Here is a 72,089-nt window from a genome sequence, read left to right on the forward strand (position 1 = left end):
TGCCTGCTCCTTAATTGCTTCAATTTCTTGCAGTTTAGCTTCAGTGCTAGCATTTACAGTGATCCTCAGCACATGCTGTAACATTTAGTTTGCTTTCTCTGTAGTAGACTGCTCAAGCGCTTCGAGACAAACCTGCTCAAATTTGTGCATAATTGCAGCGTAAATGCAATGCCACAGAGTCGGGGTGCAGGATCGGTGGCATGAGCAGTAGACGGAGGCTTTTAAATAAATTGGTTTTGAGAAAATGAAAGGCAGTGTAACTATCTCACTTCTCGGCGGGTAACTCAAGCACGCGGTGAAGGAAAGGAAGTAGAGAGTAAATGATAGTTTGGTCTATGGGGTTTAACGTTCCAAAGTCTGTGACGAACGCCACATCATGTCATAATGGATGGACCACTGATCCTCAGCCACGAGGCCCATGGCAAGTAGGTCCTGTTGATGCTTCTGTACTTAGTGTGCACATCACTCTGCTTCACATAATATGCAAACGCCAGATGCACAAGCAATGCGACACGCTCGAGATAAAAAAATGCCTATAGCACACGAGATCAGCTTGGTGGGTAGCTGAACTGGAAAGGGAGCGTGCTGCATGGATACCCAGTGAGGTGAAGATCTAGCTGTACAAGTACCCGAAGCTGAAGAGAAATGGCAGTAATAGAAATCCGGGATGAAATCGGTAACCAAAACACTCAACAACCTATCCAAAACATCGGCTCCACCTCAAATAGACAGTGGTTTTAAAATTGTCACAACCAACCCTTACCTACCAAGTCGCTCTATCCAGTTGCGGACCTGAAAAAATTTCTATCTCCTCTGCCTGAAATAAGTTCGCAAGAATCAGATTCCAAAGCAACTTATTACAAATCACCGTGCATTTGCCACTAATAATGACAATTATAGGTTTACCTTAATTTTGAGCTAATGGAGTAATTAGCATAGTGAATGTTTACCCTCATCCCACTACCCTACCAACTTCAAGAATTCACTCCTTCACAAATCAGCTGAAGTGTTGCCTCAAAGCGAGATGCTTTTTCTGGATTCACAATCTTCTCTTCCCTTGCGATTATATTTGGGCTGAAACTGTCATGTGATCAGAAAATTTCATTCAAAGTAGTAGAGGGGTGCATGAGAAACCCATGATCCAAGGTTTTTACGGAGTAGCTTTCATTCTTGGAGCAACCATAACGACCCAAAATATGCTAATTCTACCATAGCCATAATGTGGGCATCGGTTTTCCTGACACTGTTGGGCACAAAGTATGGAAGTACTGATTCAGCTTCTTTCACAGTACCATGCTATGAAACCACAAACAAAACATTGTTTTCAGCAGCAGAATAGCAACGCTGAAAATGTAGTGGGTTCTATTGCACCGCTCGCATCTTTTAATGCAAATTTTACTACATATATATGAGGCTCATAACAGAACACTGTTGATAATTTCTTGAATTAACAGCACCTTTTCTCCTCAATAATTTTGACCATATTTGAAATTAAAGCAGCTGTTTCACAAAGTCCATTGCCTGTAGCTACAATCATACATTTAGCACTTTGGTAAGTGACATATCATGCGCAGAGGTTGATAGGCTAACAGATATTAGGTGTCTGTTGTATCTAGCTATACATAACTGTTAATGAGTTGTATGCACTACATCACTGGCATGAGGTTACATACTTATAGATTGTTTCAAGGACAAAGGTGAATAGTAATACTAAAATTATACAAACACAAACCCATAGCAGCAATGCCAATCACAAAATGAGCTAACATCTCTTTGTTAAGCACTCAACTTTTACTCTTCCCTAACCAGATTGGATTAAATTAAATATGAGCATGCCTACATAACTGTGTTCTTACATGAAGCCTCTCAAGGCAAGACAAACCAAAGAAACCATTCCATATTTCCAGTAATTTTGCTTTGCACAAGTCTGCAGTATTGAGATTGTTTTATTTTTGTCGAAGGTACAACCTAACGACATCTGCTCTTTATTATGTCCACTGAACACAAGGCTCCTTGCCAAAAGTAGAAATTTTGATCACAGGTGTTGCCCCTGTATCTTAAATGCTGCAGATCAGTGAACAAATGGATGTTCAGCTTTATGCCCAGAATGAATCGCTTCACTTCAGTTGATCTCGAGATAAAGTTTGGGCTGCGTCCAGCAAGCCCTACAATGTGACAGATTGCACGCATCCGAGCGGCTCTTGTTGACATTTCTTCTTCCATCCTAGTGGTGGTCGAGTAGCTGTCGCCCGTATGCAGTAGAGAAAAGACTCAACCAACACAAGCGATCAGTGCAGTCAGATGGCAACGCTATGATCAGGAAGTCAATGCATCTTATTTCACACTTTGCCAAGGCACTGGTAATTCCAGCTAGGAGGTCAGGCCATGCAGAGAAAGGCCAATCAAAAAACGAGCTTCTTTATGACACCTGGATCGTCGCCGCCTTTGTGGGCACGCTTCAGACCATGGTTGTTGCCGCTGCTACTGCTGCTACCGCTACTGACTGCACCGCCATTCCTCTTTTGCACCACAGCAGCTGGCAATGGCAGGTTAGGCCCTTCGGTAGGTGGCGGCCGGTTCGAAAAGTATGGCATCTGCAGGGCTTCTGAACAGGTGCAGCGAGACAGTGGGTTGATTGCCAGCATCCGGCCAATGACATCCAGGAGGTCGTCTCCAGCTGCGGTGAAGATGTGGCGAAAGGGTGTGCCAGGGAAGCTACGGAACTGCACGTAGTCAGGAAGTGCGGGCATGCCAGGCCAGTCCTTTTCCGTGGGTGTTCCGAGAGTCTGGAAGATGCGACTCAGCTGGTCCAGGTCAGAGTCTCCGGGCAAGAAGGGCACGCGCAGGAGCAGCTCGGCGAGAATGCATCCCACTGCCCACATGTCGATGCCGGTGCCATAGATGCGTGCACCAAAGAGCAGCTCTGGTGCGCGGTACCATCTAGTCACCACCTGGGGATGAGATAATGTATTCTTGTGTCATGCGATTATATCACGAATGTTCTAAACCTGTCTTAGAGCTGGTTTAGAAGCAACAACTAATCTAAAACTTCTTATATAAAATTGTGCAAGTGTTGGCATCAGGCATGCATTGAAAAGAGTGCCCAATTAAGCCCCCCCCCCTCCATCCTCATCTTACAATCTTCTGAGATTGCCCCTGTATGGATTGTACCTTCAGTGCCACCCTACAGTACAGGAAAGAAAATCACCATGGGCCCCTCCCGAAATAAATTCCTGGCTGCACGCCTGGCTGGCAGATCAGTCTAACGAAGCTCCATGCCAGAATAAGGTGGTAAAATGGGCCCGCATGCAACCATGAAAACAATGCAGCCATCGTGAGTTTTGCTCACCAGATTTCCTTCCGCTTCAAGCGCTTCTGCTTCTCACATCAAGTGCAGATTTGGAACGGCTCCACTATTCCTTTATTGTTCCCAGTTAGCATAAAATCTGTCGCAACTATGAAATGTTTGCACTTTTCTTTCTTTTTTCTGTTTAGCATAAAGAAGGAAGGCAATGGCTTTAAATCTAAGTCTACATTTGGTGCTTCTTCAAACGCAGCACCCCACAGCATACAGAAGCACACACAATAGAGCAGGAATCAGCGGTGTTTCAAATTGGTTTACAGGAAAAAACAAGGCGCAGTATCTGTCACACTTCTCTGTGGACACCTGAACCGCGCTGTAAGGAAAGACATTTTAAAGACACAACCATCGACGTTTGCCTCATCGCATTTTAGTGGTCCAATGTGCCCCCTAGAATTTTTTCAAGTGTACTTGTGCTGCATGTAGCCCGCCCTTCAGAGCACCGAGAAGCACTGCACACAACCATAGCAGCAGACATGAAACACTCTGTTGCACTACATATGAAATCAAGACTGCTCGAACCTAGGCCATGTTAAGCTATTGTCTGTATCAGTTATGGCAGATGTTGCACATGGCACCATGAAAATGCTGGATAGCAACAGTGCCAAAAGAGAAAAATTACATGCCATAGGGTTTTGCAGACAGCTGAAAGAAAAACAGCAAATTAAGTTAAAGTCGTGCTAATGTGTGTGAGCTTTGTACTAATCAGATCCACGTGCTCTGTTGCTGAGCAACAATATACAAAGCTTAACAAGAGTCTTGTTGATGTTCAAATGGCATTATTAAAAATTGAAAGGTCATTTCATTTCTAGCTTAAGCTGACTCAGCATGTTCATTTGGAAATTGAACATGCTGAGTCAGCTTAAGCTAGAACCCCTTAAAGTACGCCGTCAGGTCTCTAGGCTGAAATTCTTTCACATGCTGAATAACAAGAAGTCTGGTTTGTCACGTGATACCAATATTTTTGCTGCACCCCAGAGATCTAGTAGACTGAACCACTCCAAAGTAGTAAGCCCATATTTCGCCAGGACCAAACTTTACCAGAATTCATACTTTCCCCTCACAACACATCAGTGGAACCGCTTGCCTCAATTTATTGTTGAATGCACCAATGAAAATATGTTTGCTGAATTGTTATTGCAGAACATGTAACCCCTCTCCTGCTTGGGCAGCGCTGCTGCCTGCAGTATTTGGAAATAAATAAATAAATAAATAAATAAATTTAGCCCAACTTTGAATATGATACGAAATATCTGACAGCACTGCCCTTTTTCACTGCCTTTCTCTGTTGCTGACTAGCACTGTAGCAGCAATGTATCATTTGGCAAAAAGATGCTGATAGCTAAGTGTTTTTACCTCCTAGTAGTAATTCATGCAGTACTTTTACAAAGCCTAACCAAACAAAAGATGCCATGCACACAGATGATAAATTTTTACTGACTATTATATAGCATCATCTTACATATAAGGTTATATTAATACTTTGTGGAAAAGCAAAGGAACAAAAATAGTTATGGAGGGCACTTATTAGGACAGGTTACATACTGTGAATATGATGGATTAAGTGGAGTAGCAAGCATGAGATGGGTTCAGAAGAGGATAAAGGTGCATTAATAGTATAAGTCACATATACCAATCACATTGAAAGGCGATCTAGTGGATGACTGTCCTGATGATGTAACGTCGATTTTTCGGGACTTTTTCTGAGCATTGCCGGGTCCGTTGCTAATATTACTCTCGCATTAAAATGCAGCAATATGACGGGTGAAAACTTTTCGGCAGCTGCGCTTTCTTTCGGTAGCTGAGCTTAATTTTTGATCAAAATGTAAAAAAAAAAAAAAAAAAAAAAAAAAGAAAAAGAAAAAAAAAAAACTTGACTAGTCTTGTTTTTCTATAAGCTGCAGTGTGCTTCAGGGCTAAGTGCACGGAAAACTTTTACTGTGCGAGGTCTTGGGCATACTATATTTAAACTGCCAGCGCGATTCATACAAACGCCAATTCTGACAGGGGAGATTCATCACACACTGTGTTCCTCCTTTTACCGACCACACTGACCTTTGATAAAGTAGGGCCGAGAATACGAACAATGCAGAATTAACAGAATTAACGTGGCTGCTAGCGTCTAGAGCAACACAAATTCTCAGCGCCAGTTCACCGCGGCTCTTGGACACATTTCGCTACACAGAACCGAGATTGATCAAGTTCGAACAGTGACATATTCCGCCAGTTCTCAACAGTGGTTAGCTCAATCCGTACCTGGTGGGTGTATATGCGCGTAGGTGAGCCAAAGAACTTGGCGAGACCAAAATCGGCAATTTTAAGTATCCCCCGGTCGTCCAGCAGCAGGTTGTTGGGTTTGAGATCGCGGTGTAAGATCCAGTTCATGTGCAGGTATTCAAGTCCCTGGAGCGTCTGCAACACGTAAGACTTGATATGCCCAGCAGTCAGTACAATTGTAGTGTCCTTGATAATAGCTTCCAGATCAGTTACCATAAAGTCGAAAACGAGCGACACGTTGGACCGATGCCCGAACACATCGTAAAGTCCAATTATGTTCGGGTGCGACAGTTCCTGCAGCAGCTTGATCTCGCGCAACGCCGTACGATTGATGCCGTCCTTGGCTTCTGCTCGCGTTCCCAGCTTGATCTTTTTCACGGCGACTATTTCATCCTTTACAATGTCCCGGGCCTTGTAGACCGTGGCGAACTGTCCTTCTCCGAGGAACTCTATCTTCTCGTACCGCTTTGTCCTGTCGTCGGTCATGGCTAAAGGCGTCAGGACGCAGGATAAACTGCCCGCACAAAATAAAGGAAGAACTGAAAGGTCTCACTCTCACTCTTATAACATGGCCAGGCTGGCAATCAACAGCGGCGTGCAGCAGCTATGAGCCGGCAAACGCACTACCGGCTAACACCACGCTTGTCTCAAACCGTCAAAACACACATGATCCTAATTTGGCTTTGAGATTCTCTTGCGCCGGCTACTATCGTCTTTGCACAAACGTTGCGACTCTTTTTTTTTTTTTTGACTACCGCGTTCATAACAAATTAGTCATAATAATTAAATAACTGTTGTAATAGCGCTAACCAGAAGAGTACGTTATACATATATAGCACTTACACGCACACGTATCAAATTAACCCACCGTGTATCTATCACCTGTCAACGCTGGAAACGAAAGTAAAGCCAGGAGGTAGAGAAGGTCAGCGGTGCACGAAGCTGATGCGCAGTGATGTTTGTTTGTGATCACGTTTCAGTACTTCTCCTGTGACCTAGCCACCGCCTTTCTTTCTTCTCTCCGTCAAAACATCATTTATTTTCGTGCAATACTCTGCTGTCACACCTCCAATGGATTTGGTCGAAGAAGTTGCCTTTGACGGGCCGGTTTGGATTCCACCGGAGCTGTTAGAAAGCGCCGCTCCTTTCGATCTGTACACCGCGGCAAACTTCGGCTGCGTAGCACTTGTGCGAGAGCTCTTGAGAGTGGGGCGAGTATTTATTCTATTTCCATTGCGCCATAACTTTTTGTCGTCGGCGCATTAGGTAGCATGGCGCGAAAGTACGTGACCACGCCTCCGACCTGCCAGATCTCGCTTGTTGACGTTGCTGTTTAGTCCTCAAGGACAAAATTGTTTGGTTGAAAATCAAAGTGCGTTTGTCAATGTGTTATTGCTGTTGGAACTAGCTTTTAGTTTACCAACAGGTCATTTTATGCGTGCATGCACTGCTTGCGAACGTTAAGCCGCTGTTAGCCACTTGTGACGGTCGCGCATGGGCTGCGACTCAGCTGTGAGAGAGGTACAGGGCTGCCGAGGTGCAGTTAGCGGTTTAAATAAGGAGTGTAAAAACATACGTTTAGTAGCTGCTATAGTGCGGTTTTTATTGCGGCAAATGACTGCCGTTGGCGGATTTTGTCGTAATACCCACCTTGTTTTTCGTATGTTATAATATCCGGAGTCCTCCACTACGGCGTCTCTCATAGCCTGAGTTGCTTTGGGACGTTAAACCCCACAAACCAACCAACCAACCAACCTCTTTGTTTTATACTTTAGATGCGAGAAGATTGAAGTTGATGGAAGCGGCTGAACAGCTCTAAGCGACGGTACTGAAGAGCAGAGCACATACACGTGGGCGCACTAGCAGCCAAATAGTTTATTGCAAAAGGGAGGGCAGCAGCTTTAATGGAACACAGTGAGCAGATACAGAGATAAAACATCACAATCAGGCAGCATAAAATGGTTCACTGACTCAGAAAGCGAGCTTTAGAGGGATCAGAGCCTCTGATATCGCTGCTTAAGTTACTGTGTCACTGACTGTGTGAACAAGTATGTGAAAGAGAAAACCACTCAGGCAAAAGTAATGTAATGCATTGTGTGGACTGCAAAGACAGGAATTTCTCATGGCTGACTTGTAAGGCATTTTACGTATGCAGCTATGGTGACATGTGTTAGCCAGCTGTCAGTGGCTCTGATTCCATAATGGTTTGCGTTTCTTAATCGGTTCTTGACCATTTGATGCTGCCCAAATGTTGACAATCCCTGGTTGATGTTCGATCTTTGCATCGCCCACCACATTCTCTTTATATTGCTGTCCTCTGTGCTGCTATAAACCGTTAGGTTAGCCAGCACATTCTTTACATCTTGTTTGTAGTCACTATTCACTCATATCTGTCAACATGCACTAATCAGTCCTACTTAACCCTTTCTTCAAGATTGAAGTATTGGACATGAGATGGTGTTTGACAACTGTTGCATCGTGTGGCCCTCAAAACTACCGATATTGAATGCAATTCACTTTGCCCAATTAATTGCCTGTGTAATGATTAAAAAGAAGGCAATCTCATGGTGTTTTTACACAATAGCATATCGTCTTGTTTCTAATTGTGATTATTTGATGCACAAAATATGTGCGGTGGTAGGTAGATAACCTAGAAGGTTTCTAACATAGCTGAAACTTACCAGCAACACCAAATATTCTGACTGGTGCTCATTGTACTGACATTTATGAGGCTTAGCACCACACCACATTTTTGCAAACTATGATTGTATAATTTTATCATGACGAGGTAAGTGTTCAATATCAACAGTAGCTGCAGCAGTATGAGTTGACGGTATGATACTGGGGTTAATGAAATGCAGTTGCAGCATACATTTTCCATCATATGCCCTGTTTAGTGTTACTAATGGAAAAGTTCCTTTCTGCAGCGGTCTTTTCTAATGTAACTGTGTTAGTACATAGTAGCTGCAATTGCCGTAAACCAAACTTGGCTCTTAGCATCTGGAACTGCATGGCTGTTCGTAACGCAGCTTTTCTGACGTGGATTCTGATCCAGCAGGGTAGTTTTATCTTGATACAGTAATGCAAAGGCAATTGAGGAGTATGTAAACGAATTTTAGGACTAAAGCAAGAAAACGGCTCGAAATACAGACAGGACAGAAAGGCAAGAAATGACACTCAGCACCGAGTCTAAATAGTATATTTCATGCAGTATCTCATTAAGTACAGAGGCATACGGCCCTCCTGTCCCATCTTTCGTGTTATTTCATTGATTTAGTCAACCAATAGTCCTAACAAGCACCACTTTTGTTATTTTAAGAATATGACTAGGGCCATGTTTGAGAAGCTCATGCTTGTTAAATAGCTGTATCATAGTTACTAACATAAAAATATGAAGAACGAAAAAATGGGTACTCGTAGAACAGTTGTAGACATCATCTGAAGTTTACTGGATGCAAAAAAGTGGTAACCGTCATGCGTCAGAGTTTCGTGACTGCTTGCTGTACTTAGTAAGGAAAGAAGCAGCGAAGATTGCTTTTATTAGATCTGCTTCTTTTTTTTTTTTTTTTGTGGTTATTTTATTGTTAATAAAGAAAGGGAGTGAAAAGATGTTTTCCAGCCCTGGTGCTATCTAATGATCTGAACTGGCACGGCTGAAAGAAAAGGATAGTGAGAGAAAGATGAAATCAAGGAGGTGAGCAACAGGAGGAAAGGACAGGATAGGTTAAAATAAAATCAAGTTATATGCACTGCAATACAAGTGACTCACTAGGTTGTTTGAGGCCTGCGTGCAATTGTCTGTTTATTGAAGCACTCGGCATAGCGGCGGGACTCCACACTTGTTGTTGCACCTACGTACGCTTGCCGTCGCTACTGTAAGTTGGTTAGCTCCCCCTTCCTTGGTATTCCAGCCCGAGTCCAGGGGAGAGGGAATTGACCAAATCACAGCAGTGATGACGTATTGCTTTTCTGTGGCTAGTTAGCTTCAGCTGATGTCTAACGTGTTCTGTAAGAACCTATTCCTTGTCCTTTGCTTTTTTATGCTGGCAACCATGTAGAAGGCAAGTGTCATGTAGTAGACTGTCGAAAGTCATCTGAGATTTCCCGAACAAGGACATATAGCGGCCCGCCGACGCTATAAAGCGGAGGCGCTGAGATCGGCGCTACCAGCCCGTGTGAGAGGAAAATAAAGATGTACACCGCGTGCTCGGAGCTCAAGCACAGCACGAGCTATTCAGAATGAGAAGCCCGCCACTTTGGTCATCTTGCTCTGGTGCTCCGCTGCGACCCTGCAAGTTCGCAACAGACATATTTCTTGTGAATAATAGGTGTCCAGAAATTTGGTGCGGGAGTTGCTGGTGGATAATTTAAACCTTTCCCGGGTTAGTCATGATTGCACTTTGAATACGGCAAGCTTTCAATGCCTGTTCTCTTTAGCCACTCTGTAATAAACCTGTTCCTTGTGTTCAGTGTAATTCCAAACTTGACTGCACCTTGACGCTTTGCTGAAATTTATGGGATACTGAAATAGGTACATTGTTTAGAAGTTTCATTTTCTTGCTGCAGAAAAAAGTCTACTAATGGGCAGGTTATAGCAAAGAGCTGTTGTTATGTCAAGCACAATATATGATCACTTGTTTACATTACCGTAATGTTTAGTCCGGTTTGATGGGACTCTGTACTGTTAAACAATGGTGTTCATTCTTTAGTCAAGAAATTGATTTGAAAAAGCAGAGATTTGGAGACGTATTACGAGTTTGCGTCATTATTGAAAGTGTCGCTATTTCCCTGACCTCGAGTCACCTGATTGGTGCGAACGCTGGGAACAGAAGTGGTAGGCACTTCCGGATTATGGACAGTTTTTCTAGGGACCAATGTTTTCAAGTGGATTTACGCCTCATTATTATGAAAATTTTCTGCCCGGACAGTGGACGAGAACAGAATGCACAAAGCCCATTCTAAGAGCCCATGTATTTTTGTTACATTAATATGGGCAGCGATGAGCACAAAATTTCTGCTCTCCAAACTAGATGCTTCATATTCTGCATTAGGGGGCAGGACATCAGAAAAATGCAGTGAAAAATTGCAAATGACTGAGTGATGGCCTTTTTCCTTACTGGTCTCATGCTTTATAGTGCAAACTTGCCCAGTCGATGCACCTTACAATGTTACTGATGGTGAAGAGAACTCTCTCTGCAGACTGTGCCACGTAGAAAGCCGCAATAAGAAGCTGTTGGCTGACTTCATGCTGATATATATAATGGTTTGCGGATTGTGAGCTGTCATATTACTAGCTAGGCTTTTAGCCATGAAATGCCAAAGCCTGCATTAGAAATCTTGGAGAGTTTCCTACCAGTCTCTTGCACTAAACATCATGGAGCTACTTACATCTGCCCACACCCAAGGCCAAAGTATAATATTTTAGTAGATTCCTGCACACTGTGGGCTTGATATAAAGGATCAGGCTGATGCTGAAGAGAAGCACACCCTCTGCAGTGGCCTCCTAACAGTTCTGCCTTTTTCAAGAGCGGATGCCATAAGGCATGAGGAGTAAGAAGGCGGCTTACTGGATCCAGTCAGGTGCACGAAACATCCATCTCAGTAGACTGAACCGGACACTGTCATTTTCTGTTCTGTGTGGAATTCTACTACATCGTGCATGCCTTATCCGTAGACTGTGTTTAAATATGGGTTGTGCCCACAAATACTTGCATTTAATTGGACAGCCAGACTCCCTGAAATCTTACAGTTGTGGCGTTACGGAGACCATGGAGCATATATTAGTGGTGCAACCAGTGTATGCACGCGAAAGGGCAATGCTAGCCACACTTCCATGAAGCATTTAGACAGCAGGCCTCTCTCGGAGGATTTAGTTACTAGGCGCTTGGTCTGACAAATGGAAAGCTGTGCAAGCAATATGGGCTCTTTACCGCTTTTTGAGCAAAGTGGGACTGGACTCGCGTTTGTGAGTCAAGTTGCTGTGCCTCCATATTTATGACGTACCTCCTCTTATCAAATCATCGTCCATCATGATCCTCTTACTCTTCCTTTTCCCCTTTCCTGGTGCAAAGTAGCAGGCCAGATGCTCAACTTTCCAGCCGACCTCTCTGCCTTTCCATTCATTAAATACTATCTGTCTATCAAGCCACGGCAAATCTGTATAGATGCATCAAGTGGCACCACACTATTTCGAGCATATTGACAATCAGAATAACTTGCTTGTAACTTCCAGGATTACTGTTTATTTTGATTTCACTGGTCACTACAATAAATAGAAGCAGACATTGATCATAGCGCATTTTTTCTCAATATTGCTCTTTCTGATTAATTATTATGCCATGGACAGTTTTGCTCGGGAACCAAAATGTCCGTATAATTTAGGCATGATTGTGTACTGCTGTGTTCAGTATTACTTGCAGCATCTAAGGTTGGAGCGGAATCCTTTTAAAAAGCACTGGGAGGCAAGAACTGGTAAGGAGTATGCATCCAGCTACCACCTAAAGCAGTAGCGAACTCTGCTAATTGCATCTCTGCTAATTCCAAGCTCCGCTAGAGCTGCTGCCAGTGTGTTACAGGTAGTACTTTGCACGACTGTAGTTTTTTCATGTTTCACATGTATGCCAGGCATGTGGAAGGTAAAATAATGTTTAAACAAGTTCAGCTTGGTTTCCATTTTAACAAACCTCAGCTGTGTACTGTTGTAAATCGTAACAGTTTGCACCAATTGCCCGTAAGCATAGTTTGCTTCAGTCCAACAAAAAGGGTTGGTCGGGCTCAGTCTGAATCAATGTCTGGGCATCCTACCATTCCATTTTGTTAAAATGGACTCGGCAGCTGTTTTATTATAAAACAAAAATATGGCCTTAGACGTCTGTAAGTAATTGCCCCAAAATATTTTGGCTCGTAAAAAATGTGTATGCTTTTGTCATTGCTGTGCAACACGAGATCACTGTATATGTCTCAGGCTGGAAAGGCTTTTCACATTGGCAAGCAAGAGCATGCGAGCACTAAAGAGATTTTATGCTCCACACATGGCATTCACAACTTATGTGGTTACAGTCACCCATTTTCGTCTAGTCTTGCCCCATGCCCTATTATCGCTACACTACGAATGCCCACTCGCTCGGTGTTTAGCGATGTCACTTTTATGTGGAGAACGTTTGCAAAAATGAAATTTTATGTATTTGTTATTGTAGCACAAAAAATGAAATCTATACTGTCTACTATGGATATTTTTCTTATTTTGCAGGAATAATTGTAGACATTTTGGGAGTAAACTGGGTCACTGTTAGCATAGCATCTCCGAAATGGCAGCTTCTGCATTTTCTTAGTAATGCTTTAGTTTGTGCTAGTTAATAATTGTAGGGATGGTGGTGCAAAAGAGAATCCAGGGATAAGGAAGGGGCATGGATCGATGGTTGTCAGTGCGCAAAGAACCACAGTTGGTCGAAGTTTCCTGACCCCTCCATTACAGCGTCTCTCATAGCCTTGTCTCTTTGTGATGTTAATCCCTTAAACCAAACCAAAAGATGTACAAGTCTTGGGGGACACTTATGCTTATCTTTAGGGTCCGACAGGCAGTTTCCCATGCCGATCCTCATTCTTGTACATGCACTTTGATACTCATTTAATCACTGATCCTTAATTTGTTCCTCTATTATCTCACATGTTAGCATAGTAATGAGTTACCTTGTCATGTGGAAGACCACGTGACATAGATATAAAACCTTGCTTTAACCCAACAATATAAACATACCCGTATGGGCTACTGGTATCATTTCTGACTTGAGATCCAGAGATCTGGGAGGTTTTGATTCCCATTTCACCCTTGTGCTCTGTTCTAAAGGAGTTTCTGTCAGTTTGTCCATGTCATGTGGTCGCTTGGTGTCACACAGCCCATTCACCACATAATTTTTTGCTAACAGCATTAGCGCCGAATTTCCTGGAGGACAGGCTTCGAGAGCCATCACAATAAAGAATGAGATGCAGCAATGAACTGTTACCACAACTACTTTAGTGAAAAACTGGATGAAAAGTTAACGCACTTTTATTACAACTGCTACTTTTGGTTGTTGAGTTAAATAAGTAATGAATGCAGACTTCTAGCATCGCTTGTTAGATAAGCTAACCCACTTCTAAAGTTTTGGCGCTGCTCCCCGCATGACGTTTTGCCACCACAGTTTTACAAACGCTCGCTGCACTCATTCAATGGTGTAAAAAGGGATAAATTGAGCCACTTTACGCTTTGCAAATCCGTGGTGTAATTAATACGTTTATCTCCATTTGAGCAAGCAAGAAAGAGAAAAGCTGCAAATTTTGAGAATCCCGCAATCATCAAAAAAATTTGTGTTCTTTGTCTTGTGTGCTGCTCATATTGATTTTGTCTGACAGATGTGGCTTGTGACTCTCGTGCAGGGGCGATGGTGTTACTCAGCCGGCAGACGTGAATGCACAGAATCGTGGTGGCTGGACACCTCTCATGTATGCTGCAAGCTCGGGGAGGCGGGAGACGGTGCAACTGTTGCTTGAACATGGGGCCGACGTGAACCAGAGCAACAGTCGAGGGCGGACGGCTGCCATCCTTGCTGCCATGTATGGCCACCACGAATGCATTGCCTTGCTTTACCAGGTAGGTCAACTTGAGCTACAAAGGTTTTAATTTTATTTATTTATTTATTTCCGCAATACTAGAGACCCTCATTTGAGTCCAGTCAAGGAGGGCAGCAAATTACATTCACTCAATACGAGAGTAGCTGCATCATAAAACAAAGAGAATAATATTGTCTATTTTTGTACATATATAATCTAAAATAGTTCACAACGTGCTTTGTCAAAATCAACAGCCGATATCACTATTAGAGGCAGGGTATTCCTTTCGTCAATCAGTCGCGAAAAAAAAAAAAAAAAAATCAAAAGCGTTAGTATCGGTGCTGAAGTGTGATTATGATGACGACGAGTTCTACGCGTTTCTGAAAACTGCACATAAGGGGCTTGACAGATGCCTAGTTTTCCATGAATTAGTTAAAGAAGGAAGGATAGGCGGGCTACCTTACGTCTGTTGTGGAGAGGTTTAATATCATTAGTTGCCATTCGATGTTTTTGTTCAGTGTCTCCCATTGTGAGTCAGCAGAAAGCATGGATGGAAGTGGCAACCTTAAGAGAGGGACAAATGCTTTAAGTAAGGCCGAACTCGGATTTATAGGGGACTTTGATTCTTTTAGAGGCTCTTTATTATTTTGACCAAGAGAAAACTTTTGTTTGCCTGAACAGTGCACCCAGGTCTCCAAGAAAAGTCTGTTAGTTCTGCTCTGCAAAACATTAATGGGAGCTTTTGCAATTGGACCCGACTCAAACTGGGGAAATATCAAGTACTGAACACCAACGTGTACTGCATGTATGCTTCTTTTGTTTTTCCCCTCCATGTTCTCTTCCTAGTGAGCGCTATCTAACCCACCTTATTACAATCTGTCTATGTGAAAATAACTGAAGGTGTGCCAAATCTGACTGTTTTGTGCAGTATTGTTTACAGTATTTGCTGATTGGTGTGAAAAACTGACCTATTTGCAATGTGAAGGATAGGGAATTTGCCTGAAATAGAGGAAATCGCTACTGTATGTAGCGCACTCGCAGAAAAAGGATTGAGTTACTACATAGCGCTTCAAGGGTATAAACCAGGCCAGATGCCAGAATTTTAATTGAATTTGAATCCTAAATTTGTGACCTTAGTTGATACCTCTTGCTTTGGCTGCCGTAGTACAGAATGCATGCATCTCGTGAATGTTTCTTTAAAAACTAAGAAATGCTCACTTACACAGTATGTCACTTAGGGTTCGGTTGTAGAGGAAGAAGATATAGAGTAGAAGAAGTCCCGGGATAATTCCCAAACAATGTTGTTAGTGAAGTTTGATGTGGCTCATGAGCACTCTGTCTCAGTGCCTTGCTTGTGGCACTTGTTAAATGAATTGATCTTAAAAAACCTTTTGGGTTTCTCTCAAACGTCCAAATGACCAAATAGTATGCTGCTCTGTAATGAATTCCCTGTTGGACAATCATAATTTGTCAGTCTTAGTTATCACAGTGAAAAACCTTTTTGTCTAGATTGCTTGAACGTTGTCATGTGCATATATACGAAATTTGGTTCCTTATGTGCTCATCCATAGAAAATCGCAGATAATTTTTGTGTATTGTGTGTCTAATACAGTCGAACCCGGATATATAGAGGTCAAGGGGATTGCGAAATAGTTCGATATATCGATAATTCAATATACAGAAATTCGCTTGAGACGGCACTTGCAATCGTGAAAAATGATACTGTATCTGTCACGTAATCAACCCACATGCATAATGAACCCAACGGCCACTTTTGCCCCTGGGAATTTGAAAAAAAAAAAAAAAGAAGCGTTCGGTGACGAGTCTTTTTATTGCTTATTTATTGGCAGCACGCCAAGATACTGCACAGTGATAACATCACGGCGTGTTTATTTTTTTTTACTATACTTTTGATAGATCCTGCAGTGGCAGGGAGCGAACTTGACAGAGTGCCTGTGATGGCTTGATTGCACAAGCCTGGCTCGATTTATCACGCTGCACTTGGGCGGGCGTAGTCCACTGCCACAAAATCATTGGAAGACGTGATAGCTGCAAATGTCATTTGAAGCGCACAATGCTCAAAGGCGGTGTCATGATCGCAGCTGACCGCGTGCTTTCGTTAATTCATAGATGCAAGAATGGACGACTCTCTCTCAAAAACATCTGCTGCGTTTTAATGTCCGCAGCCACCATAGCTTACACTGTGCTGCACGTTCGGCACGATGGCAAGGATGAACGACTGACAAAAAAAAAATATGTCAGCCGCTGTGCGCAGGGCGTTCACAACACACTGGAGAAAGTGTCAGCCATGGGTTGAGCTAGCTTGTCCACGCATGCGTAGCGCGTGCTGCTGCAAACCAAGACCGGGAAAGAGAAAGGAACGGGAGAGATAAAGCTCGGCAGAGGAGTGGGCACACCCTTGCGCTTCGCTTTATTGCGTTTTTCCCCTCTCCCAAACACCGCGGCTGCATTGGTTTCTTCTTATTCCTTCACGCACATGGCTTGCAAACGTCAAGTGCTAGTGCATGGCAAACGATCACCGCAAATGCGCGCGCCTTGAGGAAAAGGCGCGGCACTGCCCTAGACCAGCCATCGCCGAACTACGTGGCAAACGGCCCGAGGTGATGCGATCGTCTTTGGGGAAAATGCACCGTCCAATGCGTGGTGCGGAGTCCGATATATCGAACGACCGGTGAAATTGAATTCGATATACGACGCAGCTTTCCTATACTTTTACATGGGATCTTCAAGGGGATATTCTGTGAGTTTGATATCAAAATTCGAATTATCCGGGTTCGATATATCCTGGTTCGACTGTAGCTTTCCATTATTCTCCAGAGCTCTACGTATTGTGGTATCAGCGCGCACTCCTTGAGACTGGCTGGCTGCGTGCTCCTTAGCGTCATACTCATACAAATAATATCTGCTTTAGCCAGTAGCTGATTTTTGGACGCAGTGCTGGGTGGCCAAAATACTATAGGATATTATATAGAATATTATGCCTTGGCTTCATTATTTATTATCACTGACAGACCAAGGTGTTTTCTAATGGACATACAGTAGACTCGCGATAATTATAATTCGTACTTTCGGTTAATTCAAACAAAAATCAAATTTTTGGTTGGTTCGTCATGTTTTCAATGTATTTCAACGCCGCTTAATTCAAACACCGCAATTCGGTTAATTCATACTTTTTGCTTGTCCATACCGGAAAATTATCAGCTATCGTTTCCGCCACTGGCGAAATATCTGAGTTCTTATAACACTACAACAGTGGAAAATGTGAAAATAAGCGCACTATGACTTAAAAAAGAAAAGAAAGCGCGGAAGAGCCTAATAAACAAACGTTCGAAATGAAACAAAAGCCTCCTGAAGGGTGCTGCTCAACTTTTTGTGGCTTGCTAGCCAGTTCAATGGAGAAAATTTGAAGTTAACCCTCAAAACTTGTGGAAAAGACGACTCTCCGCCTGCGCTTGTCAAAATTCTCAAAACTGCAGGAGAAAAAAAAAGAAAACAAAACAAAAAAAAAAAGATGCGAAAGTGACGTGAGTAGCATCGGCCGACTGCGAATCATGTGACCGCTCATGCTTTTCTTTCCCTGGTCAGTTGCTCGCGTTGGTAGCACCATGTCTCTGCGAGGGAAGTATCGGACGCTCTCTGTGAAAGAAAAATTGGCAGCCATAGAAGAAGTTGAGGCTGGAACGAAGAACATTGCTGTGACATTGATGTATGGGATAACGAAAAGTACGCTGACAACGACTGTGAAAGCAAAAAACAAGATGCGAAACAACGTGAGTCGTTTCGCTCCTGACAGAAAAAGGCTTAGGGAGGCGGCGCATCCAGAGCTTGAGAAGGTGGTTCTCCTTTGGCTTAAGCGCTTTGAGCTCCAATCTACCAGCAAGTGGATCGATATTGCGAGAGAAGCCCGAAGAACTGTCCGTGCACTTTGGAATTGACGATTTCAAGTGTAGTGGTGGATGGGTGTCGCGATTCAAGGAGCGACATGGCCTCGCTTTCAAAAGTGTGTACAGCGTAACATTGCTGTCGTTTGTAGGAATGCTAGCTGACACATGGAGTGCAGTAACGCCAGCAACGATATGGAACTGCTCCCAGCATGCCTTCCGCATACCAGGCCACAGCAGTGATACTTTGCCTGACTGCGCTCAAAATGAAAATGAAGACTGCCTCCAAATGGAGAGCGATGATGCAGGGCCAGTGCTTTCTGCCTTCCAAGGACACAACATAGCTCCTGACCTCAGCGAATTTGCAGCTGCTGATGATAACCTCTGTGTGTGCAGGGAAGACACTGGACGAATTGGTAGCTGAGGTGCTGCCAGCACAGTACAGCAGCGAAAATGAGAGGAGGAATCAGAAGAGCAATCCTCTGTGAAAGCAGCACAAGCCTTCAACTACCTTGCCAGGGTCCGGAAATTTCTGACTGCAGCAGAAAATTCTGAAAAAGAACTGGCCGCTCTTACTGGAATAGAGAACTTTGTTCTGAATGCACATGTAAAAAAGGAGCAATCAACAATTCATGATTTCTTCAAACGATCTAGTCAGCCATAGATTTCCAGTAAACTTGTTCTGGATCCTTCACCTCTGCTGTTTTTATTGTGTAATAAAAGAGTAGAAGTGCTTAAAATATGATTTAAGTGGATATTTAATTATAATGTGCACTGTAATCTTGCTCAGAGTCATATATGCGAGGACTTTCGATAATTCAAATTTTTGATAATTCAAACGAAATCCTGGGGTGCCTTCGAGTTTGAATTAATGAAAGTCTACTGTATTAGTTCATGCTGTAACAAATGTTTATTTTGAGCCACCAAACCAATTCTTAACCTTTATATATATTGTTACGGCAATTACGCTGCGCCGCGCGGTGTGGCGCATGTAAAAGAGGTGGACGAAGTGGAAGTGGTTGCGCGTAGACTCGTTCGGGGACAAGCTTTACTGAGATTGTGCTTTAGACTTACTGTGCGTAGCTTTGATGCTTTTCCCATATATTTTGTAAGTATTAAACCCATTTTCCCGTAACAGCTTGGCGGAGTGTGCGGGATAGTCCTGGAACCTTTCGAACATCATCGACAAAGCAGACGCTTGGCCGGGCTCCCTCCTGACCTCACAGCCATGGCAAGCCACGACCACGACAGAGAAGGTCACTCTTCCCGCTGAACTGGAGCTGCTTCTAATTCAGGCCGGGAGCACCAAGTACCATCCAGCTCGTGGCCGCATCAGCGGGAGCCCAGAACATTTTCTGGTCTGGCCGGTGAGGATGTCGACGACTGGCTGACGCACTACAAGCGTGTCAGCAAATGCAATCACTAGGACTCGGCCATGCAAACGTGGTATTCCTTTTGGCTGGCACGGTGCTGCTGTGGTTTGAGAACCATGAAGACAACCTTTCTACCTGGGACAAGTTTGTGGAAGAGATAACCAACTGTTTTGGAGACTCCACGTCAAAAAGACGCAAGGCTGAGCAATCTCTTTCGCAATGAGCGCAGTTACCTGGAGAGACTTGCACGACGTACATAGAGGAAGTCCTGAAGCTCTGCCGCATTGTTAATAGACGCATGCCCAAAGAAGACAAGGTTGGCCATTTCTTAAAAGGATTCGCCATAGATGTTTATAATTTCCTTATCACAAAAGAAACCCTAGCCAGTACTTCGGACGTTATCCGGTACTGCCATACATTTGAAGCTTTAAAAATGAGGCGAATTGTACCCAAATTTGGACGCCTCTCCAATATCCCAACAGTTGCCAGCGTTGACTACACTGTCCACAATGATTTCGCCTCTCTGGTCCGCAGAGTTGTGAGTGAAGAGCTGGCCAAGCACCTGCAAGGCGCCGACGCGCGACCTGTGTACTCGGAATGCGCAGTTCAGCCACAGCAAGCTGAACATCCAGCCTCGTGGGCGCGTCAAACAGAACTTCCGCGCTACTCCTACGGCAATGAGCGCGCCTATTCGTCTCTGACCAGCCGCTTTTCTCCACATTCAAACGTGCGTCATGCAGCTGTCATCGTCTCTCAACCACCGTTGAATTCCTCCAAATCCAGTGGCTACGCTTTTCGTGCGTCGTCCGTTTGTTACAACTGCGGCCGTCGCGGGCAGATAGCACGGTTTTGTCAACGCCGGCGACAGCAGGCTTCACGTTTTTGGACGCGCACTTGGGCAGGTTTCCGTGACCACGACAACATTGAGTGGCGTCAACCTCGTCCACTACAGCCTCGCCCAGTCGTCTTTCGCAGTGACTCTCCCGCTTCTGACCGCAGCTTCACACCATCACCCCCGTGCCGAGTACGGTCCCCATCTCCACATCGACGCTCGCCTATGCCACCATCGGGAATAAAGCAGGAGCGGCCGATGGAGGTGAGGCCGCGAAACGGTCATCTTCGCCAATTCCTCTGCCTACTGTGATGTTGAGGAACTAAGTGCATGTTACAGTAAATGGTGTAAATACGTTAGCTTTAGTGGATACTGGTGCCATAATTTCCGTGATGAGTGTTTTAAAAATTGCCTTGGACCGACAATAATGTTCGCTTGGGACCGAAGTGCCAGTTTTCGCGGTGTTGGGGGAGAACATTTGCGTCCAGTGGGTCTCTGGTGTTTGTCAGTGGTCATTGCTAAGGAAATGTTTCGAGTTGAATTTGTAGTTTTAGCAAGAGCCACACATGATGTTACTCTTGGAATTGATTTTCTGTGCGATTGTGGAGCAACGGTCGATTGCGCAGCCGGCGAAATTTCTCTGTGCCGCAATATTCTGTCTGCTTTTGTAGAGGAGACACCTAGCTCTATTGACGGCGCATTTTATGTCTCCAACGATGTAGTGTTACCTTCTATGGTTGCAATGTTTGTGCCGGTTCACAGCTCTGTCGAGCGAGCAGGCACCCACTCTGTGTTTGTGTTCTTTGAAGCTGACATGAACAATGCTGTGGAAAAAAATTTACTAGTGCCCCGTACCGTCGTCGACATCGTAGATGGTTGTGCCCTCTTGTGGACTGTAAACATTTCATCAAAACCCGTTTGTTTGCCATCCGACCTCAGGTTGGCTACATTTGACGGCTACGAGGTCCTTTCTATTTGGTCTTTGTCTCCTCATCCGCACCATCGTGTGGATCCTGATTACGGCGCGAATATAACCCGGATGATAAACAAATCGCTTTCGTCATCCGACCAGCAAGAGTTATGTGAAGTTCTGGCACCTTACATTTTTGTGTTTGGCTTTGCTGAAGAACCCGAGTTTTCTGTTCCGCCACATTCACGTATGTCACACAAGATCAACACAAGACAGAAGCCCTACCGAGTATCACCAGTCGAGTGCAGAACAATTAATGAACAAGTCCAGGACATGTTGAAGAAAGGTGTTATGCGGGAGTCCTCCAGTCCTTGGGCAGCCCCCATCATCTTAATGAAGAAGAAGACAACTCGTGGAGATTTTGTGTGGACTATCGTCGGTTAAACTTAATTACAGAAAAGGACATCCTCTTCCACGTATCGACGATGCCTTAGATTGTCTACAATCTGCTTCCCATTTCTCGTCATTAGATCCTTGGTCTGGCTATTGGCAGATTCCGATGCATCCGTCGGACTGAGAAAAGACAGCCTTGTGACATCTGACGGACTTTATGAATTTAACGTGATGCCCTTTGGACTGTGCAATGCACCAGCGACATTCGAACAATTTATGGACACAATTCTTCGTAGTTTAAAATGGGAGGTATGCATGTGCCACCAAGGTGATGTCATCATCTATGGAAGGACGTTTCGGGAGCATAATCAGCGACTTAGTCTTGTGCTGGACTGTATCCGAAACGCCGGACTAATTTTGAACTCTAAAAAGTGTCACTTTGGTGAACGGCAGACCTTAGTGCTTGGATTTTTAGTGGATCAGGAAGGTATTTGGCCCGACCCCTAAAAGATTGCTGCTGTGTGAGACTTTGCAAAACCTCGAAGCGTAAAACATTTGAGAAGCTTTCTGGGGCTATGTTCATATTTCTGCCGTTTCATTCAGGGACTCGCCCAAATTGCCCATCCGCTCACTTCCCTCCTGCAAAAAGATGCTCTTGTTTGTTTGGTCCTTGGAATGCGAGTCATCGTTCCGACAGCTGAAGTTTCTGCTCACATCTGGTCTTGTTTTAAGCCGTTTCGATCCGGCTGCTACCACTGAGATTCACACCGATGCGAGCGGCATGGGTGTTGGTGTGGTTCTCATCCAGCTCCAGAACGGCGCCCAGCATGTCATTGCATATGCAAGCCGCACTTTAACGAAAGCAGAACGCAACTATACAGTGACAGAAATGGAATGTCTCGCTGTCATCTTCGCCGTTACCATGTTCCGCCCATATCTGTATGGCCGTCACTTCAACATAATTATCGACCATCACTCCCTGGGTTGGCTTGTTGGCCTGCGCGACCCCTCCGGTCGATTAGCTTGCTGAGCATTACGTCTACAGGAATATGACTTTTCTGTGTCCTATAAGAGTAGTCGCCGCCACACCGACGCTGACTGTTTGTCCCGATTTCCTCTCCCATGCACGGCAGTCGGTGAAGTTGATCTGGACGACTGCCTGGCGCCTGTGAGCGAAACATTACCAGACCGCATAAAGTTCCGGCAAGAGCAATGTCAAGACCATGAATTTACTCCGTTGTCTGATAAGGCGCGCAATTCAGCATCTACACCTTTTGTTATTCAAGATGGTCTACTCCTCAAAAAGAACTACTCAACTGATGGTGCCCGTCTTCTGCTTGTTGTCCCGGCTTCTCTCCACAATGCTGTTTTACATGCGATGCATGCTGACATCACTTCAGGTCATCTTGGTTTTGCACGCACTCTCGCGAGGGTCCGACAACAATTTTATTGGTTGAGGTTGTACACGACAACGAAGCGCTATGTAGCAAGTTGTATCCCTTGCCAACGTCTCAAACAAAGCACCACGCCACCTGCTGGCCTTCTTCAACCTGTCAAGCCCCCTAGGTCGCCTTTAGAGAAAATTGGGATTGATCTGATTGGTCCTTTTCCCTAATTGTCTGACGGCTGTCGCTGAATTATCGTAGCTATTGACTATTTGACCCGGTATGTGGAGACGTCTGCACTCATTTCTGCCAAAGCAACCGATGTGTAGAACTTTTTATTACACCAAATCGTCCTTCGCCATGGCGCCCCCCGAGTGATCATCAGTGGTCGCGGTCAGCAGCTTGCTGCAGATATTGTGGAAGAACTTTTACGGCTCTGTGGCTCCGAATACCGTCATTTTACTCCCTACCACCCTCAGACACATGGCCTTACCGAGCGTCTAAACCGGACTCTCATTAACATGATGTCAATGTACGTAACATCAAATCACAAGAACTGGGACGCCGTCTTGCCATTTATAACTCACGCTTATAACACAGCTAAGCATGAAGTGACCGGATATTCTCCTTTTTTCCTTCTTTACGCGTGCTCACCATCAACCTTCCTGGACACCATTCTTCCATTCTCAGTGCACGATGACCCATTTGTGTTGCAACATCTTTGTCTTGCTGAAGAAGCGCGTCGTCTTGCTCGTTTGCGAACTATTGCCTCCCAAGACTGCACGAAGGTTCGGTATGATGCGGCTCATGCTGCAGTAAGTTATGAACCTGGAGATTTGGTTTGGCTTTGGACGTCATTATGACGCTGCGGACTGTACCAGAAGTTCTTGTGGCAATACGCTGGACCCTTCGTTGTTGTAAGTCATTTAAGTGAAGTAACTTACGTCATCGCTAAAGTAACATAGACAAATCGATGCTCGCGGACGACTCAGGTGGCTCATTTGGCACGACTGAAATGCTGCTGTTCCGTTACGTCAATTATGTTGCGCCGCGCGGTGTGGCGCATGTGAAAGAGGTGGACGAAGTGGACGTGGTTGCGTGTAGACTCGTTTGGGGACAAGCTTTACTGAGACTGTGCTTTAGACTTACTGTGCGTAGCTTTGATGCTTTCCTCGTATATTTTGTAAATATTAAACCCATTTCCCCGTAACAATATAATCAAGCATCATAATATGGAGACAAGTATCAGAAGAATACTGTCAGTGCACATACAGAGCCGCTCAGCTTGAAAGGAAACAAAGCTTGAGCATTCAATAAATTCAATAATTATATCTGACAAGCACATTTCTTTTTTCCTTTTTTCTAACTAGAACTCACCTTACTATGCTTGTGACACTCCTCATTTCTTTTATTGCCTTGCTTTTCCACCCACCTTGCTGCCTTCGCTCAACAACCAAGTACGGGGCTGACCTCGAAGCAAGAGATGGTGAAGACCGCACGGCCCTCTTCCATGCCGCTCTTCTTGGCCACTGCGAGGTGGTGCAGGTTCTCGTCGACCTGGGCGTCAACATCAACTGCGTGTAAGCGGAATTTTGCCATGCTGCTAGCACTGTGAAGGAATTTTTTGCATAATTGGTCAATCCCACTGCTGGAGAGTGAGAGGACTAATCCTTTTCATTCACTTGATGACTAAGAAATTTTTATAATGTGGCGAAAACAGTGTCATTGTAGTTTAGAATGTGCAGTTGGGAAATATTTTCTGAATGGTTTGGGCATTCTGCTGTGCGTTTAGTAGCATGCAGCCGCGTGCTGCATGATCACGAGATGCTTTGAGGAAGCTGTATAAATTCGGAAACCTTGTGAACGTCTTGAAATTTCGATATTCGTCCATATTGGGGTTGTAAAGGACTGCTAAAAGCTACTTGAGGGTTGGTGCTGATTGACTATTCTACTGTGTAGATACTCGGTGTGTTAGAACTTGTGGAGGAACGTGTCCTTGGCAGCCCTGATACAGGCTTTATTGTGGCGTTATATGTGGAAAACTGCTAATGACTGTGAGCGTGCCCATCTTGATGCATATTGTTTGCATAGAACCATTTTCATCGAAATGAAGTAGCATTTTTATTTTTAACAATGAGAAACAAGAATGTTTTATCTGAAGCATACTGTGAGGCTCACTTACAGTAAGAAGTCGCTTATATCACTGTGCCAGGTAATTCGAGCCATTAAATATGCATGGTTTTCACCTTGAGAAAGATTTAGAGGTCAGACTTCTGTGTTACTCCTGGTGGTCCCATGTGACTTTGGGGCACAGTCACTAGGTCATCGAGTGGCCCGTTACCACTGTCAAGGTCGGGGTCATGAGATTTAGAGGTCAAACTTCTCTGTGAAGCCTAGTGGTCGCCATGCGACTTTGAGGCATAGTCACGTAGGTCACCAAGTGGCCGTGACCACTGTCAAGTTCAAGGTCACGAGGTTTAGATGGCTTGGTTTGTGGGGTTTAACGTCCCAAAGCTACTCAGCCTATGAAAGACGCCGTAGTGGAGGACTCTCAAAATTTCGACCACCTGGGGTTCTTTAACGTGCACTGACAACGCACAGCACATGGGCGCCTTGCTTTTCGCCTCCACCGAAAAGCGGCCACTGAGGCCGGGATTCGATCACGCGTCCTTGGGAATAGTCGAGCGCCGTAACCACTGCGCCACTCCAGCGGGGTAACGAGATTTAGAGGTCGAACTTCTGTGTTAAGCCTGGTTGTTGCCGTGTGACTTTGGGGCTTAGTTACATAGGCCACCAAGTGGCCCGTGACCACAGTCAAGGTAACGTGAGGTGACGTCAGTGTTATGTGGAAATAGAGGGCACTAGAGGGGCGGTCTGTGTATGGACGAACACCCTGCTACAGTAGCGAGCCGGAATGCGAAGGCATGGAATGAGGCCCTGAAAAAGCGGCATGCCGAAGAGGTCAATGAAGAACGGCTTTACGTTTGGAAAAACGTGCAATGTGTTTGATCCAACCTTGGCAATAAGCGTAAACCATGAGGTATTTCCTCACATTTGCTCTCCATCCTCCTCCTGCCATTTGCAAAAGCAGAACTCATCCACATCATATTTTCGTGCGGTTTTCATGTTGCTGACAACAGGTCAGCAGCAGTCATGTTTCTCAGCTTCTCTTTCATAGTTGACGACTGCCACTGAGACACACTCATGATGCCTAAACAAGGCCGACTGTCCAACAGTGTGAATTGTCTTACATTTGAACCCGGATATATCGAACCTGGATAATTCGGATTTTGGTTATATCAAGCTCGCGGAACATCCCCTTGAAAATCCCATGTTAAAGTATAGGAAAGCTGCGTCGTATATCGAACTCAATTTCACCAGTTGTTCGATGTATCAAACTCTGCACCACGCACTGAAAGGTGCGCCTTCCCCAAGGACGATTGCATCACCCTCGGCAGTTTGCTGCGTGACGTTTTCAAGCCACGCGCGAAAGAAATGGGACAGCTTAGCGATGGCTCGTCTAGGGCAGCGCCGCGCCTTTTCCCTGAAGGCGTACGCATCTGCAGTGATCGTGCCTCACGGCAGCACGTGAGGTTTGCAAGCCGTGTGCGTGATCGCCAGAACGGAGGAGACGCAGCCAATGCAGCCGTGGTGTTCGGGAGAGGGGAAAAATGCAAAAGCGCAAGGGTGTGCCCATTCTTCTGTTGAGCTTTCTGTCTTCTTCCTCTCTTATTCCTGGTCTTTGTTTGCAGCAGAATGCACCATGCATGCGCCAACAAGCCAGCTTAGCCCGTGGCAGACAGATGTCGGACACTTTCTCTAATGTGTGTTGTGAACCCTCTGTGCACGGCGGCTGATGTGCGATGCATGTCTTGGGCTGAACATACATAAGCTATGACGGCTGCGGATGTTAAGAAGCGTCAGATATTTTTCTTTTTTTTTTTTTGCGAGCCGTCCATCTTTGTCGTGCTGACTGTGCGGCGTAGCGTAGGCTATAGCAACTGCACACGTTAAAAAGCGACAGTTTCCTTTTTTTTTTTTGCTAGAGTCGTCCATTCTTGCATCTATGAATCAACGAAAGCACGCGGTCAGCTGCAATCATGTCACCGACTTTTAGTATTGTTTGCTTCACACGGCATTTGCAGCTATCACGCTTTCCACTGATTTTGTGGCAGTGGGCTACGCCCACCCAAACGTGGAGTGATAGATCGAACCAGGTTTGCACAATCAAGCCATCATGGGCACTCTGCGAAGTTCGCTCCTCGTCTCCACAGGAGCTATCGAAAGCATAATCAAAAGTATAGTCAAAAGATAAACACGCCGTGAAGTTATCACTGAGCAGCATCTTGGCGTGCTGCCAATAAATGAGCTGTGGATGCGATGGTCGAAACGGAGGGAACATATTTTTTTTCAAATTCTTGGCAAAAGTGGAGGGTGTGTTCATTATGTGAGTGGGTTGATTACGCGACAAATACTGTATAATTTTTCACGATCGCAAGCAGCGCCTCAAGACGATGTTTGTATATCAAATTATCAATATATCAAACTATTTCGCGATCCCTTTTGAGTTCGATATATCTGGGTTCGACTGTATAAGCATAGTATCACCAGTCTGTAAAGGCTCAACTTCATTCTAACAAAGCATAAAGCATGCTGTAAGCATGATCAGCATGGCCAGCATGGGGCTGGAGAATGAACAGACAAATTTGGATTTGGCTATGCCCTTTGTTGGCTGGTCATCTTGTAATTGGCACATGACATCTGGGCCCGTATTCCAAATTTGCGTCGTTATCGAAAGTGTCGCTATCTCCCAGACCTCGAGTCACCTGATTGGTGGAAACGCTGGAACATGATGTTGCTACCTCTTCCAGTTCTGTAGTGGCACCAGCCGGTTCCGGCGTTTCGACCAATCAGATGACTCGAGGTCACGTGCGTGAGATAGCGACACTTCGATAATGATGCAAACTCGGAATATGGGCCCAGGATTGGTGGACTCTGTACAGGAGACCGCATATTGTTAGAAAGCCGACCCCCCTTCGCCCATTACAGTATGCAGATTACCAGCACCCCAGATATACTAACGCATTTTTTTTGGTATTTTGGTGCCGGTTATTTGCGAGACCATGTGGTAGGTGCAGACACTTGGCAGTAGTTGATTGTTATAGCAGTGTCATTTGTTTTTTTTATTCCAGGGAACAGTTCAATGGACACAGCCCAATGACCATAGCTGAAGTGAACCACCATGACAGTGTTGTGGAGATATTCTTGAATGCTGTGAGTTCTTGCTATTGAGGGCAGTTCTGTCCTATCACTTTAGATGACTAAACAATACTACTAATACCATCTGACAAAAACAGAGTGCAGACGTCAGTGTTTGTTAGGTACTTTGCTCTTAATAATTTGAGAGTGCTCAACTTATTCATGTTCATGATGCTTTCATGCCCACAATTTCTTGACTGTCTATGAGTAGGTTAGAAATGCCGATGACTGTTTCGGCACTGGCCTTGCTTAGTAATATTTCCTGGAGTTGTGTACATTTGCTCTTTAATAATGGTATAATGACGATTTGAGAGTGCCACACAAACCTGTTGTAGTCATTCCAGTTTGCTATGACAGCTAAAGGCAAAATGGTTGTACAGTCGATCCCGATGTATTGAATTAGTGTATTAGTGTAATCTAGATATAGTATTGAACCGTTTGAATGTCCCCTTGAAAAATGCCAAGAAAAAAATGTAGCAGTGTAGTTCGTACTTATCGAACTTTCTTAAACCGCAACATTAAATACATCGAACTGCATGCTGAGCCCCTTCAAATGGTGCTTCTCCTGATAGCACCTCGTCATCATTTTTCGTACACTGAGCTGAGTATATTGTGTTGCCTTGAGCACCTACTAACGTTGCTAATGTTGCAAAATGACGTGACAGTGTAGTGAGAATCGGTAGTGCTTGAGGGTGGCATTTGGTTTGGAATGCTCATTTTCAATGCGGCACTTTTTTTTTTCAGTGTAGGTTATTTGTTATAAAATGTGGTAGATGCGCACACTTAGCAATAGTTGATTCCCACAGTAGTGCTATGTCGTTTATTATTTGATGATGGACTGGAGTTCTTTTGTCCTGCAAGTCTTCAAATACTTTATACTTATAGTGCTTGACCCAAATAGCGCAAGGGCAAGGATTACAGGACTTGAGGTTTGACATTTGAAACTACAAGGCTCTGTGAGAACTTTGCCAGAGCCTTGATTAAATGTGCCATTCAATATTTAGTCTTCACAGTGTCAAAAGATCTGTCATTAAGGAGCGGAGTCACTTCATGGACATCAATAAATTTGTTGCCAAGCATAACCTGGAAGATTAATGCTGTTTAAGGGGTAATTAAATTAAGTGCTGCATAGCGCCGATAAAGGGGGCTCACGCTGGCTCTGTAGCGCTTTGTTATATTGTTTGTTATGCATTTTTTCCCCTTTTTTCTGAAACATTTAAATACAAGGAACTTTTTAAATGCACAGAGGTGGACATTTCACGTCAAAAACCTTGGCCTCACTTCAAACTCCGAAAATTTTTGGCGACCTCACTCTACCTCGACCTAGGAAGTTGAGGTGGAGGTAGAGTAATTAAATTAACGTCAGAATGCATTACATTGATGATCTTATACCGTAGGCAAGCCAGACATTTTTGTCTTGTAAATGTTGTAGTTGATTGCTAGTCTTGTTCAGCAAAAGAACAAAAAAATATGTCCTGGCTGAAAAAGCAAAAAATAAAATAAAAAAAAAAAACCTCCCAAGCTACATGCTCAATTCTGCTGTATACCAGCAAAAGTAGTCCACCTGTAGGCATGTTGTTCTGCTTATGCGGTACGTTAATATTTACCAATACACCCCAAAAGGAGTAGTGTCCATTTCTCAGCTCTGCTGTGAGAAAATACACTGCAGTTTGTGCTAGTTAGCACTATTTTCTACAAAAAAAAAGAGAATAAGAATGAAGTGGCCATTTCAGTACGTGGAAAGAAGGATTTACCTGTAGGCTTTTGTTAGGCAGCCAAAAAAAGAAAGTTTGAATACATTACCCCGACGATGGACTTCGGAAGCTTTTGACTGATTGATCCTAGATACAAAATGTAGAGGCAATAAATGTTTAAATAATTTTCAGCTCAAGAAAGCATATACAAGACAGCATCTCAAATCTCAAATATTTTTTCTGTGCGAAAATAACGGGCCTCAGCTGAGATGTTTGAATGAAAAATTAAATAAAAAGTTGAAATAATAATACATAGTAATAAAGTTTTCCTAATAAAGTGAAATATCAAAATAAAGAGCTTGGCCACTATGAAGTTACCAAATGCCGTACCCTCCTCCTTCTTTTTCCATTACTTTGCTTCGCTTGAACTCTGCAGATGAACAATGAGCCTTAGCGGACCAATTGGTTTTTTTTCATTGGCTCAAATAAAGTTATTGTTTCTTTCTTGTTAGTAAACAGTTCGTAGTATTTAACATGCACAGGTAGCAATAACTTTCTTTCTATGCCAGCTGCTGCTTGCTCAATGCTGTACCGTCTGAACTTTTTGCATATTTTACCACTATATTGGTTATGTATGCAGAGAATGCTCGTACATTAATCCCATCCTGCAGTGTGTCAGCGTTTCAGTTGTTCGGGCTCGCTTGTCAATATTTTAGAAGGAGAAAGAACAGTAGACAAAAGGGAGGTTATTCTGGAATCTGGAAAGTATCTGAGTTGTATATGCTTCTTGAGTGCAAACATAGCTCACAGTTCGAAAGGGAAGCCCCCAATGAAAAGCTCCGACTGCATCTTGTGTAGGTTTTCTTAGCTTATTCGTGCTTTTTGAAGCGAGTGCTTCACTACGCCATTTAAAGCCAAGGTTGCTGTGCGGTGCCGGAGCCGCTACTGTGCATGCTCCGAGCAACATGTGCGCCTCGTGTGACGTCAGAGTTGTGCTGCCGCCGACTCTACAGGCTCGCTGTGTGCGTCCCGCATGCACAGCAGCTACAGATAACGTTGTTACTCAGCCACTTTTAAAAAAAGGATGAGAAGCGTTTGTTCTGAACGATGGATGAAACAGGGGAAAGTCCGCACATATACTGCGACCGACATTAACAGAAACTATGGGAAGCGACATTGACGGATCCTAAAGGTGTGGCATGGTATAGGGGGGGGGGGAATTAGTGATTAGATAAACAAGCTGTAACAATAAAGAGCTTTACTACGTGTAACCCTGCTAACAAGCCTTCGCGACACACTAGGTTTAACCGGAGCTGAACCACAGTAATTTTTTTTGCCTGCCAGAACCCCATTCTTTAGTTAATCAAATGGAAGATAACACCAGTGATGTCAGTGCCTGAGAAAGAGCAGGAACACGACAAAGCAGTCTTGGTTTGTGCTATCGACACAGTGAAGAACTTCTTGGCTGCTTTTTGGAGGAGTAAATGCGGCATCAGACAAAGCTACCGTGCAGGTGACCATGACTTACCGTATTTACTCGCATAATGATCGCACTTTTAAAAAAGAAAAACTGACGGAAATTTCGGGGAGCGATCATTACGCGGGGTAAATTTTCCACAAAAAACGTTTTGAGCACCGAAAACGCAAACAAGTTGCAGGTCAGACGTTTTAGAACAGATATCTCGATTACAACCGAAAATAAAAGTTGAGTAAGGCTTACCTTCGCAATAAACACACACATTAAGTATCACATGAACTGCACAATGCCCATTTATTTTTTCTCGTCAGTACTCTAATCCAAGTGTGAATCCTCGCCATCCTCGCTTTCATTGCTGCACGACTTATCATCGGAAACGGCAGTGTCGTCGCTGGGAGCATCTTCACAATTCCACAGAAAATCGTCATCCGTTCCATCCAAAGCGTTTGATATGCCTGTCTTCTCTAAGCTCTTGGCCACTACCTCGTCGGGGATACTACTCTATGCTTCTGCGATCCACGAGCAAAAGCATCTCCACGGATAGCCTTCTGATCTTTCCGCTTGGCGTCAAATTATGCTGGCCCATCCACTCTGCATAAAGTCTTCGAACGTTGTCCTTGAACGGTTTGTTCAACGACCCGTCGAGAGGCTGCAGCAGCGAAGTCAGACCCCCAGGAATCACTGCAATGTCCGTGTGCAGCTCTTTAAGCTTAGCTCGCACGCTGTCCACAAGGTGACCCCTGAAACTGTCCAAAACCAGAAGCGAGGGAAGCAGAAGTGCTCCTGGTCTTCGTCCCCAAACAGTCTTAATCCAGTCGACCATCAGGTCTGCAGTCATCCATCCTTTCATTTGTGCACACATATGGATGCCACGGGGAAAGCTTCCCTTCGGAATAGTCTTCCGTTTGAAGATGACGTATTTTTGTGGGACGCTGTGCCCGCCTAGAGATAAACACAGAAGAACGGAGGACACCAGGTGAACACTACTTGCCCCGGCGCTCTTCTTTTGTTCTCTAACCCGCGCGCTCGTCTCGCGCTCGTCCCGCGCCTCTTCTTTTTCTGGCGCAGCGCTCCTTGGCACACGCCGTAACATCTGTCCACCAGGGGGGGGGGGGGGGGGTAAGAAAGCGTCGGTGAGCTGCTGCAGGCGCTCCACTTATGGGGCAGCATTTCGTGGGGAAGGCAATGAGGCAGCAGGCGACGACAGTAGTGGGGATGACCCGGTATCTAAGTCAGAGTCAATGCTGATGCCGTTGACATATCGCTTCATGTTTGACACATGCTCCAGGAAAATGTGGTGCACACCGCATGGTCGATGCTTGGGGAGGTCTTCGAGGCGGTATGTCACGGGGCCGAGCTGTTAATGACACGGTAAGGGCTGCGGTATTGGGGCATGAGCTTCGTGGCACGGCCAGTCGCGTGGAGGGTGCGGCGAATGAGGACCAAGTCACCGGACCGGAAGGAGGGAAGTGGTGGTGCTGGCGCATTGGCCATTTGCACACGCGCATGAGCCGTGAGAAGGTTGCACTGAGCGTCGAGGCGGGCATAACGAAGTCGTTGGGCGGAGTCGGTGACACAGTCTGATGGGGAAGGCCCAACTGCGCGTCGAGAGGGATGGAGGGTGTTCTGCCATAGATGACTGAGAACGGCGTGACATGCGTTGTTTCTTGCCTCGCAGTGTTGAGTGCAAAAGCTGCCGCAGAAACAAAACGATCCCAGTTTCTGTGGGACGGAGCCACATAGGAGGCGAGCATCCGTGAGGGTGCGGTTAACACGCTCCATGAGGCCATTGCACTGGGGATGATTGGCGGATGTAGTGGAATGCGCAATGCCGAAGGAGCAGAGGGCTCGCTCAAATTCATGGGACATAAAGCAGCTCCCACGGTCCGTGATGAGGCGTCGGGGCACACCATGCCGAAGAACGAGATGCTGTTCCACAAACAAAACGGCATGAGCGGAAGAGGTGTCTGGAACGGGCAGTGCTTCGACCCACTTGGAAAAGTAGTCGATCGCAACCAGAATATACCTGTTTCTGGCGGGCGTCTTCGGAAATGGGCCCAAATGGTCCAGTCCAACCAGTTCGAAAGGTGAACTCGGTGTCGAAAAGCCTGCGGGAGTGGCTTGGTTATTCGTGTGGACGATTTCCAGTATTGGTATGTCTGGCAGGACGCAACATGTTCCTTGACGTCTCTGGACATATTAGGCCACCAAAAGCACTCCGACACTCTTGCGTAGGTCTTGCCATGACCAAGGTGACCAGCTGTGGAAGCGTCGTGTAGGCCGCGCAAGACTTGCGACCGCAGTGTTGCTGGCACCACTGGCAACCACACGGGTGGTCGGCCACGGAACCGCCTCACGTGACACAAGAGATTATCTTTAATTCGATAGACCCGGCGCAGTTTACGGAGACCTGCGCCGGCGGTGGTGCCAAGGGATTGGACTATGGCCGCAATGTCGAGATCTTACGTTTGTGCAGTCCTGAAATCCGTCAAAGCCGTCATGGGACAAGGGTGGCGAGAAAGGAAATCGGCATCTTGAGGGGCAGAACCGCGCCGATGCACCATGGTGAAATCGTACTCTTGAAGTTGCAGTGACTAGCGTGCAATCTTGGCATTTAAGTGTTTGGCAGACTGCAACCAAGTAAGAGCGCTATTGTCCGTGACTATGGTAAAATGACGGCCATATAGGTAGGGACGGATCTTCTCGACGGCCCAGACAACGGCGAGGCACTCGAGTTCCGAAGAGTGGCGGCGGCGCTCTACGTCGGAAAGCTGGTGGCTGCCATAGGCTAGAACTTTGTGGTCACCAGACTCATCTTCCTGCAGAAGAACAGCGCCGAGCCCATCTTGGCTGGCATCCGTGTGGAGGACGATGGGGACCGATTCGTCGTAGTGGGCCAATGTGGGAGGCTTGAGGAAGGCGTGCTTGACGTCAAGGAACAGGAGCTGTTGGACCGGCGTCCAACTCCACGGTGCATTCTTCTTCAGCAGGGCGGTCAACGGAGCGCTTCGCTTGGCAGAGTCCGGAATGAAACGACGAAAATACGAAGCAAATCCAAGGAAACTTTTGAGCTCCTTGGCGGTGGTGGGAGCTTTGTAAGCCGTAAGCGGTTTTAGTTTTTCAGGGTCGGGACGGATGCCATGCCGGCTCACAACGTGACCCAAGTACGTCACCTCTGCAAAACCGAAGAAACATTTCTTTGGTTTTAAGCGAATCCCAGCAGAGGTAAGGGCTTCAAGGACGAGTTTGAGTTGCGTTTGGTGTTCTTCACACCTAGCCGCGTAGACAATTACGTCGTCCAGGTAGACCAACGCCATAGTCCACTTCATATTGCCTAAGACGCGGTCCATGAGGCGCTGAAAGGTAGCTCGAGCATTCGAGAGACCGAAGGGCATATGGTTGAACTGGTAAAGGCCGTCGGGAGTCACGAAAGCAGTCTTTTTCGCATCATCGGGGTGAACAGGCACCTGCCAATAGCCCGAGAGCAGATCTAGGGTGGAAAAATAACGGGTCCCCTTCAGGCGATCAAGTGCATCGTCAGGGCGGGGAAGTGGGTACACGTCGAGGTGAGTAATAGCATTTAACTTACGATAATCAACGCAGAAGCGGAGTTTTCCATCTTTCTTGCGCACAAGGACTACAGAGGAGGACCAAGGGCTACAAGACGGGGTAATGATTTCCTGGTCAAGCATGTCGCATACATGCTGCTGGATGACTCTCCGTTCGGCTGGCGCTACACGGCGAGGTTGGTGATGAATGGGCCCGCGGTTTTCGGTGTTGATCCGGTGTTGGGCCCAGGAAGTGCACCCGAGTTCACTGGCGCTTAGAGCAAAGCAACTGCGATATTCGAGCAGCAAGGCCTTGAGAGAGGCAAGCTCCGCATCGGTGAGGGTGGGGCCAAAGTTAAATGTTTCCCATGGTAGGACCGCCGGCACTGGAGGGTGCTGAGGCGGTGCTTCAGGTTGCAGAGACACAACCGGTGATCCGGAGTTCAGGATTGAGGCTGTACCCAATTGAGTGCCAGGAGTCAGCATGAGAGGTGCGCGGCTGATGTTAAGCATAAATACGTGGGCCTCTCCTTTGAGCACAGGCAGAAGGCTTCGAGGGGAGGTCATCTCACGGGCTGGAGCTGAACACCGGATGGGTTCGAAAAGCACGTCCGCTGTGATCGGACTGTCAAGCTTGGCATACACCCACATTGCCGCACCCGGTGGCAGAGTCATGGCGGACGCTACAGTCACGGTAGTGACGTCGATCGGCTTGACTTGCATGGCCACTTCGTTGCGAGGTAACGCACAGATTCTGAGGCACGCTTGGTCGCCGACACCAGGGACTGCCACAGGGCGACACCGAGACTGGAAATCCGGCTAAGCCAACCCGGCCCATGCAGAGTTCGGCTCGCCCGTGATTTTGTTGTGGTAAAATTAAGGACGACTCCGACTTGCTGGCACCACCCGCACCCGAGGACCACTGGCCGAATAGGGCTGTCTGCTACAACAAACTCGGTGGAGAGGTCTTTCCGAGCGCTGTCAGATTGATGATGACACGTCCGACTTGCTCCACCGGGGCGCCGTTAAAAGCTAAGGGCTGGGTTTTGGCGGCTGGAAGAAGCCGGTGGGGCTCGTTAACAATAAACAATTTGTCCAGCACATTGACAGCTGCTCCGGTGTCGACCAAGGCCCCTACGTGCCGGTCAAGCAGAGCGACGTCGATGAGTACATAGGGAGCTTCAGTTGTTATCGAAGCCGACGAAAGGAGGGGACAAGGAGAACGAAGGAGTGTGGGGACGGACTTTATTCGGCAGAACGGTGCCCCCTGAGTTCTGCCAAATCGTTTTTCGACGTCGGAAGGCTAGCACAGTCTCTCGCGTAGTGCCCCCTCAGGCCGCAGCGGAAGCAGGTCGTGCGGGTGTCGTTACGCCCGCGTTGGTTAGAGGCCACTGTAGGGACTGCCAATCGATCATTCTGCACCGCGACGGTGCGCGTGGCAGACAGTGGTGACCCCCGCGGGGCCAACAAAGTCGATTCCACCTCGATGGCGAGCGCCATGGCGGCGCGGACGGACTCAGGACGCCCAAAACGGACCAAGCGCTGCACCTCAAGGAGTCAGATGGCGTCGACAAATGCCTCGGTGCCGACCAGGGCCACGACGTTCTGAGGTGCCCCCGGCAGCGACTGCAGAACCAGGCGCTCAATGGCGGCGGCGAGGTCCTGGTATGTCTCCCCGGGCTCTTGACGGCGGGCTCGCAGGTGGTGGTACTGCGCACGGGGTTGACCTGGAGCACTGTAGTGGTCGGACAGGAGGCCCACCAGGACGGTGTAAGAGCCCAGCTGGTCGGGCGGCACGTTCTGCAGCAGCTCAGTTGCGTGGCCTCTCAGTTTAGAGACGAGCATCCATGCCTTCATTTGCTTGTCCCCAGCCTCTCGCCATCGCAATACCTTCCAGTTGGATGCGGTAAGCATCCCACGCGATAGTGCCGTCAAACGTGGGTAATTCCACTACGTCCAATGATGTACCCGCGCCGAGCACGTTATTGGCGGCTACGACAGCAGGCCCAGCGACAGCAGGGCTGGAGGCAGCGGTGGCGATGACGCCTAAAGACTCATGACCTGTGTTCGGCTCGGCTGGCACAAGGCGACGGAAGTCGCGCCGGAGAGCTTCCATCTCCGCAGCCTGGGCAGTCAGACTGGCCTCCCATGCGTCCATCCGCTGAGTAACTATATCCAGGAGGCGTTCAATACAGCCATCCAGCTGCTGCGAAGGACCGAGCCCCTCCGAGCGTCTAGGTCTAGCTGCGCCAGCCGCTGCATCGTCGGCGCCATCGCCTGGTGGCAGAGTCCTGTCGTCTGGCACGTCGGGGCCTTGACGTTGGGAGCGGGTGAGTGGCATGATCCCACTTCTGACACCAAAATGTTGTGGGACGCTGTGCCCACCTAGAGATAGACACAGAAGAACGGAGGACAGCAGGCAAACACCACTTGCTCCGGCGCTCTTCTTTTGTTCTCTAACCCTCGCGCTTGTGCCGCGCGCTTGTCTCGCGCTCATCCCGCACACCTTTTTTTTCTGGCGCAGCGCTCCACAGCACACGCCGTAACAGTATGGTGGCAGCTTCCGCCCGTCGGCCGTCACAGCAAGCATGACGGTGCATCGCTGTTTTTCTGCGCCAGACTTCTTCACGAGGACGCTCCGAGCACACTTCTCGTTCACAGTTGTATTTCGAGGCATGTCGAACATCAGTGGAGTTTGATCGGCGTTTCCAATTTGCGACATGAGGTTACCGCTTTTCTCGCGAAGCGTAGTGATGAAGTGATGAAAGTTTTATCACTTTGCTTTCATGCGCGGATGGGAGCCACTGGCGCAACAACGTCCGCCGCCTCAGGGAAAGTCTATTCCATCGCATAAAGCGAGTCCAATCGGAGCTAGCGCAGAAATCCTTTGCGGCAATTCCCAGCTTCCTGGCAGTTGTGCGCGCCTGCATCTGTATCATTTCTAATGACACTGCACAACCATCCTTGCGCAGGTCTCACATATTCTAGGATCGCCTCCTCAACATGAGGGAGCTTGCCCGTTTTGGGTCCGCGGACAGCCCGCCGTGTCTTGTTCGCAGCCATCAGCTTCTCGCGCTGCTTCTTCCAATAGCGTATCCTGATTTCGTCGACGCTGAAATGCCTGCCAGCAGCATGGTTGCCATGCTCCAGTGCATAGTCAACAGCCTTGAGCTTGAGCGCGGCAGTGTAACTGGCATACCGCCCCATGGTGAAATGGCGTAAACTCGCACAAAACCACAAAGCACGCTGCAACGCTGCCGAATTGCAAAATGGCGAACGCTGCAAAGCGTGTTTTAATCAAGGAATCATAGGAACTCGTCGGAATGCATTTGCTGCGGGATGACTGCTGATCAACCAACAGGCGGCTGCCACTATAACAGTGCGGGACACGAAAACAAAAATGGCAGCGGAAACAAGTTCGGGGTGCAATCATGACGCGGGAAATTTAAAAAAATGGAATTTTGACCTCAAAATTCAGGGGTGCGATCACGCGAGTGCGATCCTTATGCAAGTAAATACGGTATGCGGTGTGCGTGGTCAAAATGGTTGAGCTAGCGGCAAGCATATGCACCACGAAGTCAAGGAGGAGGCGCTCCTCTGAGTAACGCATGGGAACTGCAGAAAGCCTGAGCCTCATAATTTCAATTTTATTGAATGATGACCTCACTCAACCTCAAACTCATGCCTGAGGTTGAGGTGCAGTTTCCTAACCTCACAAAAAAAAATTTCAAGCTGTTGCCAACCTCACCTTACTCTGTAATGTTGAGGTCACTTGGAGGTTGAGGTCGACCTCATGAGGATAAAACCTCGTGAGGTTGGCCGCCTCTAAAGGTAAGTATTTTGTGTTGCTTCTCTCTCGTAGGAGAGCATTGAACTGTAATACAGTCGCACCCGGATATATCAAACCCGAATATATTGAATTTTGGTTATAATGAACCCACGGAATATCCCCTTGAAAATTTCATCTATAAGTATAGGAAAGCCGCGTCATATATCGAACTCAATTTCACCGGTCGTTCGATATATCGAACTCCGCACCGCACACTCGAAAGTGTGCCTTTCCCAAAGATGATCGCATCACCCTCGGCCATTTGCCGCGTGACGTTTTCAAGCCACGTGCGGAAGGATTGAGAGGGGATAGTTCGGCGACTGCTGGTCTAGGGCGCGGGCATCTGCGGTTATCGTTTCCCGCGCGCCAGCACGTGATGTTTGCAAGCCATGTGCATGAATGAATCAGAGAGAACCGGTGGGAGCGAGAGGGGAAAAATGTAATAGAGCAAAGCGCAAGGGTGTGCCCGTTCTTTTGCCGAGCTATCTCTATCCTTCCTCTCTTCCGGCCTTTGTTTGTAGTAGCACGTGCTACGCATGCGCCAAGCCAACTCAGCCTGTTTTCAGACAAAATGTTTCTCCAGCGTGTGTTGCGAACTCTGCGCGCGGCGGCTAACGTGGCTATGGCGCCTGTGGACGTTAAGAAGCGGCAGATCTATCTCATCTCTCTCTCTCTTTTTTTTTTGTGAGAGTTGTTTATTCTTGTGCTGTACTATTGTTGCTGTATTATTGTTGTGCTGTACGTGCGGCGTAGTGCAAAATATGGCGGCTGCGGACGTTAAGAAGCGGCAGTTCTTTTTTTTTTTTTGAGGGAGTCGTTTATCCTTGCATGCATGAATCAATGAAAGCACGGGGTCAGCTGCGATCATGACTCTGGCTTTTAGCATTTTTCTCTTCCAACAGCATTTAGCTATCACGCTTTCCAATGATTTTGTGGCAGTGGACTACACCCGCCCCAAACGCGACGTGATAAATCGAACTAGGCTTGTGCAATAAAGCCATTACGGCACTCTGCCAAGTTCGCTTCCCGCCACCGCAGGAGCTATCAAAGATAAACACGCCGTGATGTTATCGCTGCGCAGCATCTTGGCACGCTGCCAAGAAATGAGCTGTGGATGAGACGACCGAAACGGAGTGGTGCACGCCATCGATATGGAAACGAAAATGCTCGCGATTTCTGCTGCGCGACACAGTTCAGTTCAGTTCAGGCGTTCAGTCGTGTCCGACTCTTCGTGACCCTATGGACCATGTCACGCCACGCTTTCCGGTCTCTCACTATCTTCTTAACATCACATAGCTTCATCTGCAATAGCGCGACACAGAAACCTTGTTTTGAGCTGCCGTGGTGGCTCGAGCGGCGAGAGGGACGCAGTTCCAACAAGTTGGAAATTTTTCGCTCTGTCGCTGGCGCTCATCTCTGAGATTGTTCAATTGCTTGCATGTGAGCGAGCTAGCCTTAACGCTTTATTTTTTATTTTTTTCAAATTCTCGGGTGCAAAAGTGAAGGGTGGGTTCATTATGGGAGTGGGTTGATTACGTGACAAATACGATATCACTTTTTTGCATCATAAGTGCTGTCACAAGCCGATTTCTGTATATCTAATTATCGATATATTGAACTATTTCGCGATCTCCTTCGAGTTCGATATATCCGGGTTCGACTGTATCTTGTACTATTTGGTTTAGTGGTATGTATAGTGTTTATGAATCGCCAAATCACATTTCTGTAACAGTTGGGAGGCCATAAGGATTGAGAGTTACATTTTGAGAAAGCTGTCACAGGCTTCCTGCGTCCAACTGGGGTATGCTGTTTGAATTGTCAATGGGAGCTCAAGTAAACGCTTTGCCTTTTCACAAAGTGCAGCCACTCACCACACTCAGTGAAAAGACTACTGTTACATTAGTCACGACTGCTGCCTTATATGAGTGTCAGATTTACAGGCAGATTACAGGCATAAAGCAGTTACCCTATTTGTTCAATTCTAAGCACCCCCTTTTTTTCACGATCATGATGCCCAAAGTGAGAGGGGGTGCTTAGATTCGCAGCCCCCTTTTCGCGGCAATGTTTGAAGGGAAATGCTCGAGAAATAACATTTTATTTGGCGAACATTCAAAACAAAAATAGTGATCCCACCGCTTGTGTCTAATTAGTTATTCTCACTGCCACTCGAAGAGACCGTCACACTGCTTGAGCTGCCGCTCTCTGTATCCCACAGCAGGTCGTCTTCTGTTCCGTCGAAGTGGTTAGTAATAGAACACTTTTTAAAAGATTTCTCCACAACGTTGACCTGGACCCGCTTACATGTGTCCGAAATCCGCCTTGCGATGGTTGACGGGGACGCTTTCTGGAGCTTTCCTGTCAGTGTCTTCTTCCGGCCGGGGTTCTGCACCAATTCTTCATATTCCTGTCGAAGATTGGCTTTAAAAGGTTTATTGACTGAAACGTTGAGGGGTTGCAACACTGGTGCATTGCCGCCTGGGATAACAACCAAGTCGCAATTGCTGTTGCGAAGCTGGGTCTTTACTTCCGGGGTAAGGTAGCCGCAAAACGCGTCCAGCAGCAGCATAGACCACGTGCTTGCAGGTCCGCCAAGCAGTGCTCCTGGGCGCTGCTGCCACACAACTCTAATCCAGTCGGGCATGAGGTCTGTAGTCATCCACCCCTTTTCTTGTACTCTCACGATGACATCTTTAGGAAAACTTTCATTTTTTGGCATGTTTTCCCTTTTGAAGATGATGAATGGCGGAAGCTTTTGGCCGTTAGCTGTTATGCATAGCATAACTGTAACACACTGCTTCTCGTACCTTGTCGTCTTCACCTTGACTTCTCGGGCCCCTACTTCGTTAACTGTGCTTGCCCTCAGCATGTGAAAATACACCGGCGTCTCATCTGCGTTGCCGATCTGGCCGAGCTGGTAGCTGTGCTTCCTGCGGAGCTTCATTACATACCGCTGAAAAGCGATAAGTTTTTTCTCAAAATCAGCTGGAAGCTTCTGGCATATTGTTGTCCGGCGTCTCAAAGAAAATTCGTTTCTTATCATACACTCCACCCAGCCCTGGCTTGCATGAAACACCGCGTGGTGAATTTGCATTCTAGTTGCTATTTCCATTGCCTTCACCTCAATTGCATCGGCAGTGACAGTGAAGCCTCTGCATCATTAGCTGCTAATGAACTCATAGACTTCTTTTTCAGTTTGCGGATGTCGACCCTTGCGAGGTCCCGTGAGCTTCTTGCGTATCGGGGCGCCTTTAAAAATCTGATCCCGCTGCTTCCGCCACCTGATGATGCAGGCTTGGTCTACGCAGAATTCTGTGGCAGCAGTGTGGTTACCATTATTTTCGGCAAACTTGATTGCAGTTCGCTTGAACTTCAAGCTGTAGGCAGCCCTCCTCGAACTCATGCCAACTTCGTCAAGGCTGTGAAACAATGGACTCTAAACAAAGTAACGTGTGGCTGCGATGCCCTCGAATACCGTCAAAGCCTGCCGAACGCTGCCGAGACTAGGCTTCCATGAGGCAACACTAGCAACACTCTGATGGAGTTATCAGGGCGGCTTTCGACCGATTTATGATGATGACACATCCACACATCTCTCGCCATGAGTTACGAATATGGAGCTCTGTGCCGCCATCTGTCGTGCATTGTCGGAACGTGGTCGGACTCAACTCCGACGGCTGCGGAGCTGCGGCTCGATGAAAGAGGGAGCAAACGCAATGAGCTGTCTTGGCTACGCGCACTTCCTCACACAAAAGGGGGTGCTTAGGTTCGCATGCAAACTTTTTTCCAAATTGTTTTTACAAAAAAAGGGGGGGGGGGGGGGGGGTGCTCAGAATCGGGGGGTGCTTTGTTTTTAATAATAAAGAAGTGTTTTGGTTTTTAGTGTGCATTTGTTTTTTCGAACTGCCTGGTTTTCCAGATGCTTCATTGGCTCTTGATGGTCTGACAAATTGGTCGGCGGCAGTATTACAGTCAAACCTACTTATAACAATACCGATTTTAACAATATATTGGATATAGCAATGGGCAGCTGCTGCACCGTCAGGTTTGCCGTATGTCCTATGGTAAAACAATCCGCTTATTACAATGGTCTCATATTATATTATCTGTTATAATAATCAAATACGGTCACTAAAAGTCAACACGGCGACTGCAAAAACGCACACGTACGTGGAGATGCCGACAACGTCGATGCAGCGACAATAAAAAAAAATCGGGACAGAGCACGTCGAGCCAATGTGTTGGTCGGGTGCACCAGGGAAGCATGCATGACGTAGAGATGCGGGGGAGGACGGAGGGCTTCCCCATGCAGAGGAGGAGGGAAGGCATAAGGCACTGCTAAGCACGGCCATTTAGGGTGCCTCGATGGTAAAGGCATCGAGGCAACCTGCGGCCGTTCTGAGGGAGAGCTTTGAGCACTTCTCCCCGAGACTGCCCATGGCCTAGGTAACGTGCATCTTCTCTGCCTCTGCATGGTGGAGCAGTTCGTTCTGAGGGTGCGTTGACTGTGGTGCGTTGCACTATCTTCCCCTATTTTCATTGTCCAGGTCCCCGCTTCGTGGTTGCACGTTTGTTGGCAGGCGTGCAGCAGCGTTTGTGCACATATCTTTCTAGTGTGGTTCTCCTTGTGTGTCATCATCGTTGCCATGATCTTGCTGACCCTGGATTTTCCGTGAACAGCAGGGGAGGATTCTCCTTCAGGAAGCATGATGCAGCCGGCCGAGAAGAGGAAGTGAACGGCAATACCGCTCGAAGTTAAGCGGAACATTGTACATGAGCACAAGAACGGCTTAAAAGTGTGCAACTTGGTGCACAAGTATGGCCTGATTCAGCCGACAGTGTCAACAATCATCTGCAATGCGTTCAAGATTGAGAACGAAACCGATGCCAGTGGTGCCTATGCAGTGGACGATGGCCGGAAAAAGGTTCGACATGGGGCCTACAGAGATATAGAACAGGCGCTCTACCATTGGTTCTTGAATGCCCGTGCAGCAAACCAGCTGATTAGTGGCCCGATTTTAGCAGAAAAGGGGAAGCACTTCGCATACCTCCTGCGCAACACCGATTTCCGACAGAGATGACTGAACTTTGGTTCACAGTAAGCGGTAGTGACGATGACGTGTCGGTAGTTCAGGAATGTTTAAATCCCGACAATACTGTCTCGGCAGATGAAGTGCTGACAGACGAGGCTATCATTGCAGCAGTCACTAGCATAGAGGACGGTGACAGTAGCGACGACGACGATGAACCGGGACCTGTGCAAGTATCTCACCAGGAGGCTTTGAGAATGATCAACTCCTTGCGGCACTTTGTTTTTTGCTAAGAACCGTTCACTGCACTGTAATCAGCAGTTGGATGCCTTGCAGAAAGATGTCGGCCAGATTGCTGTGAGACAGACAATGCTTACGGATTACAGGCTTTTCCCCGATATGAAATAAAAAGTGTAAGCTACCTTGTCCTCAATGAATGTGTAGTTCATAATGTTTTTTTCGTTTTTTCAGTCTAACCCAGTTATAACATATCAGTTATAACAGTTATATTTCCACGCCACTTCCTTTTATGAGTGGGACTCTATTTCATTCTGACGATGTTCCGGGGCTATGCAACAATATAATTTCAATAGAAGTTTGGTGTGGCTGAGCGGCTTAGTGAGACCCACCCGAGTGAATCTTTACACTTCTGAGGAAATAAAGGATTTAGGAAAGCGGCTTGATGCATTTGCAGCTCAACAAAAGTCCGTTTTTGTGCGGAGAAATTTTGAGCTACTTTTGTAACTGTAAAATTTTTTTGCCAGCTGTTTTGTTGTCGTCAGGTCAGTTGTAATTGATGGTTAGAAAGGTGGCCGTTATTGAGCCCAGAACTTAAGTATTTACCACACCTTAAGCCTCGTTTGACCATCCAATGTTGTTAATAATACAGTAGACCACAACTACTAGTTGCTGGAAATCTTTGTTGCAGCATAATGCTTTCTTTTTCTTCTGTGCGTAGTCGCTAAGATGTTGTCATTACTTAGCTCTCCGCATTCTTCTTGCTGCAGGGTTCAAGGTTTGCTCAGGTCACAACAAATGGGAACACATTACATCCCGTGTGCCAGAACATCATCCCGAGAACGTCGCCCTGTGGTAAGAGATGCATGTAATGTACAGAGTGAACTTTGTTTAATTTGGCCACTACTGCTGCCTTACCCAAAGTCTCGTATGCCACTGCCCATCTAAGGGACCATTATTATGTGGATGATGCCGAGGGTGTTTTCGAAGCATGCTTCCTTTCTTTATTTAAAGTTTTTCGTGGCGTTGTCATGATAGTTAAATGTTGCAATCGTTGCAAAATCCAGTATCAAACAAGGAAGAACCCGCTGGGGTGGCGCAGTGGTTACGGCGCTCGACTACTGTTCTCAAGGACGCGGGATCGAATCCCGGCCTCAGCGGCCGCTTTTCGATGGAGGCGAAAGGCAAGGCGCCTGTGTGCTGTGCGATGTCAGTGCACGTTAAAGAACCACAGGTGGTCTAAATTTCCGGAGTCCTCCACTACGGCGTCTCTCATAGCCTGAGTCGCTTTGGGACGTTAAACCCCACAAACCAACCAAACAAGGAAGCACTCGCATTAGGCAGGCTCGATTTCCACGGGACTAATACCCTAGTCACACGGTCATTTTCAAAGGCGATTGAGTTGATAGCCTTCGAGATTTTCAATCGCGATCGAACTTGAAGGAGTTGTGCCGCTGCTACACGGCAAAACTCGAAGTCTATTGAAATAGTTATGGTGTTTGGCGCCAAACTTTTGTGGCGCCACTATCGTTGCTTTCGGTTTTGCTTAAAGAACTAAAATCTCTCTATAAATGCAAAATAAAATGTAACTGTTACCTTTTTTTAGTAACTGCAGGTGTTTAGTTTTTATTCAAAGACAACTTTGTTTTTTTTTTTAACTCGCTGGCGTTTATACGGCTGTGCTTTTCATTGCGTTTGCATTTCTCGGCGGTGCATGTTACAGAGGTAGAGAGTGTATAAATTATTTGCTTTAAAAAGAGCGATGTTTTTTTTAAATTATTACGTATATTAATATTTTACCGCGTAAATTAAAGATATAAAATAGCGCTTGTTCACGTTTTTGTATCGTAAATGCGCCGTGCACGTGTGTGCGTGACGCTCCTCGTGTCAACGCTAGCAACCTTGCGGACGTTCGAGGGCCTTCGAGATCTCGATAGAGTTCTTTCTGGGCTGCTCCGCTGACTCGATAGACTATCGACTCAATGGTCATTGAAAACACCCGTGTGGCAGCTTTCGAAGGCCTTCGAGTCGATAGGCAGTCGCTTCGAGGGCCTTCGAAATGCCCGTGTTACAGCGGTATAAAATGGTCAAACTGATTGTTCTAGCTTTTTCTATCTGAGAATCGTTATTTTTGTTTTAGTTTTATTGGCGCTTGATAATGACTGCCTTTTTTCTAGAAGCTGAGGCTTTTATATTCTGTATTTGTGAGCAAGGTGTACTTTAAAGCTGGAAATTTTACCCGTTGAACTAATGGATAAAAAGCTGATGTCTTTCTTTTATGGGCTTGTTTGAATTAGTCATATTACATGTTCTGAAACGAGCTGGTTTTAGAACAACGGACATAATACTTGCTCTTGAGTGTATTGAATGCAACACTCTAACTAAGAACAGTGATGTGGCAGCTGCACCATTTTGCCAGAACTATGTCAGAGGGCAAAGCCTGGTACTTACTGCTACATTATGACAGAATGCGAGAAATTTGTGCCAAGCCTGCACGGAAGGTCTTTATTTTAAGAGAAAAGCTCTTGGGCACAGCATGTAATCGGACACCTGCATTACACGGCACTAGATAAAAAAGTACTTTTTTACAAGAATTCTTCCTTCAGATACAATGCTCTAGCGTTGCTAGATTGGAACGTGGCTGCGACGCCAAAAGCTTGCCGAAATTTCGCCAGAGTTCCCCTGGAATTCAAAATCTCTGTGAAAGACAGTCGAACCCGGATATATTGAACTCGAAGGGGATCGCAAAATAGTTCGGTATGTCAATAATTCGATGTAGAGAAATCGGCTTGAGACACCTATTGCGATCTTGAAAAATGATACTGTATTTGCCTCGTAGTCAACCCACTCGCATAATGAAACCAGTCCCCACTTTTGCCCTCGAGAATTTGGAAAAAAAAAAAAGCGTTCGGTGCGCATTGGCGCATCCACGGCTCATTTATTGGCAGCGCGCCAAGATGCAGTGCAGCAATAACGTCACGGCGTGCTTATCTTTTGACTATACTTTTCATAGATTCTGGCAGAGTGCCCGCGTGATAACTTGAGTGCACAAGCCTGGTTCAATTTATTGTGCCGTGCTTGGAGCAGGGGTTGTCCACTGCTACAAAATCATTGGCAAGCGTGATAGCTGCAAATGCCGTCTGAAGCGAACAATGCTAAAAGCCGGTGTCATGATCGCAGCTGACCGCTTGCTTTCGTTGATTAGGGATCCGCTCAAGGGCAGCTGTGGACGGCACATCTGCAATTCATCGAAGCAGTGCTTCTTCTAACTTCGGGTGCACCGCTGTTCGGGGTCTCTTCCGCTTAGAGAACTGTTGTCCATCGTAAGCTTCCAAAATTTTAGTTTCATTTTTAATGTATGAGCTGAGTGTGCTCCTCTTCACGTTAAACTTTGCCATGATGTCCTGTTGCAGAATTCGTTCCTTTACAGCTTTCAGTATTTCTACATTTTCTGCCAACTTTCCGCCACATACTTCGCTGGGGCCACGATGACGCTGTCAGGAGAACGCTGTCCACACATGCAACAACTCACATTCCATGGCACATATGCAAACACAGAGAAAAAAAATGGCGAGGTGCAGCTGCGCAACAAGAAACAAGAAAGCATCCTGTCGTGCCTTCTTGGCCGATTTTTACAACAATGAGAATGGCACGTTTCCATTTCGGTTGAACACCAGCGCCGCTCCCACTATCGTCGCCACCATTATCACCTCACCTCCGCTACCCTCACAGCCGCCCTGTACACATGCAAGCTCTGCCGCCTGTCTGCATTAACCGAAGGGCGGCCAAATTTGTCAAAATTAACGAGTTTCACGCCATAGTTGACGGGACCGGATGGGCTGTCCAAATTATCTGATTTTCCGAATTAGTGAGGGTCAAATTAACAAGGTTTTACTGTAGCTCGCATTATCATAGTGCATGCCATGGATCAGTCTAGCTTTATACCTCAGTTGTTAGCTACTTCTTGCATAGCTCATTTAAGCCTTCAGCTTGTCGCAGTGTTCGCAGAATCTCTTAACACGCCCTCAAACAGGGTATCACGTGCCGGGCAGCTTAAAAAATGGCATGTGGCAATTATTCTTGTCACTTTTGTGCTTCCGCTTCATATTATTTCATGTCTTCAAAAAGTTCTATGTAAGTATGGAGTCGAACTGTACTGTTTGAAAACCATCTGAGGATTTCAGTTAGGAGGTAGCCTAGACTAAGAGGAGGAGAGGTTTCAAAGGCCTTTTCTACAGAGAGTGTCAAGGAATGGCAGACAGCAGACTTGTTAAGGATGCAGTTAGGCAACTGATCCTTGAATCGTGACCAAACAGGTTTGTGTCCGGCAAGCATTACGACAGCTGCATCACACACAGGCAATGCTGGCACCATTTGAAAGGCTCAGAAAGGCAACAACCTGACACTCTGGAAAAGTGCTTCACCATTAGCTTAAAAAGCTGGATAAAATTTCAGGAAGGCAGTCGCAATGCTTGGTAAGTGTGTTGCATTGTGGTTGCAGAGATTTTCGACGTAATTTGTGAAATGGAAGCCTGTGACCTTGTGACGTCACACTGGTCAGCCATGCATACTCTTTTTCTCCAAATTCGAGGCGCTTCCTGTTGTCAACGTAAGACTTCTGGGCTCTTTATCGTTGTCTCGGCACATTCGAAATTGCCGCCCCTTTTTTAAGTCATCGCATTCTTCTCATATTTCCTTCTGTTGCTCGTAGCGACAGTGCCATGCGGTCTGCGAAACGAATGCTGACATTCGGGTCAAATGCTGTAAATAGAGTGACACAAGCGATTATATTTACCAAATTTACCAAATCGCGATGGGGTTTACCTGGGAAGCTGGGAAGAGGCTTAAGTTCGTAGTTTATATTCGCTGAAGCATGACACCGGGAGCCAGAAACTGGCGAAATGGTGGAACCATGGATTTGCCATCGTGTGGGGACAAAAAATGCAGATGCAGCGACTAGTGTTGCAGGGTCCTTAGATGGGATGATGCATTGACCCTGGTGGTAGTGTAGCAGGTAAGTATAACTGATGAATCGATAAATACAAATTGGGCCTGTTGTGACCGGGTGGTCGTTTGCACTTAGTAGCGCTAAACTGTAGGATTAGCAGCTTGTGAGAAGTTTGATGTCGCATGTGGAACAAAAAATATGTTCATTGCCACATGTCGCTGTTGATTTATGAAAAACTTCATGGGTGGACTGATTCTTAGACCACAATGGTTCTAAGCAACAACGTGGCTCTTTACGCAACGACTGCTTTGGAGGAAATGCGCATAAGCAGTGCATGAAGCAGATAATTACGTTTGGATCACATTAGTGGTTTGCACATGTGTACGATTTGTTTCCAAGACTTAGGCTCATCGTGCACCGAAGAGGAACCGAAGGAATGAATGCATGGTTCACGACTGCAGGTCTCGAGAGGACCCCTGAAGTCGAGAGCTTGGTCCGTCGTTGTGCCAACCTGGCTTTGGAAGGAGCGTCGCCTCGTCCCAGTAAGATGCCCATTTACTTTTTATTATTTTTGTTTTGAGCCCAAAAAGGACCATCATGGCAGTCTGTGGTTGCGTAAATTTATCTACTTATTAGTACTTTAATTTTGTCAGTTTCTCTTGTAGTGGTCATTTTTTTTTAGTGAGTGTTCTTGGGGCCTGGCGTCTGGGTGGTTTTCCGCCGGGCATGGGGCATGCAGCTATCTGCCCGTGGAGAAACACTGTATTTTGTTGAAGGCAAAAGACAAACATTTTAGGCGAAAATTTTACTGCACTTTCAAGAGCTTAAATTAAGGTCGCAGAGTATATACAGGTCTGTGTTTGGGAAACTGGAGAAAAAACAATATTGCTCAGGGCTTTCCATGTAATTGCTGCCTCCATCTTCAATTATACCCAGGTTAATCAAGGCGTAATTTTTTTGTTGTTGCGTGGAAATAGTTATGCGCCAAGAGGGATGGGTGAAACGTCATATGCCAAGTCCATTCTTATTGTCTTGGCAACCTGGTATGAACGCATGAATCCATTAATTGATGTGTCGTGAATGCTGTTGATTTTATTGGCCGCATGACAGTCAAAGATGCTGAACCAGGAGAGAAGAAAAAAAAAAAGATTTCCTGGATTGCACAAAAAATTCAAGGCTGAAATGGTCTGGGTAGAGGAAAATGACAGCTGGAAATGCTGGAGTAAGTCCAGCTGTGAATATGTAGTAAAGTTTCTTTTGTGTAGCATTCATTAATAGACGATGAGAAACGCATTTCTTATCTGTCAGGTTCAAAATTGATATGGGACTGTCGAAGGACGCTGAATTTAATTGAAGAGTGCTCAGTCAGCTCTGTAGCATGCCTTTTCTTGCTCACACTGCATTTGCAGACAGCTGCCTGAACCTGCCTCCCAAGTCAGCTGTTGGCAACCTTGCAGACTTCCTAAAACACCTAGGGCTGTCTAAGTATCTGTCCGTGTTTGAGTCGCAGGGCATTGACCTGGAACAGTTCCTCACATTTGGCGACGCTCAGCTTGAGCAGGCAGGCATTCGGTGAGGACAGACCCAATTCTGTTTCCTTTTTTTTTTTTTTTTTCAAAATTTGTCGTTTAGCAAGCGGTTGTGCATGCTTGTGTGTGTGTGTCTGTGCGTGCGGGCATGTCACAAGGGGCTTTCTGTAGGGCACCTTTACATGGGTGACTGGAGGTACATCCACCGGTAAAAAAAAATGCATATCCCAACCTCCACATGCCCACCTCCACAATCCTGAAGCTCCACATAGTCTCCTCTTTTGTTGCAAATTATACAAGAGGTAAAAATAGGTAAAATACGTACCAATTATGAAAATAGGATGCAAATTCGAAATACAATTAGTTAACATAAGTATTCGGTGCAGATATAAAAAAAAATTACAGAAGCGCCGAATTAGTTGGATCGGAATAAAAAATTTGAATTTACAAGAACTCTTGAAGAAAGTTACTAAAATAAATTCTGGAAGACATAAAATGTTTTAAATCTTTCTAGATGCTTGCTGGACAAGTCCTAAAATTATATAACACAAATGCGTTTCGAGGTAGAAATTTTCCTCATACAACTTGAAACTGGGTTTTTCCAGCCTTTGATTTGAAATTAATTTTTCGCTCCGGGAAGAAAAAAAAAATTAGAAGTGAAATTTTTTTACTTAACCACAATTTGATAACAATACTTTAAACCATTATCGGTTTCAACTACAATCACTTTTGAGAACACTAGGAAGAACTAACAAATGATAGGCAGAAACCGAAGTGTACGTGCGCGCAGCCGCCATCGTTCTGGGTTGTTGTTTCTGAGTTTCAATATTGGAATCAAAATTCAAGGATGCAGCATTGTCTTCTGAGCCCCTGCTGCTGATAGCTTCCAACAACTGCTCCAGAGGGAAAAAATTTGCTCGAAACAGTCTTTTTGCATGCGGGTGTTGTTCCCGAGGCTGATGCCATCTTGGGAGCGTTCCAAGCTGCAACCTGACGTTCAGTGGCATTTGAAAACCAGCTTCCACATGAAAAAAAAATACAAAGCGCTGAAAACTGAAATAAATTGTTGAAAGTACAAGCTTGACTGTGCAGCAAGTCTGTCCGTTGGGGTGCTGGTGGTGCAAAATTTGAACTTCGAGTTTTTCGATCACCAGTGGTGGATGGAGTCAGAATGGAGCAGTAATAAAAGAGTTAATAAAATGTGAAGCTAATACGCCACCACTGCCTTGCCGGGTTAAGCTAAGCTGGACGGACGCGCTTCATTCATGACGCACTCTGACGAAACACGTAGCTCAGCAGCCCTCTCTTATACCATGCATGAGGCGTACGCGGCCGTTCAGTCCACGGCTAAACTCCACATCACAGCTGCTTCTCCTCGGCTCTTCACTGTAATGGAGCAAGGACTAGGCAGGCGGGCAAATATCAGCAAAATGCTGGAGTGAGGGTCTTAGAGCAGCACTCTGAAATAAATGTGAAATCAAGTTGAAATACCTCATAACAGTCATAACAGATGAAATACCTCAAAGCACGGCATAAAAATAAAATATACAATCGGTACTCCTTCTGAAGGTTCATTGCATCACATTTTAGATTGCACATTTTTCTCGTGAGCTAATTTATGAATAGCTGATTTCGGTATCATTCAACCAGTATTGTTCAAGAGAAAAGTGTATAACAGTTGCATCTTACCCACCTGTACTCACCTATGGGGCTAAAACGTGGGGCTTAAAGAAAAGTGTTCTACTTAACCTCAGGACAACGCAGGAGGCTATGGAACGAAAAATGGTAGGGGTAACATTAAGAGATAGGAAGCATGCAGAGTGGGTCAGAGAAATAACTCAAGTTACTGACACTCTAGTGGAAATCAGGAAGAAGAAATGGGCACGGGCAGGGCACGTAGTGCAAAGAGAGGATAACCAATGGTCGTTTAGGGTAAAAGCTGGATTCCAAGAGAAGGAAAGCGTAGCGGGGGTGACAGAAAGTTAGGTGGGCGGATGAGGTTAAGAAGTTTGCAAGTGTCGAGTGGATACAGCTAGCATAGGATCAGGTTAATTGGAGGAATATGGGAGAGGTCTTCGCCCTGCAGTGGGTGTAGTCTGGCTGCTGCTGATGATGATTTCTCCTTGAGCAGAACATGGGAAATTCACTGAACACGAGCCCTTTTACAACATGAGCTGTTTTGCATAAGGGCAGGAATAACATAAATTTTCTGCATGCGAGTGTGACTAAAAGATCACGAGTCAGCAACCTCTAGTTCTTTAGCCATCTTAGTGGTGGTGTTGCGTGTTATGCTTTGAGCATAGTTCATTTCTTTCAGCATTCTGTGCGTGATGCTGTATTGTCCAATGCTTAGTGCGTTGATATAATGTCTTTGCTTCTTTTTCTCTGATAATCTTCTTTCAGTCTTGATAAATTGTTAAAATGGGCTGTTATCCACACTGTGTCTCAGAATGTGCACAGTCGTGACATTCTTTTGTTTCTTGCACTGCAGCCTGATTGGCCCAAAGAGGAAGATGGCTGTTGCCATTTCCAACTGGAACGAAAGAGAGCGACAGCTCGCAGCAGATCGTGGACGCTCGACTGTGCTGCCATTGTGATGACACTTGGATATAGTCTTCCAGAAGCTTTGAGGAGTTTTTATTACCCTCTCGCTGTTTGTGATTGTGCTCCTGCGTTGATTTCTAAAGCACGCTTTGTGTGCTGATGGTACAAAGAAACAAGAAAGAAATGACATGGAAGAAACAGCTGCTAGCTCATTATCAATGAGGTGTTCAGCTTTATATCAGATAAAGGAAGTTCAATGCTCGAGAGTTTGTAGGTTTCATGGTGAGTAGCAGACACTCTGCCACAAAATGTCTGTTGATGAATTTATTAGTGTCTAATGGCTGTTGCATATGGCAGTTTAGCCTTGTGCAAGCTAGAACTCACATTTAATTTCACATATCATAAACACAGTCTCTCTAAGTGTTTTGTGTCCACTTTACTATATTTCACTGTGAAATGTTGTAGCTTTTAGGGGATTTTTTACGTTTTATTTTAGATAATTTTAAGGGCTAGGCTATGCCTTAGTGTTCCCACTGTTAGCTGGAACACCAGTCCTGTTAAGCATGAGTTCATATATCTTAAGTGTTCTTCTTTATATTTTGCTTAGGTATGGATGTATTTTTGATATGATCTTGGTTTTGCCTTGAGGAGTAGGTGTCGTGTAAACGGCACCAGTATTCTTGAGGCTTGCTGCTAGGGTTGCACAGGGTCCATCATTGAGATGTATTTTGCTCATGAAGTATGCATGTTGGACATTCACTCATTGTATTACTTTTGCACTGTGAACGATTGCTGCTATTTTTATATCAGACTCATGCACAGGATGTTTCACTGTAAGAGATCAACGCACTACCCGGAGGGTAGTCAAGCCAGTAATCTTTTTTCATGGAGAAGTATTGTTAGAAAATTGCTGAATGCTATGACTATGAATATGCACAAGATTTCTTTTAATAGCATTCAGTCAACAAGAAATGCTAATAAACTCAGTCATAAACTTTATTTTAAAGACACAATTCTCTTGCCAATCCCAGATTAGCCAAGTTTGTTGCTCATAAATTGTCATGCAATGAAATTAAGCTTACCAACTGTATGAAATATGTACAAGATTTCTTTTAATAGCATTTAGTCAATAAAAAATGATAATAAACTTAGTCATCAACTTTATTTTATAGAAACAATTCTCATTCCAATCCAAACTTGGCCAAACTTGGCCGAGCTTGTTGCTCATAAATTATTATGCAATGAAATTAAGTTTGCCAAATGGATTACATGATTAATTAAAGGCAAACATGGAAGATTCTGTTGCTTTGTTTAGTGGAAAAAATCGTGTTCTGGGGAATGGCTTTTAGGAACAAACTTTTCATTCCATTTATACTTTCTGTTCTGGGGTCCGGTGTCCACTTTTGGTATAATTTCATTAAAGTCCAAGGCATTTATGAAGCTGCATAATGTGTGTTTTTATCTTTTTATGTTTCCTTGCAACCTAATAAAGAAATGTGACGTAGTACCAGCTATGCTTTATTTTCCTCTTTCAATTCACACATCACTTCACCGTACCGGCAGAGTGCAGAACGATTACATAGAAACCCAGAGGTGTTGCTGGTTGAAGCATAAATTTACGTGTTTGGATGCATTTAAAAAGTGTGATCATTTCTCAGCTGTATATTGTGTTTTTAGCGCCGTCATGTAGTGGTGACCGAGGCAGAATGTGATGGGGCAAATCGGTTAATAAACTTTGTGAGTCCTTAGATTTTAAATGGGTGACTGCATTAACTAGATATTTAGGTGCTATGACCCGCCAGTTGTTCTTTACGATTCAGTTTAAAGTTGACTGAGAACGGCCTTTTTGTAAACGGGAAGAAATTCTGATGCAAGACTTGGTGAAGTGATCAGAATGGCGCTAAATTCTGCATACAAATTTTTTAAAACTGTGCTGCACATTCAACATGATCTAGATTAAGGTTGATTCATTGCAGTTGGTTACTGGCCTAGAATTATTTTTGCAAAAAGTTACTTCCTGGGGCAAAACATAATGTTCTGGGGTGCTTAAGTAAATGAAATTGTTTTGTTGCTTTCGGTAAAGCTCTGCCCACTTTTTTCTGCTCTCTGGGATGGTCTGAATGCACAAAATGGAAATTTGAATGCCGACTAGCAGGCACCAAACATGGATAAATCTAATAAATCTTTGAAAAGACACAAGCAGCAACCTGTCAAGCGTATTGGTGTTCCCAAAGGTTCTCACTGCTGAAAAATAATGAAAGTAAGAGAATATGAAAGGCAACAGCTGTATGTAAAGTCGAGAACTTCAGAGCCACACTCTGGTGACAGGACATCCCAACAGTGGACCTAGCTCCATTCATTCTGGCCAACAATCGCACTGAAAGCCTTGAGATCATGGGATATGAATTCAACCAAATCGCATGCCCCTTCAACACTGCTGAGCAAAAGAATGGCCGTCACACTAGATGCATTGCAATGAAAGTCGAAAATTAGAAAAGACGCAGCCAGGCTATGTGCTGAGCCTGGCAATAAATACCATAGCTGATAGTGGGGCATGGAAGAAACCGGTGCTGAGTTCAGTCAATACAGTATGTGATTCAAATAGGCTTGCGGACGTCAAGGTGTCAATGGAGCAATCGCTGGCACTCATTATGAGAACAAGGAATGTGTTTATTCTTAAATAGATGTTTAATGTCATGCCGTGGGGTGGAGCAAAATATGACAGTTCGAAGTTCTCAATCTTGTCAATTTCACCTCCGTCTTAGCTAGCCATTTGCTATTTGATGAGCATGATGCCAGAACAGCAGGGAATAATTTTGCTGTGTTGGCTATAACTTGGAAATTTCCGTCACATTTTCTCGCACTCTCCTACTGCAAAGTTGGGGTATGAAATCTTCGGATGTGCTACAGCCAGAGATCACAGAGGTGACGAAAAAAGACAGCCCTTTTGCCACCCTGTAAAGAATTTCAGCAGAGGTCATTATAGTTGATGTGCCAACCACGTGCCAACTGTGGAGGCATAGCTGGCAACACGAGAGAATACTTTTTTTCGGCGCTGTCGCCTCATCACTGCCAGCAGTGGAGAGAGCACAACGGCACAACTCTCGTGGGCGACTCATATCGCGTGTTTCATCCAGGTATGCGTTTTTGCACTTTGTCAGCTCCGGCTGTGAGCTTGCTTCAATTACTGGGCTATCTCGACAAATATCGGGTAATCTAACGGTGCTGCAGCACCGTTCCAGCTAATTTTTTAGCTATGCTCATTCCCTCCTCAGAACAGCAATAGAGGGTTTACAAAAGTACGTCTGGCAACCGTGAGCGGCACCCTGATCCTGAGTTTCGAACATTCAGTCTGCAAAGGTGGTTCGAGTTACCGTGTTTCACGGGGTTCAAAACTGAAAACGAGTCGTGTCCTGCACACGCGAAAACTCAGAAAATGCCTTGTTTCAAGTGCGAAACGCTTTAAGCCAGCGTGTCGAAAGACGTAAAAGGTTCACTGTCACTGATGAAGTTCACTTCTCAGAGATCACTGCAGTCCCACGGCAAGTCCGGATTTCCGGCCTGTCTGACTTTGCGAGAAAAAAAAAAAGGGCCACATAATGGGCTTTTGCCGCGAGAGGCGGACTTATTGTTGTCCGATGGCGGAACGAATCACTGCCACATCGGCGCAACTATTTAGGCCGTGACACCTTTTCCCAAGCATTTCACCCCAGAAGAGCCGAGCACCAGGCCAGGGGAAAGCTTGTACCCATTGAAAAACCGGTGGGTAACCGGCGGCACCAGGGATCGAACCCGGTACCTCCCGAATGCGAGGCGGATGCTCTAAGGCCGGAAATCCGGACTTGCCGTGGGACTGCAGTGATCTCTGAGAAGTGAACTTCATCAGTGACAGTGAACCTTTACGTCTTTCGACACGCTGGCTTAAAGCGTTTCGCACTTGAAACAAGGCATTTTCTGAGTTTTCGCGTGTGCAGGACACGACTCGTTTTCAGTTTTGAACCCCGTGAAACACGGTAACTCGAACCACCTTTGCAGGCTGAATGTTCGAAACTATTTTGCCCCAGAAGGAGCGCAGCGGGGTTTGCGGAGCCTCTTCCAAGCGCACACCCCTGTGAGAGCCGGGCGCCAGGCCGGGGGACGCTTGTACCCATTTTTACCGGTGGGTGTCCGGCGGCGGGTTTCGAACGAACCACCTCCCGCAGCCGAGACGGACGCCCTAACCACTAGGCCACGACTGGAGGAATCAAGGTGGGCACGAAAAATGTACAAGCACCTCTTCATGAAAAGCCTGAATACGAAATGGACTAACAGAACCCGAAAGCTCAGATTTAAGTACCTAGAGTTTGGAGATACACCGCAGCAAAACAGCAGCATTGAAAAGCAGGTAAAGGAGGCAGAAAGGAAAATGTGGGAGGAAAGAATGCAAGGAAAATCAGCATTGGGTATGTATAGAACTCGAAAACAGGATATAAAGAAAGAAAGTTTATTCGACAACTCACGAGGGAGCTCATTGCTGTTTGAGGCTAGAACAGGGGCCCTCAGAACAAAAACGTACAGGAAAAAATTTCAGGAAGTAGATATATTATGCGCGGCGTGCGGAACTGAGGAGGAAACAACGGAACATGTTGTTCTAAGGTGCCAAAAACTTCGTCCTGCCCTTCCCGCGGAAAAAGCGGCAGATCTGGAGAGAGCACTGGGATTTGCTGGGGAAGATGGACGAATGGATGAGAAACGCGTTCTGATAACAAAAGAGAGGTTAGAGGATTGGTGGAAAAAGTCAAGATAATAAAAAGAGGAAAAAAAGGGAGGGGGCAGATACGGGCGAATTAGAAGCTAAAAATGGGGAAGATATAAATATATTTCTTTTAATTTTTTGGCTAGGCGGCGAAAGCTGCCGCCCGATTCAAAGGGCAGAGCCACTATCATCCATCCATCCATCCATCCGCGCTGGCCGCCATATTTTGCTCGCTCTATCCGTTCGCTTCGTGTCCGTCCGTCAGCGCTCGCCGTTCTGTTCGCGCTTTTCACGTTTTAACCTAGTGTGCTCTGCTTGGACCTCTGTTCGGTCCCTGGCGGTTTCTGTTAGAGACGCCTAGAAGCGTATTTTGACAGCCGAGACGTGGCGGAGCCCACCGGCTGCGCTGCCGAGCGCAGTTACAAATTGCTCTACGAGTCGTGCATGCCATATTTTGCTCGCTCTATCCGTTCGCTTCGTGTCCGTCCGTCAGCGCTCGCTGTTCTGTTCGCGCTTTTCACGTTTTAACCTAGTGTGCTGTGCTTGGACCTCTGTTCGGTCCCTGGCGGTTTCTGTTAGAGACGCCTAGAAGCGTATTTTGACAGCCGAGACGTGGCGGAGCCCACCGGCTGCGCTGCCGAGCGCAGTTACAAATTGCTCTACGAGCCGTGCATTTTATTTTATGATAAAAGGATCATGCGTAATTTGACGTAAGTTGGACTGGCGCTTAGCACTTTCCTTCCCATGCCGTCGACGCAGCAGTTGGCATTAGTCTCGGAAATAATCGGGGGCTGCGAAAAAAAAAGTGCCATGGTAATTTGTGCTTCCAGTGATTGAATATTGATTGGTGTGCGATAGGCGATGACGAGTTAATAAAATCTTTGTAATTAATTGATCATTTGATGAAATAAAGAAACGAAAAAAGGAAAAATTGGAAAGTAAGGGTTTAAAGGTGTCAGAATGAAAAACCAGTGCTTGGTGATGCTAAGGAAGAAAATTTATAATGTGTAATTGATTAATTGAAATAATTGAAGAATGTGTTCAAAGTGTCAAATTGCTCAGAATGGAAAGCCGATTGTTGCTGACGCATGCGTATTGGCGTATAAAAATATAAAACGTCAAATAAAATAAAAATTAAGAAATGATAGAAACATAACATACATAACATAGAAATATAACATACATAACAACATATAACATACTACACTTGTGTGTAGTATGTTACTTTTAAATTAATTAAATTAAATTGGTTCACAGGAAGGGAAAGGCGCAGTAACTGTCACACTTGCTCTGTGGACACCCGAACCGCGCCGTAAGGGAAGGGGGGAAGGTGGGAATGAAAGTGGACAGAGAGAAAGAGGAGCCGTAGTGGAGGGCTACGGAGTAATTTCGACCACCTGGGGATCTTTAACGTGCGCTGACATCGCACAGCACACGACGCCTCTTCGTTTCGCCTCCATCGATGAATTCATATTTCACTGCATTGCATTCTTTTCGCCCCTCCTGCTAGGGCCTAGTTAGGGCCTGCAGTATTTGGTAAATAAAATAAATAAATAAATAAAAGAGCTACAATATAACACGCGAAGAAAAAAAACATCGTGCGCGTGTGTGTATGAGAGAGAGGCACTATCGCGTTATACCTTTAACGGCGGAGCTTAAGTGACCCCCTAATTTTTCTATAACGATATGATATAATATAAATCTGATTTTATGAACACAGCCAGTTTGCACAAAGCACAAACACTTCGCAGTAATGTGAGTTGACTTTTCAAATTTCTTTTCGTTTCAGCCGAGTTCTTCCTCCTCCGAGTTCCTCGAAGCTTCCAATGTCAGCGCTTTCATATGAGATTACGGCTTCAAATGTTTACTTTCTGACAGAGGGAATAAACAAGAAATCGACATATTCAAAAATTCCAGTGAATTTCAGGTAGCAGTGAATTAGCGATCCATCGGGTGACTCGAAAAAAACACAAAAGTGAAGCGCACGCTTCGTTATTTTATCGGCCGCGCAGGCAGGTATAAAACCTGAGCTGCGCGCTCTGGACGTGGACCGGTCGAAACGGGCTGTACGTGAGCATGTTACAACATACTAGTGGGATGTCATCTTTTCCTGCTTTTCTAGACGCCGCGGGTTTGGCAGCCGCTTGCTTTTGCAGCGTGAAACACGCACCTCGGGCGCACTAGACAACCGTATTGCTCTCTGCATCAAGTACTACCATTTCGTACGACTGTAAAAAGTAGTTTTGGTAATCATGCCCGTGTTTTAAATCAAATACACAATGGTAAGTGTAACCTACGAACAAAATGTTTCAAAGAACGTATTTGTACAATAGCATTCGTTACACATGCATTGCTCCTTCTCCCGTGTCCTCCATCGCAGCACAAGTTTATCCTTCAAGTTCACAAGGATCCATAGCGCGCAAAACAATTAACCTTGCTGTTTTAGGTGATAGCACATTCTGTGAGCTAGCTCCCAGTCAGAGGGACGTGCAGTAATGCTTTACATGATGCAAGTGACCCTTGTGACGGTGCGCTGGCTGCAGAAGGGCACGCAACAACATGCTGGCGTCATTCCGAATAGAGCTTGGAGCTAACAGCGACTGCTGTGATGTTAAAAAATGAAACAATCGCTTGTGAGCATTCCAATGCACCTTTCGGTGCATGCACGGGCTCTACGAAGGCGCGCGTTGACAGCGTACTCGATGGGAGGCGCGGGCGGACTGAGCAAAACATGGCCGCCGCGCACAGTTTCTGTTTCTTTCACTAGATGGCGCTAACTTTTGTAAAGCCTCTATTGCGGCGGACTGGCAGTGATGCCACCGAAGAAAAAAAAGTTTCGGACGATTACGTTATTTAATGCGAAATTTGAGCGCAGCTCATCAGCTGTTTCACATTTCGATAGATCGATGCAAATGATTTGAGCAAGACATGCGTGTATGTACAATTACAGGTAACTTTTAGGCAGGCGGTTCACAGTGGCGAACGGCGGCTGCTATGCGTTTCGGCTCGGGCGGTGCACCTGTATCGAGATCCGCCGCCACCGATCCGGTGCTGATTGCAGCCGCGCAGGGTTGGCATTGGTGGAGCGAAGAGAGCAGTTAAGTTATCGGGAGGTCGCGGGAGGCAGTGCGTGGGCCCATAGGAACGTTGTACGACGAAGAGATAGAAGCGACTGACTGATGCCGCTAGCGAGTCGTCAACGTAGATCTGCGTTTCAGCTTGGGACACGCACCATGATCCGCTGATGCCGAGCCGGCGCTTCGGCAACCGGAGAACACCGTCGCCGCCACGCAGGAAGGGGTGGGGGGTACACGCAGCAGCGAACGATGGCGGCAGGAATGGGCGCAGGAATGTGAGAACACGCGGTTGCCGCCACGGAGGAAAAGGGAGGGGGCGGGTACACGTAGCGGCGAGCGGTGGTGGCAGGAGCGCGGGCAGCAACCGGAGAACATACGGGGGGAGGGTACATGCAGCGGCGAATGGCGGTGGCAGGAACGCGCGCAGCAACCGAAGAACACAAGGGGGGAGGTTACACGCAGCGATGAACGGTGGCGTCAGGAGCGCACGAAGCAACCGGAAAACACGAGCGTGAGGGTACATGCAGCGGCGAACAGTGGCGTCAGGAACGCGCGCAGCAACCGGATAACGCGCTGTCGTCGCCATGGAAGAGGGAGGGGGCGGGTACACGCAGCGGCGAAGAGTGGCGGCAGGAGCTCGAGCAGCAGCCGGAGAACACGAGAAGGGGGGGGGGGGGCATCAATTTGGAAGGCTTAGCAAATGAACTAATAATCCATTTTAAATGCGAGGTGATAACTGCTTTGCGACACATTTGAAGTGGTCCTTGTTTTTTAGTTTTTCTATTCATAAATTCGACCTTAACTGTACATACCCCTGTGTAAAGTTTACCAATGGAACTGCCGTGGAATTTGCAACAAAGAAGCGGAACTAATGTTACACATTGACGGGCAAGACGCCCGATGGTAGTTGCGCTACAGGAGACAGACGGGAAACCAAGACCTCCGGGGTACGTCATTTACACGGAATCCACGGAGAACGGAACTGCGCGGTGCTCGTTCGCAACAATGTGGCGGCAACTCAAAATGCTACGGCGCAGGGCGGGTGCGAGCACACGCTGGTCGAAATTCATGCAAGAGAAATTGGCAGCGCGCGCAATTTATTTGTAATGAGCGCGTATGTCGGCCGTCACAACAGCAGTAAGAATTTGACCGCATCGTTAGCCAGGCGAAAGGTTTGGCGGGGACCAGGCCGCTCCTGATCCTCGGCGAATTTAACGCCCCTCACACAACGTGGGGCTATAAGTTCCAGTCATAAAGAGGAAAAGCATTGGCCAAAGCAATGGAAGATCACGAGATTGCCCTCCTGAACGAGCCGGACGTAACTACCAGAAGAGGCAACAGTGCCGCGAGGGACACCACACCGGACCTTTCGTGGTTATCGGGCATGCTAGACATCTCCTCGAAAAGCGAAGAAGTGGACCTGGGGTCTGACCACAGCGTGATCGGCATCACGATCCGAGGTTCCCGATATCGGGCTTTGTTGGGCACAGCGCGGATCACGGATTGGGACAAGATGAGAAAGTTCACCCAGGAACAAGAAGAGGCGTCTGAGGAAGAATCGGGACAAGCTGAAACGCAACAGACCTACACCGAATGGTCCAGGGACCAGAAGAAGACCCTCCAAAAATTTACCCAAGAAATCGCAACGACGTCGCAGACACCGTGCGTGGATGCCAGACTGACCCATATGTGGGCGGCCTGGCACTCGTTAACGCGCCGATTGAAACGTCAGAGGCACAACAGAAAGCTGGCCAAGCGCATAGCAGCCTTGAACAAACAGATTGTCGAGCACGTGGCCAAACTATACAGGGAGAATTGGCTGAAGACCTGCGACGGCCTGCAGGGCACACTCTCGACGTGGTGTCTCTTGAGGCATCTGATCGACCCGCTAAGTAGAAAATTTAACTGCGACCCACAGGCCGGAATCGGTCTTGCCGCCCCTGCTCTTCAATCTGGCCCTCTTGCCCCTGCCCGGTGTACTCTAGCAAATCGAAGGCGTGGACCACGCTTTCTGCGCCGACGATATTACGGTGTCGATGGCTCGAGCCGGGTCTGATGCCTGGATGGAGGAAGCCTTGGAGAAGGCGGCAACGACCGTGAACGAGTACGCAAAGTCGTGCGAACTGAGCTGCGCTCCCCAGAAATCAGAGCTGCTTATGATCCAACCGGGAAAATTCAAGAAAGAGCTGCCGCCGAACGAGATGGTCACCATCGACGGAACGGCCATCAAGCCAACACAGCAGATTTGGCTCCTCGGCCTACTACTTCAGACGACAGGTAGGCACACACCGCCGTCACAAAGATCAAGACCAACCGAACAGATGCTCAGTATGATTAGAAAGGTATCTAACAGAAACCGAGGCCTCAAAGAGAACGATGCCATGCGCCTGATACGCGCGTTCGTCGTATCGCGGGGTACCTACTCCGCCCCTTATATATCTCCAGCTGACGAAGGCAAATAGGGACACCCTAAACACGATGCTTCGTAAGGCCACGAAGCAAGCACTGGGCATACCCATATACTCGTCGCAAAGACTGCTAGACCTGGGCGCCCACAACACGGTGGAGGAGCTCATTGAAGCCCACCTCTCTAATCAGAGAATCCGGCTCAGTCACACGAAACACGGACGAGCCGTCCTACGCAAGATAAGACGACAGATTGAGCTAGTACCCCTCGAGGAAGCCCTTCTGGAAGACGATCATTCAGACCAAACCCCTTCCCCGGAACATGACGCCGGGCAAGGACGACGAGAGGCGCACCGCGCGGGCCAAAGCCATAATCCGGAATCTGGAATAGAACCCCAGTGTCCTCTACGCGGACGCCTCGCTCCGAAAACACAGTGACCGTGTAGCGGTGGTGGTTACGTCAAAAGACAGGCTGGTCGTCAGCGCGTCCGTAAAGACAACAGACCCCGCAGTTGTCGAAGAAGCGGTCGTGCCCCTCGCACTCGCACAGCCGAGCATGGACACCGTGGTCACCGACTCAAGGGCAACCTAGAGAAGCTTCCGCAGAGGGGTAATCCACTCCGCGGCCTGAGCCATTCTATCCAAGTGCAAGCCTCCGGGAAGAGCCATAGAGCTCGTGTTGGTCCCGGCTCACTCGCAGGTAGCAGGCAACACCATCGCAGACTACCGAGAAATATTAATCCGGGGCGAGCACGAGTTGGAAGAGCTACCGCGTCCGGTTACCAGCTTTCGGGAGATAACCTGTATGTACCGAGAGGAAAGGTGCAGACTGCCAGAACCGCACCCCAAACTCACCAGGCAATATCAGACGATCCTGCGTCGAGCGCAGGTGGGATCGCTTGCGCATCCCGTACTGATGAACCGATATGTACCCTGCGGAACACGATATGCTCTGTCCTTTTTGCAAAAAAGAAAAAGGCACTCTTCCGCACGTTTTGGCAGAATGCACAAAACTCAAGACCCCCCCTTTTCCCCTTCCCGCCAATACCCCCCATCCCCAACCCCTTGAGCGATGGGAGACCTTCTTATCCAGCCCCGCCCTATCCATCCAGCTCGCACTGACGGACAGGGGCCAGGAGCTGCTGGGAAAATAAGGGTCCCGCAACTAGGGAACCACCCCCTCTGGTGCAAGCATGCACCACCGAATTATTTCGGGCCTAATAAATGTTGATTCCTCCTCCTCCGAGGCAAGCGACTAGCGAGCTCCTTGTGTCGTTGATAATAATCATTTTTCCTGCGCATGAAGTGCGTAGTACATGCCTCTATGATAAGCTCGAGTGTGGTATTTACAGACGTGTATCGTGAAGGAGACAGTCACAGCAATCGACTGCTCTATAGCCGTTCCGTATTCTTTCTTTTCCTCGCTCGCTCTGCGTGCGCGGGTGCAATAACAAACACTTCGCCGTTATCACACGCGTCATGAACACAGGTATTAGGTAAGAACCACATTTCCCTCTCGTGTCGCCCACAAGCGTTATTTGCTCTTTAATCACGATGGGCTATGTGTCAGAGTCACTGTCCAACTAGACTGCTGTCGTGGCTCCCCCCCCCCCCCCCCCACACACACACACACAATCCTAATGCGGTGTCAAGGCTTTTTGCTTTATACGGCATTTGCACGGGGACGTTAACCACAGTTAACTATGTTTCCCCGCAACTATAGTTAGCTGCGCTTACACGATATGCAGACGAAACTGCAGTCACTTCAAGTAGAGCTTGCGCATAACAAGAAATGAATTCCTTCTCTCCATCCAAAGTGCTAGATAAGCGCTCTTGCGCCAAAAACAATTAGAACACGTAGACAAATAAATGTGATGATTTCTTTTTCAGCTTCACATGCGCAGGTAGAAAACGTGAATGGTAGAAAAGCGGTGACTCCCGGAGTCAGCGCCTAGCTTGCTGCTGCTGCTTGCTGCTTGCTGCTGCTTGCTGCTGCTGCTTGCTTCTTGCTGCTTGCTGCAAGAAGCTGAGTCTGGGCCTTCGCGGAGTTCTCGAGCTAGCCTGGATGGCCGACCACAAATACTGGACGTTGCCTGGGAACTGACCGGCATCCCGACCTCAGTGAGGTCGCAGCGCTGTCATGCGAATTTTGAGAACAGCATGGTCGTCGCACGGCGCAGCCTATTTTCCTACAGACATGATTTACAGGTTCTCACTGAGGATTTGACAGACACCCTCGCCGAAATCGGGACGCGTCACCGCAGGTTCATGCTCGATGTCCGAGCACAAGGAGCAGCTAGGTTTAAACCTACCGGATGAATCTGACGAACGCGTGATGGTGGCTGCAACAACACCGTCTGACAAATGTCCTTAAGCAAGTCACCGTGCTGACGGATCGCAGGAGCGTTCATTCTCTTTCTAGATTCCGTGTACGACAAGAAGCCGGGGCTCACAAACACCGCCCGTGATACATCACAACCAGAGTCCTACTGCCGAGTCTCCATCGGAGGGGTTCCCGCATCGCGTGGAGGCGAGCGCTATCTTGGCCGCCTTGATTGGCTACAGACTACGCATCTAGCGGTACCCTATTGGCGAGCCTTCCAGGTTGTCGAGCCTCGCTGATGTCCGACTTTTCTTCGTGTCCTCCTGTTACGCGCTCTGCTCTAGCTGCGACCACGGGGATGAAGTGTGCGGAGATGTGAGCCGACGCTGGAACGAGCAGCTCAAAAAGTTATCCTAGTCTACGGCTACTTCAAATGAAAGCTCCACAATCGTTCGCATCAGATTTAGCCTAAGAACCTTCTCACGGCTTCATCTTTTTTTTTCTTTTTTTTTTTTTCAGGCGAAAGCCTTTCTTGCCTCATGATACGCTCTGGTGTCACCTTGAGCTGAGGACAAGAAAGTGCGGACAGACGGTGTCGATAATCTCCGGTCAATATCAATAAAAAAAATCGTGTCCACGCTAGGACTCGAACCACTATCATTCTGTGCCCCAGCCGAGCGCGCTAATTACGGTGACTTCTGCGAACGTGTCTATTCTCCTTTGTCCAGAGCAATTTCTGCTTTGAACCACTCGCATTTCTGGTTCAGTAAATTTGTGGTACATACTGCGTGATGAGTGTTCACTACGTGGCGCCGCGGGCGTATTGCCGTTGCCCGAAAACTGCAGCAACGGAAGTGCTGGGTACGTCACTGATATATAGAACACAACAAAAAGCAAGTCTACAAATTTAGCCTTACGCTTTGCTCGAGCATACAGAGTAGTACGCAAAATGCACTATTAATAAAATAGTTTTCTTTATTAAATCTAGAGTAGAGATCTTAATACATTGGTTGCGTCCATTGCGCCATCTTTGCTACTTTGAATAAGTTGACTTGAATATCGGCGCGACATAATTGTTGTTGTTGTTGTTGTTGACCAAATAACATATGGCACGTACCCACAGTGGGGGATCGGCCAAGAATTGGGTACCTAAGAAATTTTTTGAAGTGTAATTAAAAAAAAGTGATTTGAGGGGTAGAGGAAAGGAAACAAAAAGGGAAATAAATGAAATATAAAATGAAATGTGGTAACACACACGGGAGATTGACACTGGAATTGTAGGACAAGTGATGCTGAAATATTTAGCAAGGCAAACGATTTGATTTCAGTAAAAAATTTTGCATGACGGCAAAAACAGACCCATGACTGTGTCCAAGGATGGTGGCACCAAATGATAACAATATCGGGCTACCTAAACTGAGACCAAGCTGTTGCAATGGCCTTTCTATCAACTGTCTTCTCAACGTAGTGTAGCGGTGGGAACACAATAAAAAGTGGTCTAATGATTCCTGTTCACCGCAAAGTGCGCAGAATGAAGAAAGGGCCAAACCAGACCTGTGAAGATAGAAATTTAAAGGTGGAATACGGCATCGCAGCCTTGTCAGAGAAATCTCAAGTTGCCGTGAATGACAATTTCCTATTGCGAGAATAATTTATATGCAAGTAGTCATCAGATCCTAAAAGATGTCCAGTTTGAATATTTAATAGAGAGTTTCTCCGAAACCTCGCTGTGGTGATGTACGCTGTCGCCAGAAGGATAGATAATACGGGGCCATTGAGGGACTTTTTTGTCAAACTATCAGCATAATAATTTAAAGTCACATTGCTGTGGCCTGGTACCCATACCATGTGTACAACTTTTAAATGTCGAGGGATCAGGGAGAGAAAGGCTTTTACAATTGCAGAATCCATTGACGAAGAAAGGGACGAATACAAGGATATATAGAGTCGGAAATTACAGCCACTTTAGAACAAGAGGAGTCTAATTTCCGTAAAGCGAGTACCACCGCCAGAAACTCCGCTTCGAAAATTGGGGTGAAGTCCGGAAGACAAACAGAAAAAGACCAGTCTAAATGCGGACAATATATACCCACACCCGCCTTTCATTACACTGAGATGCGTCAGTAGCTATTGCTAAGCTAGCAGTGAGGCTTTTTAAATGATCTTCTAATAATCCGTTTAGAATAACGGAACCAATAGCGATTTGTGCCCTATGCAAATCGGCGGACCTTGACATGCGCTCCCCCGCCTGTCCAAAGAAGAAGCGAACGAGGCCGTCGCGCAAGCCGCCTGGAAAAGCAGATATTCCTACAAGTAATCGCTTCGCTGCACTTCCTTTACTTGACCCACTTGCTCATCATACGTCCTCTCAGCATCATTCATACGCACAAGCGACTCACCCTCGTGGATCAAATGGTACACCAAAACGGCCAGTGCACCAATCACATGTGGATGCCGCAGATGAAGACGCTGTTTTAGACAATGCCATTGCAGAGGCTCGCCAACGTCTAGACGAACTCACCCAGCTCCGAGAACAGCGTCGCTCTCACCCCTCTCGAAGAAGTCTAATACCTCGTGATAAGATTGCAGATGAATCACTTCCAATAAGCATCAAACCCCAATCACGTGCAGACAACCCGTTAACCCCAACTACCCCGACAGTGGATAAAATATTAGCCCTTATGGAGCAGGTGACCTCCCTCATCGTAGAAGCTCTTCGGCCTCGCAATGGATAATGCAGTGTCTCTGGTGGTGCAGTGGAATTGTCGAGGCTTTGCGAAAAAGGCCTCTGAAGTGAACATCCGTCTTCGCGACAAAAAGCTAAAGGCTTGGGCCTTCTTACTTCAAGAGCATAACTCACTTCCTCGCCTTTCAGGATTCTGCGCTTACCATTCACCTTCCATTCCTGATCGCCGTTGTATCACCTCTTCCCTCAGCCCAGGTAAATCTGCAATATATATTCACACTTCAGTTCCCCACACACCGATCGACCTTTCACGGTGGTGTAACACACGCCAAGAGGTGGTAGCACTCCTAGTTAAGCCTGTACGCACGCCATTTATTCTAGTTTCCTTTTATGGCCGTCCTGGTTCCGCATCTCCTAATCTTGGATGGGTTCGTTTTCTGCGTTCTACGCACTCGGGTATCCCTATTCTAGTCGGTGGAGACTTCAACGGCGCACACACCTCGTGGGGTTGCCCATCGGATTCTCCCAGCGGTGCACACATCCAGGGCAGCTTTTCAGATAATTGTTTTCATCTTTTAAACCACCCGCATACATCTACCCGTCCACGAGGTGGGTCTTATTCACCTGATTTGACTTGGTGGTTAGGCCCTGGTAGCCCTCGTTGGGCTGTTGAACTAGATACCTGGGGTAGTGATCACAGTCCTATCTTTATGTCTCTCACTTCTTCGCGCATACGTAAAATACGCTGTAGCGTACGAATAACATATCATGGGACTCTGTACGCGCAGACAATCGCGTATCTGATTTCACCCCATCATCAGCATTGTCTATGCTCTCTGCTGTTCTTGCGTCCCACACGATTACCACCACTGTAAATGAAGACGAGCCAAACCCGGACATCCACCTCCTGAATCTTTGGGTTCTGCGTCGCAAGGCGGATCATTATGCTGCTCGTAACCCCAATGACCCATCGGCTATCCCCGCTCTTCATCGGGCTACCGCACGTGCGAGGCGGTATGAAAAGCGTCTAGGAAGGCAACGTCGGGCTTCATGGTGTGAGCGCCTGTCCTCCAAGCAGGGTAATCGACAACTTTGGCGAGTTTTTACCGCCATGGAGCGCTCTTCCCAAGTTTCTGATTACACAGAGAGCATTCGCCTTTCGATGAGTGTGGATGAGGACACATTTGCAAAACAGGCGGCCAGACAGTTTTTTACACACTATGATTCCACCTCGACTTCTCCACCTTGCTTACCGGTTACCGAACCCCCCGATGAGATTACTTCTGACCTAACCATGGCAGAGCTGCTGGCCTCCATTGAACGCCTCAAATCTAACTCTGCTCCCGGGCACGACGGCATACCTAACTCCTTCCGCAACTTGGAAGGGACTGCTTTGCAGGCCCTGCTTGATGCATTAAATGACGTGTGGCATTCTGGTGTCATGCCGGACGAGTGGAAGCATTCTATTGTTGTTCCAATACCGAAGTCAGGTCATCCTCCAGTATCTCTCTTGGCCCTTCGTCCAATTTCCCTGACACCAACAATCTGCAAGCTTTACGAAAATATTCTCGCCACTCGCTTATCGTGGTGGTTGGAATCCCATGATTGTTATCCAGAATCCCAAATTGGCTTCCGCCCGGTTATAGGAACGGAGGACGGTCTTGCTACTTTGGCTGCTGACGTGCTTCACCACTCTCCGCACAGTCATTTTGTTAGAACTTTGATCGCTACAGATATAACAAAGGCATATGATAACATCCTTCACTCAGCCATTGTTGCCTCCCTACAAACTCTTGGTCTCCCTCACATGTTTCTCCTCTCCATTCACGCCTTTCTAACAAATATAACGTTCAGTGTGCGTGTCCATGGAAATCCCTTTGGTCACTTCCCCTCAAACAGAGGAGTGCCCCAGGGCACCGTTCTCGCCCCTACATTATTTAATGTGGCCTTTATTCCACTTGTTCGAGCCCTAGAGGCCATCCCTTCTATTCGTGTGCTTGCGTATGCCGATGATATAACCTTATGGTGCTGTCACCCAGATACGTCTGTCCATCAGGCGGCCCTCCAGCATGCGCTGGATGTATTGACATTTCGCCTCCCTCTTTTGGGTCTAACTCTTTCGCATACAAAATCCTGTTTCATTCGCATTGGAAATAAAGCTGGCTTACGGAAAGCTCCCACTATAAATTTTATGATAGATAATACCCCGATTCCTCAGGCACAAACCGTTCGCATTCTTGGTCTCCTTCTTCAATCCTCTGGGACTGGCACCCCGCGGCTGGCAGCCATCCGTAAGTCCGCTCACGCTACTCTAGGTCTGATTCGTCGCATAGCTATGCGCTCTGGCGGCGCTCGAGCTCACACGGCCCGCCAGCTTGTTCGCTCTGTTCTCCAGCCGCGTATAATCTACCAGGCACAGTTTCAACGTCTCACCCGCAGACAGTGGGACTCCCTTGAGGCCATCATTCGTGAGGCTATGCGTGCAATAACATATCTTCCCCGCCTAGCACCCATACCAGTACTTCAGGAGTGCGCCCAGCTAAATACTCTCAGTGAACGCATTGATCAGCGGATGGCAAACAGAGCTCGCAAACAGTCTTTACAACTCCATCGTTTAAAGACACTATCTCCATGGACGTACTGCCAGCTCATGGACAATCGCCCCACTGCTTCCCCGTCGGTATCATCCGCACATCTGCCTGAAGGGTGCATCACATACTGCAGAGCGAGGAGTTACTTCTGTGTATACAGTCCCTCTCATCCGCATCTCAACACTCACGTGACATATACCGTGGATACGTGCACCCCTCTGGCCCTGGAACTTCAAGCCATTTACAATGCCGTATATTCCCTTCCGCCAGTTCCTACATTCAATGCAGTTCATCTTTACACGGACTCTCTCACTGCCCTTAAACAGCTTAAGGCCGTTCGACGCACATTCCAAAAAACACAGTTCATTCATTTGCTCTGTTCAAAGTACCCATGTCCTGTCCGCATACACTGGATTCGCGGCCATGCTCGCGATCCACATAACATTCAAGCGGATGCTATGACGCATATAAACACATCAGGCGATCCACCACCTTTCCCTCTTCTCCCAGATCTGTTCCTGTCCCACGTTTCCGATTCTCAAGTTCTGCGCCAGCGAATACGCGCTCTCATTCCTCCGCGTTCGCGCCCTCTCCCCCGTAGTCTTACTCGGCAGAAGGAGGTGACAGTGCGCCGGATTCGGGCAGGGGCGGCTCTGACCCGATCTGTACGACATCGATGGCGGGATAAAGATCTGCCAGTGACTGACAGGTGCCCTCACTGTGACATTGCACATGATGTTTGCGATGTGCGTCACTTGTTGTGGACGTGTCCATCAACGACTCACATTAGACAACGGATAACATGAAGGTGGGCCTGCGGTGGATTCGCGATTGTGATTATGAGAAGTGGACAATGGACAATCGTTACAGTGCCAGCCTCTGCGAATACATAAGCGCATTTGGACTTCACTCCTTTTAGCTTTCTATCTCCTGCATCCCATTCCCCCTTTCTCAACTTAGGCCTTGTGGCAAACTTTTCAAAAAAAAAAAAAATAATAATAACGGATGATAAGTCTAGCATTATTTCGGGAATATCTCGTCAAAGACAATTTCAACAGACGACCTGCTGAATTGTATGGGTAGAAGACTAGGAAGGAAAACGTTTAAAGGATCTAGCAAATTTTTGACTATAACTACCTGCGGAGTGTGAAATTTAG

The 72,089-nt window shown here is 46.7% G+C and overlaps 2 protein-coding genes across 2 annotated transcripts; one reads left to right on the forward strand and one right to left on the reverse strand.

Moving 5' to 3' along the window:
- Positions 1-1,928: 1,928 nt before the first annotated feature.
- Cdk7 (Cyclin-dependent kinase 7) lies at positions 1,929-6,320 on the reverse strand. Its single transcript, XM_084607113.1, has 2 exons — positions 5,618-6,320; positions 1,929-2,951 (listed from the first exon to the last, which is right to left on the reverse strand). Exons 1-2 carry the CDS (start codon positions 6,122-6,124, stop codon positions 2,403-2,405), a joined length of 1,056 nt encoding a protein of 351 aa, XP_084463239.1. The 5' UTR covers positions 6,125-6,320; the 3' UTR covers positions 1,929-2,402.
- Positions 6,321-6,518: 198 nt separating this feature from the next.
- Positions 6,519-54,621, forward strand: LOC146186297 (uncharacterized). The gene is made up of 8 exons (XM_084607114.1): positions 6,519-6,849; positions 14,054-14,267; positions 24,481-24,602; positions 28,215-28,296; positions 44,864-44,948; positions 49,503-49,583; positions 50,451-50,613; positions 53,062-54,621. Exons 1-8 carry the CDS (start codon positions 6,710-6,712, stop codon positions 53,165-53,167), a joined length of 993 nt encoding a protein of 330 aa, XP_084463240.1. The 5' UTR covers positions 6,519-6,709; the 3' UTR covers positions 53,168-54,621.
- The last annotated feature ends 17,468 nt before the right edge of the window (positions 54,622-72,089 follow it).

Source organism: Amblyomma maculatum, chromosome 6 (assembly GCF_055883805.1).
Source record: "Amblyomma maculatum isolate TAMU_Amacu chromosome 6, ASM5588380v1, whole genome shotgun sequence".
NCBI lineage: Eukaryota > Metazoa > Arthropoda > Arachnida > Ixodida > Ixodidae > Amblyomma > Amblyomma maculatum.

Bases quoted from the DNA above. Each gene is read 5' to 3' on its own strand.
- Cdk7 (XM_084607113.1), bottom strand. From the start codon at position 6,124: ATGACCGACGACAGGACAAAGCGGTACGAGAAGATAGAGTTCCTCGGA. The intron at 2,952-5,617 runs GTACGGATTGAG...TCTCATCCCCAG, and splicing joins CGCGCATATACACCCACCAG to GTGGTGACTAGATGGTACCG.
- LOC146186297 (XM_084607114.1), top strand. From the start codon at position 6,710: ATGGATTTGGTCGAAGAAGTTGCCTTTGACGGGCCGGTTTGGATTCCA. The intron at 44,949-49,502 runs GTAAGAGATGCA...TCACGACTGCAG, and splicing joins CCCGAGAACGTCGCCCTGTG to GTCTCGAGAGGACCCCTGAA. The intron at 50,614-53,061 runs GTGAGGACAGAC...CTTGCACTGCAG, and splicing joins CTTGAGCAGGCAGGCATTCG to CCTGATTGGCCCAAAGAGGA.